The sequence below is a fragment of the Lactuca sativa genome, chromosome 5 (assembly GCF_002870075.4).
Source record: "Lactuca sativa cultivar Salinas chromosome 5, Lsat_Salinas_v11, whole genome shotgun sequence".
Lineage (NCBI taxonomy): Eukaryota > Viridiplantae > Streptophyta > Magnoliopsida > Asterales > Asteraceae > Lactuca > Lactuca sativa.
In genome coordinates this window covers 328,796,811-328,868,899 of record NC_056627.2, presented here as the reverse complement: position 1 = coordinate 328,868,899, position 72,089 = coordinate 328,796,811, and the positions used below count along the sequence as shown (strand labels likewise).

The 72,089-nt window shown below is 36.7% G+C and overlaps 3 protein-coding genes and 1 non-coding gene across 4 annotated transcripts in view; 3 read left to right on the top strand and 1 right to left on the bottom strand.

The window, feature by feature from the left end:
- The window catches only part of LOC111889560 (uncharacterized), a 2,088-nt gene extending 365 nt beyond the window's left edge, over window positions 1-1,723 (bottom strand). The window contains exon 1 of the mRNA XM_052763873.1: window positions 1-1,723. This exon is cut by the window's left edge and continues 365 nt beyond it. Coding sequence (XP_052619833.1) covers window positions 1-1,723 — 1,723 coding nt within the window.
- Window positions 1,724-18,267: 16,544 nt separating this feature from the next.
- Window positions 18,268-18,374, top strand: LOC111889589 (small nucleolar RNA R71). Its single transcript, XR_002849586.2, has one exon. It is a non-coding gene; the product is annotated as a small nucleolar RNA R71 (small nucleolar RNA).
- Window positions 18,375-36,458: 18,084 nt separating this feature from the next.
- On the top strand, window positions 36,459-38,344 carry LOC111889576 (uncharacterized). Its single transcript, XM_023885726.3, has 3 exons — window positions 36,459-36,609; window positions 36,738-36,830; window positions 37,342-38,344. Exons 2-3 carry the CDS (start codon window positions 36,743-36,745, stop codon window positions 38,142-38,144), a joined length of 891 nt encoding a protein of 296 aa, XP_023741494.1. The 5' UTR covers window positions 36,459-36,609; window positions 36,738-36,742; the 3' UTR covers window positions 38,145-38,344.
- A 9,063-nt stretch (window positions 38,345-47,407) lies between these two features.
- Window positions 47,408-47,851, top strand: LOC122197950 (secreted RxLR effector protein 161-like). The gene has a single exon (XM_042902157.1). It carries the CDS (start codon window positions 47,408-47,410, stop codon window positions 47,849-47,851), a length of 444 nt encoding a protein of 147 aa, XP_042758091.1.
- Window positions 47,852-72,089: the final 24,238 nt, after the last annotated feature.

The following is a 72,089-nucleotide window of genomic DNA, read 5'->3' as shown; positions in this document are numbered from 1 at the left end:
GAAGATTCCCCAATTTGCAAGGTACGGTAAAGACACCGGGATCCTTGCACTTCGGGGGCATCCTCTTTTGCAAAACCGTGGATACATGTTCCCCAACTGTTACGACTTGATTTCCTTTTAATTTCTTTTTAGATACACAAATATCCTTAAGGAACCTTGCATATCTAGGTACCTGCTTGATGGCCTCGAGGAGTGGAATGTTGATTTGAACTCTCTTGAACATTTGCATGATCTCATTCTCCTCCCGTTCTTTCTTTGTGCTCTTTAATCTTTCGGGAAATGGAGCAGGTGTGGCTTTAGACTCAGTGATGAAGGGCTTCTTTTCGATTATTTTCTCTTCTTTCTTCTCTTCTTTGGTTGCCTCTTCGACCACTATTTCTTCTTCCTTTTGATCAACCGACACTTTTGGACCATCATAACTCTTTCCGCCTCTCAATGTGATGGCACACACATTGTGCCTTGGGTTTGTTTCAGTTTGTGCAGGTAACTTTCCTTGAGATTCTAATTTGCCTACGGAAGTAGCAAGCTGTGAAACTTGTTTCTCTAAGTTCTTTATGCTTGCTTTTGTCTCTTGTTGGAAAGCTTGTGTACTAGTTGTCAAACTCTTCACTATGTCCTCTAAGGACATACTTGATGAACCTGATTGTTGAGGAGGGTGTTGTGGTTGCCTTGGTTGAAAGTTTTGTGATGGAAAAGGTGGTCTTTGTTGGTATTGATGTGGTTGACTTGGTTGATAATTTCCTTGTTGATTTCCTCCCCAACCTTGATTGTTACTCCATCTTTGATCACCCCGTGGCTGCTCATAACCCCTCTGATTTGACCCAGAATAGCCTCCCATGACTTTTGCTTCTTCATAGTCTTCCTCTTGGAGTTGTGGGCATATATCGGTTGGATGCCCCACTTGAGTGCAAATACCACATGGGCGGGGTGTGGGATGCACACCTTTGTCTTTGGCCAACATCATTACTACTTTTGTGAGCTCGGACAATTGAGCTTCATTATAAGGAGTTTGAACTTCCTTCACACCTCGGGGTGCATCCGTGTACCATTCTTCATCATGGCTTGAATGTTTGGAATCTTCGGCCATGATCTTGATTAGATTGCGGATTTCGGTTGGAGTCTTATCGGATAGAGATCCGCCACTAGAAGCATTGAGAAGTCTTCTTTCCATTGGGGTCATGCCTTCAATAAAGTACTGTAGGAGCTGGTACTCGGTAATCCCGTGCTTTGGACAACGGGCACATAGTTTCTTAAATCTTTCCCAATATGTGTGGAAATCTTCTCTTTTGTGTTGCTTGATCCTGATAATTTCCCTCCGTAGGGTTGAAGCTTTCATTTCGAGAAAGTACTTATCCAAGAACAACCGTGCAAGGTCTACCCAAGTAGTCATCGTCCCTGGTGGGAGGTCATAGAGCCAGTATTTGGCTGCATCTGGCACCGCAAAGGGGAATGCCCTAAGCTTGATTTGGTCCTCCGTGACATTGTGTGGTTTCATACCCACACATACTACATGGAACTTAGTGAGGAACTTGTGAGGGTCTTCATTCTCCAAACCTCTAAAAGTTAGGAGTAAGTGGACAAGCCCGGATTTTAGTTCAAGGTTTGTGGCAGCTGGATACGTGATACAAAGAGGTTGTTGAGTAACCTCTTGTCTTGACCATTGGCGGAGGGTTTGTTCGGGTGGTGGGTTTGGAGGTGGATTTCCTCCAGGGATGTCTGCCATGGCTTGAGAAGTGGGTGATGTTTCTGTGGATGAAGTGTTTGGGATATGATGATTAGGTGAAGAGGGCGGAGTGGTATTTTTAGGTGAGGATGGTTGTGATGAGAGTGAGAGACTTTCTGTTTCTGATGCGGAGACACTTGAGAGGGGTATGTCCTCCCAAATGTTGATGACCGGGGGAGTAGATGACGAAGAAGTCCCGGAACCCGGTTGCTTCTTACGAAACTTGGCTTGCTTCCTTAGCTTCTTTGCAGTCTTCTCTACCTACGAGTCAATTGGCAATGGCGTACCTGTACGAAAAGATCTAGGCATAAACAATTAGTAACACTGTGTCCCCGACAACGGCGCCAATTTGTTACGTGTGTCAAACCCAACAAATAAAGGGGTACGATATACTCCAAAAGAATCCCACTATATTGCACTAAAAGGTAGTACAAGGCAAGCAGGGTCGATCCACAGAGACACGGGATAATTAGTCTATACCTCTTTGCGCAAGGTACTATGGTCACCAACAGTAAAGAGGGGGTTTTAGAATAAAATAATTAAAATAAACACTTAAAAACACAAGTAATCAACTAAAAGAGTGAATTAGATTCAGATTTTGTAAGGACTACAACTTCATATATGACAACTTAGCAATGTGACTCAATGATGACATAATATTCGTTCAGTTCAATCTAAGTTGGTACTTGAAAGTGCTAATAAACTCTAACACTTCCCATTCACCACATTAATTAACCAAAAAAGCTCTTTGATTAACCTTAATCTTATTAACCTAATGGTGAAGGTCGAGGCCAGCACAAATAATAACCCTAAATATTACACACTAAAATAGTGTATAGTGGTAAAGGAATCGAATCCACGGAGATTGGTTCAATTTATAACTCTATGAAAAATCTCTTTCTAAAAATACTTGTAAAATGTCAATAAAAATAAAATGGGGGGTTTTGATGTTTTGAAATACTTGAAACAAACTAGAATTAACTATGATTTAAATAGACAAATGCAACAAAAATAAGAGTTTAATGTAAAATCAATAAGGGGGAGATGGTTGACTTAAAGTTTCCTCACTTTGACTTTTGATGAACATATCATTAGAATCTAATGGTGCAATACTTTGATTTAAATCCTTAATTTGGCTATAGCAATCCAAGGAGCTTGAGATTACCTAGACTTTTCTTAATTGTTGAAATGGCTAGAGAAGCTCATAACAATTTCCTTAGTCAAAGTCACTAATTCAAAATAGCATGTAATTAGTGAAAGTCAACTAGCATTAAGAACCAAAAAGTCACCAAATCCAAGAGGGGTCAAATGCTTTCACCACCATGTTGGAGGAAATGTTTTTATGATTGTGTGAAGCAAAAACAACACAAAAATCATTTGTTGCTTGCTAATTTGAGGATCATTTACTTAATCAAGAAATTAGCCAACTAATCACCACAAACATATTTAAACTCATGAATAAAAACATACTAGTAGTGATAATATGATAAAACACAAAACAATTCCATAAAGATTTAAGAACAAGTTCATGGATTCTTCAACATCCAACAAAAGTTCAAAAGATTCAACAAAAAGTCAACCAAGATTTGTTTAGCAAAGCATGGATAAACTCAAATGAACAAAGTTAGATAAAATTGTACCAAACATTTGACAAGATTCAAGAGATGAAAAGAAGATATTCTTCAAGTGTTCTTGGCCTCCAAAAGTGCTCCAAATTCTAGAGAGAAAGTCTCAAAATCGGACCTTCAAGATAAGGCTAAAGAGGCACACCAAACTTCCCAAAATAGAGCTCTTAGCAAAATCCCGAAATTGCCCTAGTCATGAACCCACGCGGGCTGCGGGCTCTGACGGGTAATTTTGGGCTTCTTCAAGTTTTGGGCCCCCACAGCTAATCCATTGGCCCAGTTCGAATCCAATCAACTCCTAGCCCATTTTTCTTCAATATATCTTCAATTAAAGCCCAATTTGTCTATCCACATCACTCTAAACTTCCGCAAACTCCCAAATATTGATCTTGCACACTCAAGAATTCTCCCACGTTTTTCAAATTTAAAGCTCAATTCTTCCAAGTCTTCAAGCAATTGACAGGTCCACCCCATGAGTCACCTTCATAGCCATCAAGCACAAAATCCCCAATTCCTTTCAAGCCCAATCGCCTCCCAAGAGTGCCGCCCCGCTAGTTTCCAAGAAAATCTGCAATAATGCTCAAGAAACTAGAAAGTACCCCGAAATGGTCATAAAAATAACAAAAGGGAAAATATGCATGGAAGTTAACTAAAATGCGAATGAAATGTACTAAAATAAACTATAAAAAGAAGTACATAAAATGAAGCTATCACCTAATCTAAACAAACTCTTAGAATTAGATTATAAGATTGCATGAAGCTTTATGTGAATGTTCCCAACAACACCTAATACTCCTCATAAGCTCAGGAGTGTAAAAGTGTGTGAATAAGATTTACACTAAATTCATTCAATAGAGATCAATTTAATGCTTGTTACTTGTTCAATTTCACAAAACAATTACGGATTTTGTAAAAGAGATAACTTGAATGACCTAACCCTAATTCAAATTGCCAATAAGAATCACAATTAGAATAAAACATTTGATTGAAGCAAAATCAAATTCATTAGATAGGAATTAAGAACAAACATCACGTCATATGATTCAAGTCACTACCAAGAAGTCAAAACATGAAATTGGAGAAACTAGGGTTCTAGCCACACATGGCTAGAACAAGATCACAAGAATAAATGACGGAAATAATGTGCAATTACAACTTACAAATAAGAGAAATAATTTTTCCAAATGATAAATGATCAAATCCTTGCAAAACCCTTCGAAATCCCCTCTCAAAATGTGCTCTGATATCTTGTGTGTGTGTGTGTGTAAAAATGGCCCTTAACCCGTAATATGATATCATGTTTGGGTGGTTGATGGGGGTGTAGGATGTCCCAAGTGTTATTCTTTCATATCTATGATCTTCATGAGCTCTTTTGGCATAAAGGTGCCAACTTTATGGTCTTAAGGGCTTCATGCATTCATTAAGTCCTTCTTATGACTTCTTTTGAGCATTTGAGCTTCTCCCACTCATGCATGAGTGTAAAGTTGGAAACTTTACGTAGCCATTCAGCTATTAGGGTCAAATATGCAGCCTAGGGTTATGCCTTTGGTGATTTAGTGCTTAATGATTACTTCCTTACCCTTGTAAGCCTAGGGTTTGGGTTTTGAACCCATTTTGGTGGTTCTTAGGGGTAAAGTTGGAAACTTTACCCTTCTTGAGGCCATTTCATTTTAGATCTGAGTTATGAAGCTCTTAGTTTCGATAAGGTCAGCTTAATGAACTAAGATGTTGGATTTTTGGCGAACTCGGCGAGTTTATGGATGAACTCGGCGAGTTGGATCGGTTTCTTCTCGACTTTGCAGACTAATGGATAAACTCAACGAGTTGAAGGACAACTCGGCGAGTTGGGTCAACTCGGATCGTTGACTTTGACTTTGACTTTAGTATTTGACCAATAAGGGGCTTTTGGGCATTTTGTGTTGTACTTAAGGAAATCTTTTATGTTTAGGGGTTGAGTAGAGTCGATATTCGGAGTCGGGATCCGTTTAGCTACCTTTCTACATTCGAGGTGAGTTTGCTCACCAGGTTCAGCGGGTCTAAGGCACAAAGGTCGACCCATTTGGTTATGTTATTATACTTGATGTATGTGTGATACTTGTATGTGTTGGTATATGTATGTCTATTAGGCGGGGCCTGTATTATGAGTGTGGGCGGGGCCCGTATCTCATTCCTATCCGAGTGTGGGTGGGGCCTGTATCTCACTATCATCCGAGTGTGGGCGGGGCCCGTTATCCGAGTGTGGGCGGGGCCTGTATCTCACTGTTGTCTGAGTGTGGGCGGGGCCCGTATCTCATTATTGCATGATATGTATGTTGGATAAGGTGTCTAAGTCCATAACTATTTCTGGTATGTACTTGACCCGGCTGGCATGGTTCATTTGGGTTGAATGGAATCATGATAATTAGATAGACAAAATGAGAAAAAATGACACTTATGATTTTTTAATATATTATAAGTTACAATATATTAATATGAAATCATATTATTTAATTAGTATTGATCAAGAATTAATTTGGAATTAATTGTGTGATCAAAAAGAGACCAATTAAATATATGTGGTTGATTGTGTAAATCTTCCATTCTTATATAGTGGGCTAATGATCCATGGTTTATTGGATTGTGCTAAAACCCATAGGGTGCTCCATGGAGGTTAAAACCCATGGATCATGGAGGAAATGAAAAGACATGTCAATTAGGGTTTACATGGTGTAACCCTACTTGTGACACACTATATAAAGACCCCATAGGCTAGCAAAATTGTCACTAAGACTAGAACAAAGAGCGCTAGCCAATTTTTAGTGATAGTGTACTTCTCTCAAAGTTATTCCATGAGTTGTGGTGTTGTGTGAAACATTTGAGGCATCACATTTGGGGTGCTAGGCTCACAAAGTTCTCAAGGAATCCAAGCAACAAGAAAGGTATGTTATTCTACTAGCTTTTATATTACACGTTCCCCATGCCATGCTAGTTAGGATAAGAACCTTGGAAAAATCAAATTTTCATGTATCATAGTAAAACATAGATCCAAGGTTTCTAGGGTTGCATATACACCATAGGAGTGTTAGGATGCTTAAAACCCATCAGTGATATCAGAGCCTAAGCTTGTTTTCTTGATACTTGATGCAAAATGCTTGAAAAATTCAATTTTTGTGTTCATTGTGCAGTGGACTCGCTGAGTCAATGGGGGGACTCGAGGAGTCCAAGTGAAAATGCATCCTACTCGTCTAGTAGGTTCTTGCACTTGCCGAGTAGGATCCCCTATGTGCAGAATTTCGAGTTTTGCTGCTGGAAATGGACTAGAATCATTACCCTAAACTGTTTTGGACTTATAAAACCTATTTTTGATGGAGTAATGATTATGCTAATCCATTTACAATGGTTATTATCAAAATTTTAAGTTTTATATGTTTTTATATGATTCTTGAAATTTTTGATATGAATGTTCATATACTTATGAGTTTGGTATATCATAGGAATTATTTGCAAATTATTTGTTAGTTTAATTCTTGATCTAAATGTCTTTAATGGAGTCCATAATTTGTCCTCAAGTTATGGATTACCAAAAGTCTTTTCTTTTATAGTCCATTAAAGAACTCATAGGTTACATAAAATGAAGAGTCTTCATTTTAATAAACCATTAACTCATAAGTTATGAAGTTGAAAAGTTTTGAATAGTTACAAAACTTGCCCTCAAGTTTTGGAACATGTAAAGTCACTTTAGAAAACTTTAGTTCCAACCCCTAGAATTTTAAAAGTTAAAATTCAACCCTTATACTTTATAGTATTATAAGTTAATATATATATATATATATATATATATATATATATATATATATATATATATATATATATATATATATATATATATATATAAGATCAAGTCATTTTACCGTTAGTAGGCCTCATTCACGAAGCCGGTCTATAAAGGGGGTATAAGGTTGTTGCCTATATAATGGCAGCTTAATGGGTGTCCACTCTCACCCACCGCTTCCTTGACTGGTGGAGGGTCGTTAGCCGAACGGGTAAGACAATGACTTTAATTCTCATTAAAAGTATAATGATTATTATAAAGTAACTAAATGTTTTTGTAAATTCCCAATCTTAGTTACTTTAGGAAAATATGAATTTGGTGCTAACCCATGAAATTACACTTTGAACCTTGGTTAAGTCGTTAGTGGAGCGTGTGTGGTTAACCGACATACTAACTTGGATTTAACAAGGTTGGAAAAGGGTGGCTTAAGGTTTATCATAGATCGGTGGAGCGCGTATGGATAACCGGCACATCGATTAGGTGATAAACATTAAGAGTACCAAGTTAATTTACATGGTTATTCACACCTTGTTTTGTGACCCTCAGCATCCCAGTCACAAAGCTTGAAGGACACAATCGAGATTGAAACATGCCATTGAAAAGTTCAATGAATCTCAAAATAATCTAGGAGTTTCAAAACCAATTAAAACCTAATAATACATTTCATTTTCATGGTGGAAATTGGTGAAACGTCATTCACCTACCTTCAAATATTTTGTAGCTTGGATTAAGTCATCCCTCTTCTAAGCTATAAAATATTGTGTTGGGTCCTAGCCTTAATATTACATTTGGGTGTCTTATTAAGGACTATCTTTATATCTAATCTAAACTTGTCTTTCTTCCTTTTCAGATGTCTTCCAACAATGCCGCTTCTGGCTCAAACCCTACCGGCTCCTTCTCTCTCATGAACCTTTGTGGGAGAGTCATCTTTGATGGGACTAATTTCAATGATTGGATTAGGAACATAAGGACGGTCACTCACTATGAGGACAAGGAATATGTCCTTGACAAGGAGCCGAAGGAACTTGATGAGTCTTCTGCTACTCCAAAGGAGATCGCTGACTTCAAGAATCATGAGAGAGATGCCACTAAAGTGGCATGTATCATGCTGGCCACGATGACAGTTGATGTGTGTAAAATGCACTTGTTTTATCCCTAATTTAATTAATAAATTAAACACACAAAGGCAGTGAACCTGTCTTTTAGTGGTATAGATTAGTAAGTAAGGTGTCGAACTCAGGGAACGGAAAATTAAACTAATAACTAATTTTAACTAAACAACTAATAAAAGTAAAAGGGTTTTCTTCTAGTTTTGCAAGACTAGAAACTTAGGCACACTATATTAACTAAATAACTAAAGCAACAACTATTCACCAAGTTTGATAAAGATGTTTCTATTTAGGTTCAACCAATTCACTCCTATGGTTATTTGTATTTATGATAGATTAATTGCTATTGGTTACCAATTAAAATGGTTAGGTTCATGTTCATTATTCCTAACCCTTAGACAATTAACTAATTTAAGCGATGATCAAGTGTTTAAACTAATTAATTCCCTAGATTAATGATTTGGATTAAATAAGATTTGTAATGGTCAATTAAGTTATTAATTCAATTAACCTCTTGTTGATGGTTTCTCAAGCAAGCTCACACATTAATCTTCCTATTGTCTTATTAATCTTAGTTTCATAATCATTACTTCTAAGCATATGGTTTAGTATTCACATAGACATATGAGGTTAACAACTAAGAGATGTTCATGCAGCCTAATTGTCTTCCAATTAACAGAAAATAGTAATGATTAATGCATAAGGTTCTTGAACAAACTTAATTTAATGAATCACCAATAAACAATTAATCAAAGTTAAGGATTTAAACCATAGGAGTTCCTTGGTATTCCCCAAACAGAAACAAAAACGAAATTAGTTCATAGTTGCAGTAAAAACAAACATAGAAACAAATTCAACTAGATTAGACATCATCAAATCCTAAGCTTAAGTGGAATGATTAACCTAGTTGCTTCAATTCTTCAAAAGGTTGAAAATTAGGGTTCCTCAACGTCTTCTGGTGCTCTTAATCGCAGAAGGATCTTCAAAAATCGCAAAAGGTGTGTTCTCCTCGGATAAAAGTTCGATTTTTATAGATATCTCAAAACAGGGGGTACTCGGCGAGTAGCAGACCCAACTCGCCGAGTAGTCGCGTTGTTATCTGTCTAAGATCAGGAAACGTGGTGATCTTCTGGAATATTCAGTTGGACTCGCCGAGTAGTCGCGTGTACTCGCCGAGTAGGTATCATTTTGTTCCTCAATCTTCAGTTTTTGGTCTTTAATTGTTTTCCCTTGCTCCCTTTTACTCCCAAGCATATCTTTTGGACTGAAAACAAAATTTAAACAATATTAAGTACCTTTTGTCCATATTATTCACATAACTAGTTAAAAATGAATAAAAATATATACTAAATAATTAACTAATTATGCACATATCAAAATACCCCACACTTGACTTTTGCTTGCCCCCAAGCAAAACTAAATTTTAAACATATTAGAATCACATATGACAACTCCAATCTAACCCGGCCATTATGCCAAGACCGCAACGCATGCATTTGTGTCTAAATTTTTTTCCTAAGGACCTCCCATACTCCAAATAGTCACAATCTTCATAAACACTTGCCCACTCATCCCGAACTATGCTCATTTTATGCAACCCTCCGAATCCATCCTCAGAAAACCTCTTTACCCTCAAGGTGTTTTTAATTGAGCAACCCAAGCATACATAATCTAGAATTACAACTTTTTGATACCACATTGGAGCTCTTTTGGAATTCTTCACTTCTTTAATATTTGATCTTTAATTTTTTTGAATTCACCACCTTGCTGTTTGATTTTTGGTATCTTCAACTTTTTGAGTTTCTTTGAATTTTGATCTTTTGATCTTTACTTTGATTGCTCCAAAATTCTTCAAACTTTTCTTGTAATTCCCCCTTTTTTTTACATGTACCTCACTTTTTTTTCACTCAAATCCCTACATGCTTAAGCAAGGGCGCTCAATCTCAACCTTTATTGGCTAACGATAACAATTTTCCTGGATACATTTCAGGTTTAGGCTGCTAAACATATTGCATCCCTCGGGCTGAGCAGGGTTGTGTTTTTGTCCCATGATTTCACTGGAATAAGGAAGCCACAAATGCACTAGAACGTATATAGGCTCAACTAAACATTTGGGTTTTCATGCAATTATCAACACAACTCAAATATGGAATCCTAATTTTTTTCTTTTACCAAAATTTTCTAAATTAAATCCTAAGTAATACTTTTGATATGCAAAATTTTTAAATTTAGCCTAAATTAAGATTCTAAATTTTCTATTTATGTGATAACCCCCTACCCCACACTTATTTTATGCAATGCCCTCAATGCATATTATGTAACATAAAAAGAAAATAAAGCGGGAATTGGAACAAACTCCCCTGGGGTAGCAGTTGATAGGTTGATACTCTTCATGTAAGGCTCGAACTTCAGCTGACTTTGGCATGAGAACAGCACATCCATGCCTTGGGTGTCAAATCTCGTGTGGTTGAAAATTTTAAAGGAACAAGCTTCTTTAGAACATCTCAAGAAACAATTCTTCCCAAAAAATATAAATGTAGCAGTGAAAGTGCCCAAAGCAACTTCTGGAATTTGAAAATTGGCAGAGTACTCGGCGAGTAATATCGTGGACTCGGCGAGTAGATCCCTTCTCAGAACAATGTCGAGTAATAAGTCAGGTACTCGCCGAGTAGATTTTGTGCACTCGGCGAGTAGACGAGACAGTCCCATGAAAATAACACCAATGCTCCATTCAACTCTAGTTTGGAAATGCAATCTGACCCTCTCTTCTAATTCATCCAGTAATAATACACTCCATCACTCTTGCACGGACTCAATCTTAAGAACAACACGTCATAATTCTTGAAAATCTCCTAATTCCCATTTTGACCCTCAACTTAGCATGTCTCCTAATCTTCTTTCCTGAAAAAAAAATTGAACAACCAAAAGTGACACTAATAATTAAACCACCAAAATAACCAACATCCAAGCGTTTTAACAATTGTCCAAAACATAATTAAAATATCATCATAAAAACAAAAACAAAAGAAAACAAGTCTTCATCATTCATCCTCCATATCAGCGCCTCCCGTGCCACTTCCTCCTTCTCCGGCTCTCCTTCTCATCCGCTCCTCCCAATTCATGATATACGGGTATCCGGGACCGGGTCTTGGGGTGATATTCATTTGCTGAAAAAGATATTCAAAAGATTGGTTAGTGTAGTTCACCCCTTGCCCAATGTCATCTAGGTAGCGGCGGTACTCTAATTGATTCCACCCATCATTATCCTCCTCCACCGGAATAACCGGTGGGTCTTCTCGTACCCGTTCGCTACGTTGCCTAACCCGCCTTCCCGGCTCCTCCGGAATCGCCGGCTCATCCTCATGTGGGATGGTAAAGGAGTCACCAAACTTTTCAACTATCCTCGCCCTCCGATATAATGCCGTGTTGAATGGTGGAGGGTGGATAACCGTGAGCGCCCTAGCTTGCGGTAGATCAAGTATCCCATATGACTTGGCTAATCGAGTAATAAACATTCCTCCATTAATTTTTGAATTAACTTTCTCCTTGACCGCCCCTTCGGCAAGGAACTTGGCAATGCAGTAAGGAATGTTGCAAAAGGCCTCGGGAGTAATGATACTCCATAAATAAAAGATGTCAAGGGCTGGAACCTTGTCCTAATCCTTCCTTTGGTTGATGGTACTGGCAACAAATCGGTGAAGAAGTCGGTGGATCGGTGAACGGATGTGGCCTTCTTGAGCGGTGGACGGAATATAAACTTTGTTGGCTATTATGCTCCACCATGTCGAGGCCACCACTGCCTCGGGAAGTTCTTTGTAGCTGTTCTCTAGAAATGCTTCAAAATCTTCTGTCATCATCACGCTTTGATCATATATCCCCAACCTCCACGAGAACTCAACAATGCTGCACTGTCGCAGCTCTCCACCCAAAGAAAAAGATATCACGTTGGGATTGTAGTAATCACTACCACCTCGGAATGAGATGGTAGCAAAAAACTCCCAGCACAACTCAGCATACACAGACTCCAGAATTTTGAACAACTATAACCACCCGTCACAAGTAATGGTGGTGTACCCCAAACTACACTCTTTTACCAAATATGGTGTAATCTCCTCCTCTAACCCGACATTTCCCAGCCAACCCCAATCAACTGCATTCGGGAGATGAATTTCCTTTTGTTTTAGGGCTTCCAATCTGTTTCTAGCCCGGTTTTGGAATGATTTGGAAGTTATGTGTTGAAAGGTAAGCCATGGATTATCGTTTTGACTTCCTCCGCGTGAAGATTGCCCTCTTCTGAACATGGTTCATGTATACAAACACCAACAAACACACCAGCAAACAAAACCCAGTAATTAAAAACAAGAAAGTGGGTCTAAAAAGGCATCTACTCGCCGAGTACACGACCTACCCGGCGAGTAGGATGAACTGCGGGATTGGAACTGTCTCGGTCCTTTATATAGCAGTTAATAATCCAATCTTTCTACAGGGGCTTTTTGTAATGGCTTATCTAACCACAAATCATAAAGAAATTCGCCCTAATATCACATAATTCATGGCTAATTCGAAACCCTAAAATTGGATGGAACCCCCAAATCCGAAATCAAGTCAAATCGGGGCAAATTCGTGATAAAGATCAAACCTTTAAGGAGTTTGTGGTGTAAATATGTTACCTTTTTTGTTGAACGATGAGAAACGAGTAGAAATTCGGAGAAAATTTGATGAAGTCGCGAAAAATCGCTTGGATGCTTCGAGGATTGCTGTGCACGGCGAGTGTGAGGGGTAATGGGTGAAAAACCCTCTTTTTACAGACTTAATATTCACCCGTGTAAATCGACTACTCACCGAGTAGAACGGACCTACTCGCCAAGTACATCTTTAGTTCCGCGTTTTTTTCTGGTTACTCGGGTAGGTACTCGCCGAGTATACGGCCCTACTCGGCGAGTAAACCTTACAGTTAAATTTTTTTTTTTGTGACAAATTTAAAAAATTTATATATTTTCTACTTTTTAAACCCTCCACCCCACACTCTAAGCATCGCTTGTCCTCAAGCAGTGATGTTCTCAAAATAAATGAAGAAAAGAAGAAAAAAAATAAAGTAAAACAAAAGGAAAGAAAATGCAAACTTGAGACTCGGGTTGCCTCCCGAGAAGTGCTTCTTTTTAGGGAGTCATTAGCTGGACTCCTCCCCTTCTACGTGGCTGCATTCTTTTCCAGCAACAACAATTCTTCCATTCCTTCATTACGGGGAACTCCTTCTTCATATGTTTTAACCCTATGACCATTGACCTTGAAAGGTGTGCCATCTCTTGATAATAGCTCTATGGCACCATGTGGAAACACCGTCTTCACTACAAAAGGCCCATCCCACCTGGATTTGAGTTTTCCCGAGAAAAGTTTTAGTCTTGAGTTGAAGAGCAACACTTTTTGACCTTCTTGGATTTGTTTATCTTTGATCCTCTTGTCATGCCACATCTTAGTCTTCTCTTTATATAGCCATGAGCTGGAGTATGCATCATTCCTTAGTTCTTCAAGAGCATTCATTTGCATTAACTGGTTACTCTTTAGTTCATCCATGTTGAAGTTACAACTCTTTAATGCCCAAAACGCCTTGTGTTCTAGCTCCATCGGTAAATGGCATTGCTTCCCATAAACTAACCTATATGGTGTGGTACCAATAGGTGTTTTGAAAGCTGTACGAAAGGCCCAAAGTGCATCATCTAGCTTATCCGACCATTCTTTGCGGTTGCCCCCCACCGATTTCTCCAAAATTCGCTTTAAGGCTCGATTTGTTACTTCGGTTTGTCCACTAGTTTGTGGATGGTATGATGTGGAAAACTTGTGGGTGACCCCATATTTCTTTAACACTTTTTCCAATTGATCATTAGCAAAATGTGTGCCTCGGTCACTAATAAGAGCTTTCGGGACTCCAAACCGTGAAAATAGTTTCTTTAAAAATCGTACTACCACCCGTCTGTCATTTGTTGGTAATGTTTGTGCTTCCGCCCACTTAGATACGTAGTCCACCGCCACTAGTATGTATTTGTTTCCTTTAGACATGGGAAATGGTCCCATGAAGTCAATTCCCCACACATCAAACACCTCGCACACTTGGATACTATGTTGTGGCATTTCATTTCGGGATGAAATATTTCCCATTCTTTGACAAGCATCACATTCTTTGACAAATTGGGTTGCATCTTTAAAAATTGTTGGCCAATAAAACCCCATGTCAAAGATCTTCTTCGCCGTGTAGTGTGCTCCATGATGTCCTCCCGTGGGCCCGCTATGACAATGTTCTAGTATTTTCCGGCTTTCCTTCCCGAACACACATCTTCGTATGATACCATCCGCACAGCTTCGGAAGAGGTATGGGTCGTCCCAATAGTAATATTTGATTTCAGCAAAGAATTTCTTCTTTTGTTGACTGTTATAGTCCTTCGGGATGTAATTTGTTGCTAAATAGTTGGCTATGTCTGCGAACCATGGCTCTTCTCCCACTGACACCATGATGTACTCATCCGGGAAGTCGTCTCCTACTACATCTTCTTGCAACTGCAAGTTCTCAAGTCTTGACAAGTGGTCGGCTGCCACATTCTCCATTCCCTTCTTGTCTCGTATCTCTATGTCAAATTCTTGAAGAAGCGGCACCCATCGTATTAGTCTTGGCTTGGCATCCTGTTTGGAAAATAAATACTTGATAGCCGAGTGGTCAGTAAAAACAATAGTTTTGGATAAAACCAAATAAGGGCGGAATTTGTCAAAGGCATACACCACAGCTAGTAATTCTTTTTCAGTGGTCGTGTAATTTTCTTGGGCTGGGTTTAGAGTCTTACTAGCATAATATATGGGTTGGAAGTGCTTATCAACCCTTTGACCAAGGACAGCTCCTAATGCATAGTCACTAGCATCACACATGATCTCAAAAGGTAAGTTCCAATTTGGAGCAATAATGATCGGGGCATTAGTTAGTTTTTCCTTTAAAAATTCAAATGCCTCTAAACACTCTTTAGTGAAATTAAATGGTGCATCTTTTAGTAGTAGTTGTGTTAGAGGTCTAGTTATTTTGGAAAAATCTTTTATGAAACGCCGGTAAAAACCCGCGTGTCCTAGAAAACTCCTAATGCCCTTCACATTGGTTGGTGGGGGTAATTTCGCAATAGTGTCTATCTTTGCCCTATCCACTTCAATTCCCATTTTGGAAATTTTGTGGCCCAACACTATGCCCTCCTTGACCATAAAATGGCATTTCTCCCAATTGAGTACCAAGTCGGTTTTTTCACACCTAGCAAGCATTAATTCAAGATTAGTGAGACAATCATGGAAAGATGATCCAAAAACGAAAAAGTTGTCCATAAAAACTTCCATGAATTTTTCCACCATATCATGGAATATAGCGGTCATGCACCTTTGAAAAGTCGCGGGTGCATTGCATAACCCAAAAGACATGCGTCTATAAGCAAAAGTCCCACTTGGGCAAGTGAATGTGGTCTTTTCTTGGTCCATTGGGTCTATGGGTATTTGAAAATACCCCGAGAATCCATCTAAAAAACAATAATAGCTATGGCCCGATAATCTTTCTAGCATTTGATCAATAAAAGGTAAGGGAAAATGGTCTTTACGAGTGGCATCGTTTAGCTTTCGATAATCGATGCACACTCTCCAACCGGTTACCGTTCGTGTCGGAATTAGCTTGTTCTTTTCATTGGTTATGACCGTCATCCCTCCTTTCTTGGGCACCACTTGGACCGGACTCACCCATGGACTGTTGGAAATGGAATATATAATTCCCGCATCTAAGAGCTTGACCACTTCCTTCTTGACTACTTGCATATTCGGGTTCAGTCTTCTTTGGTGTTGTACAACCGGTTTTGCTCCTTCTTCCAGGTTGATCTTGTAGGAGCAATAGGATGGACTTATACCCTTGATGTCGGTGATGCTCCATGCTATAGCTCGTGTCCGCTTCTTCAATACTTGCACGAGTTCTTCTTTTTCAGAATTGGTCAGGTCAGAGGCTATAATTACTGGCTTTTGGTTGCCTTCCTCGAGAAACGCATACTCCAAATGATCTGGTAAAGTTTTCAGCTCTGATTTTGGGCTCTGACTGTTGGACTCGTCGAGTGGAGGTGAGGTACTTGGCGAGTTGGTCGCTGCAATCACGAATTCTGACTTTTCTTCAGATATACTCGGCGAGTAGATCGTCCCTACTCGGCAAGTAGGGCTATTAGATTGCTTCATTAGTTCTTCATACTCCGCTTCTTCCAATAGTCTTTGAATTTCCAGTAAATCTTTTTCTGGATCAAATGCTTCATCTAAATCTACAAACTTGCTGGAATTGTCAGGTATGTCTTCCTCCAATAGTTCATCGAGCATGTCGATTGAGAATGTCGTGTCGTCACTGGTCCTAGAATGCTTCATAGCTTGGTCCACCCCGAATGTTACTGAATCGTCCCCGACCCACAAGGTGAGCTTTGAGTCTCTCATGTCTACTATAGCGTTGGCCGTGTTGAGGAAGGGCCTTCCAAGGATGATTGGTACTTGTGGATCCGCCTCCATGTCTAGAATGATGAAATCGGCAGGAAAGACAAATTTATCCACCTTGACTAGTATGTCTTCGCATATGCCTCTTGGAAAGGTGACTGTTTTGTTGGCCAAGTGTATTGCCATGCGAATTGGCCTTGGTTCCGGGAGATCTAGCTTCTTGAAAAATGAATAAGGCATTAGATTCACACTTGCCCCTGAATCTGCTAAGGCATATATGGTGGTTAAGTTGCCAAATTGGCAAGGTAAGGTTAAACTCCCCGGGTCGCCTTTCTTCTTAGGTAGCCTATTTAGCATAGCAGTTGAGCAGTTTTCATTGAGGACCACCTTCTTCACTTCTTCCATCTTCTTTCTTTTTGTGAGAAGTTCCTTAAGGAACTTTGCATATTTAGGCATTTGCATGACGGCTTCAATGAATGGGATGTTGATTTGAAGAGTCTTGATGTGCTCTAGAAACTTCTGGTACTCCTCTTCCTGCTTCTCCTTCTTAGCTCGGGTTGGGTATGGCATGGGAGGCTGGTAAAGTTTTTCAAAAGCCTGAGTGGTGGGTTTTTGTGATGTACTCGCCGAGTCCATACGTGGTACTCGACGAGTAGGACTGTCAGAGTGTAATTCTTGGTTTTCTGCTTGCTTTTCTGCCTCCTCCTTCTATGATTTCTTGGATGAATCAGTCTGAATAGGTGTCAGGGGGTGATTATCTTCCCACTTCTTGTTGTGACAATGTTTATTTGCGCGCCTCGTGGGTTGTTTTCGGTTTTGCTAGGGAGTTCGCCTGGTGATCTTTGGTTGATTTGTTGAGCAAGTTGCCCAAGCTGTGTCTATATATTGTGAATAGATGCTTGCTGGTTCCTTAGCATGGTCCTTGTTTCTTGAATTGCAACATCATGGTCATTGTGTCTTTTTTCTGAAGCAGCTACAAATTTTGTGAGCATTTCTTCCAAGCTTGGCTTCTTTTCTTGCACCGGCTCCTCCTTTTGGTATAACCCTCTCCCTTTTTGCCTAAACCTTTCCTCCTTGGCTTTCTTGTACTCTTCATAAGGGAGCCAATCTTTCTTTTGTCTTCGCCAGTCTTCATCATATTGGTCTCCACTTGAGTAACACACTTGCGCCTTCTTGTTGCCATTTTCATCTAGATCACAATCTCTAGTGAGGTGCGGTCCATTGCAGTTTTCACAACCCACCCGAATAGCATGGATTGTTTGATCCATTTTATCCATCCTCCTATCCATAGTTTTTAACATAGCCATGACCGCGGATAAGTCTTCAGTAGCTGCATAGGCGGCTCCCCTAGTGACATCATGCCTAGGGTTGTGGTATTCTCTAGAGTGTTTAGAGAATTCTTCAATCAATTCTTTGATCACCGGGGGTGGCTTCTTTGTGAGTGGGCCTTGCGAGTCTAGTAACTGCCTGGTTGTGACATTGACTCCATCATAGAAGATGGATACTTCTTGCTGGCTGTTGAGGTCATGATGTGGGCAGTTTCTTAGTAAGCTCTTGTATCTTTCCCAAGCTTCATATAGAGACTCTCCAGCTTGTTGTTCAAAGTTAGCAATGGCCTTCTTCAACTTGGCTATCTTGGAAGGTGGGCAGAAGTGATCAATGAATTCTTCTTTCATCTTGGCCCAAGTGGTGACTGACCCAGGGGGAAGTGATTTGAGCCAGTCTTTTGCAGCACCTTTGAATGTTACCGGGAGCATACGAAGTAGCTAAGTCTCGCGGGGCACATTTGGAACATTAAAGTAATCAACTACATCATTGACTTCATCCAAGTGTTTGTAGGCATCTTCATGGTCTTTTCCATAAAAGGGTATTTCTTTAAGTAAAGCTAGGATATGACCCTTTAGCTCGAAAGTAGCAGTCGCGGGAATTGCGGGTTGCACAAGTCCCGGGCCAGTATCGTCTCGCATCCTCTTCTTCCATTCTCCCATGGGGATTTCATCAATGTTAGCCATTGTGACAGCTAACTCTTCCTCGGATTCGGTTTCGTGCTCGTATGTCGGGTCCTCTTCTTCTTCGGTCTCGTAATCGATATCTTCCTTAGCCGGTTCGTCGATTACTAGGGAAGCGCTGGATGCTCCTGATTTGCTGCTCTTCTTTTTCCCAAAAACAGTCTTCAAATTGGACAAGGGTGATTTCTTTGATGTACTTGAACTCTCCACGTCCTTTCCCTTGTTTCTTTTCAATGCGGTTCCGGGATCTTCAAATGGAGTTACCAGCGGAGTGTTTGATCCTCTGGTCATGAAAGTCCTGCAAGAAACAGAATAAAAGCGTAAAAAGAACAAAAAAAAATGTACTAAAAAAATTCGAAAATTTAACTGCTGATTACGCTGCTACTCGCCGAGCAGGTGCGACTGCACTCGGTGAGTACCAGTGTATTTTTGAAAAAATTAGAAACTTACTATTAAAACTTAAACAGAGACTAAGACCTAATTACTGACTACTAAACTGTAATAAAGTAACTTTATGCAAGTAAACTCACACAAAGGGTCGAAAAAATTAGGAATTAGATTAATTAATTAGAACCGTTCCCCGGCAACGGCGCCAAAAACTTGATGTGTGTAAAATGCACTTGTTTTATCCCTACTTTAATTAATAAATTAAACACACAAAGGCAGTGAACCTGTCTTTTAGTGGTATAGATTAGTAAGTAAGGTGTCGAACTCAGGGAACGGAAAATTAAACTAATAACTAATTTTAACTAAACAACTAATAAAAGTAAAAGGGTTTTCTTCTAGTTTTGCAAGACTAGAAACTTAGGCACACTATATTAACTAAATAAATAAAGCAACAACTATTCACCAAGTTTGATAAAGATGTTTCTATTTAGGTTCAACCAATTCACTCCTATGGTTATTTGTATTTATGATAGATTAATTGCTATTGGTTACCAATTAAAATGGTTAGGTTCATGTTCATTATTCCTAACCCTTAGACAATTAACTAATTTAAGCAGTGATCAAGTGCTTAAACTAATTAATTCCCTAGATTAATGATTTGGATTAAATAAGATTTGTAATGGTCAATTAAGTTATTAATTCAATTAACCTCTTGTTGATGGTTTCTCAAGCAAGCTCACACATTAATCTTCCTATTGTCTTATTAATCTTAGTTTCATAATCATTACTTCTAAGCATATGGTTTAGTATTCACATAGACATATGAGGTTAACAACTAAGAGATGTTCATGCAGCCTAATTGTCTTCCAATTAACAGAAAATAGTAATGATTAATGCATAAGGTTCTTTAACAAACTTAATTTAATGAATCACCAATAAACAATTAATCAAAGTTAAGGATTTAAACCATAGGAGTTCCTTGGTATTCCCCAAACAGAAACAAAAACGAAATTAGTTCATAGTTGCCGTAAAAACAAACATAGAAACAAATTCAACTAGATTAGACATCATCAAATCCTAAGCTTAAGTGGAATGATTAACCTAGTTGCTTCAATTCTTCAAAAGGTTGAAAATTAGGGTTCCTCAACGTCTTCTGGTGCTCTTAATCGCAGAAGGATCTTCAAAAATCGCAAAAGGTGTGTTCTCCTCGGATAAAGGTTCGATTTTTATAGATATCTCAAAACAGGGGGTACTCGGCGAGTAGCAGACCCAACTCGCTGAGTAGTCGCGTTGTTATCCGTCTAAGATCAGGAAACGTGGTGATCTTCTGGAATATTCAGTTGGACTCGCCGAGTAGTCGCGTGTACTCGCCGAGTAGGTATCATTTTGTTCCTCAATCTTCACTTTTTGGTCTTTAATTGTTTTCCCTTGCTCCCTTTTACTCCCAAGCATATCTTTTGGACTGAAAACAAAATTTAAACAATATTAAGTACCTTTTGTCCATATTATTCACATAACTAGTTAAAAATGAATAAAAATATATACTAAATAATTAACTAATTATGCACATATCAACAGTCGAGCTCCAAAAGTCCTATGAGGACTTTTATCCTTTTGAGATGCACCAAGATTTGATGGAAAGATACCATCAGAGTAGCGATATGAAATAATCTCCTCCATGATAACAACCCGAATGAAGGATGGTGAACCCATCACGAGCTACATGCAAAAAATGCAAAGGTTTGTGGACCGTTTAATGAAGTTGAATGTGAACTTCCCCGAGGAGTTGGCAATTGACATCATATTGCACTCCTTACCTTCTTTTTATGATCAATTCTGAATGACCTATCATATGAACAAGGAGGAGGTCACACTCAGCAACCTTCAACGACTTTTGAAGACCGCCGAAAGTGGTCTTAAAGGTAAATCGGTTGTTACCACTCCTACTCCAACCTCCACCCTTGTTATGGCTATTGGGCAAGGTAAAGGGAAGAAGAGGAAGAGCCCTTCGAAGGGTACCAAGGGAAAGTCTCTAGATGGCTCCTCTTTAAGTAGAACCAAAGGTGGTTTCGTCACTCCTTCTGCCAACCCTATAGAGGCTGAATGCTTCTATTGCCATGAAAAGGCGCACTGGAAGCGAAACTGCCCAAAATACTTGCAAGATGTTAAGGATGGGAAAGTGAAACCCAACCATGCAGGTATTTACACTATATTGTCTAATAACTCACCATATTCTAATTCTTGGGTCCTTGATATAGGTTGTGGTATTCACATATGTTCTGATTTGCAGGGACTAAGAAGAAGTGAGAATTGGAGCATGGGAATATAAACTTGATCATGGGGAATAGGAAAGCTTCACCTGTCACCAAGATTAGAGTTTATTCTTTGTTGCTAAGTAATGGGTTAAGATTAGATTTGAATAAATGTTGTTATTCATCTGAAATGGCGAGAAATATTATTTCCTTTCACGGTTTGTATAAACAAGGATTTACTTTTTGATTTGAAAATGAATGTGGTGGTATTAATGCTTTCTATCATAATGTTCTTTATTTTAAAACATTACCTTGTGATGGTGTAACAGCCCGTGATTCAATTATAACCATTTAGCCCTTCATCTTTCCATATATGTCATGTAGGCCCTTTTGTGTTGGGGCGAGTACGCTGGGCGTACAAAGAGTACGCTGCGCGTACTCGCGCGCTTAAATTGAACGCGTTGTCACCCGGGTACGCTGGGCGTACCTAAGGTTACGCTAGGCGTAACCGGTCCAGACCCAAAACCCTAATATGGCTTGGTGGCTATAAAAGGAATGAGATGGCCTTGTCCCTCAGCCACCATCCTTCAAAAAGAAACCCTAAGAGAGCTTTTCCTTCGTTTTTAGCTGGAGTGTGAGTATTCTAAGCCTCAAGGTGTCATTTCAAGGTAGCAAAAGAGAAGAGAAGTCCATTTTGGAGGCTAGAAGCTGGTGGACAAGTGTAGATCCGAGAATAACAAAGGTTGGAGCTTCTTCCTGAGGTAAAAAGTTCAGATCTTGCCTTGTAGTTCTTATGGTATGCTTCATGGACCAATTTCTAGGGTTTTGGTCCCAAAGATGGAGACTTTATGAGCAAGTAGTCTCCATTGGCTTAGATCTACCATATTCCAGGCCCATTTGAGTTGTATGTCCATAAAAATGTGATCTTGGACGTATATATTTAGCCATGCATGAGATCTAGATCTTTGGAGTTGAAAAGGAAGGTATTAGAGAGTGTAGGAGCCTTTACAGCCATACCAAGGCTTAAAGGTTCCGACTTTATGGATTAGGAGGCTTATTGAGAGCCAGATCTAGAAGTTGAAGGAGTGTCTTAACCATTTAAGACAAGAAATGTGGCATGGCTGAATCTGGGATTTACGCTGGGCGTAACTCCCAGTACGCGCAGCGTAAGGGGTTGCGACCCCCGATTGTGACTCATCGATGTACGCCCTGCGTACAGAAGTTGGTACGCCCCGCGTACTGTGGTCAGTTGACTTTCGTTGACTTTTAGGGTTTGGTCAACATGAGTCAAGGAAGGGTAAAATGGTCTTTTACCCCTCTGTGGGATAATGATAAGGGTGTAGCCTGGTCTTGAAAGTTTATATTAATTAGAATGATATTTCATTATGATTTGGCGGGGTTGGGTCTTCATTTCGAGATTCGGAGATAGCGAGCATGTGAGATTCTAGACTTCCTGCGAGGTGAGTCTTCTCACTATAGTGTACCTGGAAAGGTACCTATGTGTGACCGGAAGGTCGGGTATGTTATGAGTTGTATGCATTGTATGTGATTAAGTTAGCTGTTTATATGTGTTATGTATGCTATGCTTGATGTGGGCCGGAAGGCATTATGTTATGGGCCGGAAGGCATTTATGTTATGGGCCGAAAGGCATTGTGATGTGGACCGGAAGGTCGACGCGGGTAAGAACGGAAGGTTTACCGGGTTGGGACGGAAGTCCCCTGAGACACATGGACCGAAAGGTCATGATCTGGAAAGGCGTATGTGTGTAAGTAGTATTTTGGGGAACTCACTAAGCATTTATGCTTACAGTTTTTGTGTTATGTGTTTCAGGTACTAGCGAGGACCGTGGGAAGGCGCCGGCGTGATCTGTACACACTGATGGAGGATTTATGATCTTGGGATTTATATGATTGTATTATGATATGATACATTGGATCTTTATGACTCGTTTTGGATGAAAACATGTTTTTAAGAAATGAAAAAATTGTTTTGAAAAATTACGTTGTTACAAATGGTGTATATGAAACTGTGTCGGATGTAGATAACCTAGGAAATATTGTGATGTGTATTGATTCTTCCACTAGCTTGGATAAAACATCATTATGGCATTGTCGTCTTGGACATGTTAGCAAGAAACGCATATGCCAACTCCAAAAGGATGGAGTCTTGGAGTCATTTGACATAAAGTCGGATGATAGTTGTGAATCTTGTTTACTTGGAAAAATGACAAAGTCACCCTTCACTGGTACCTGTGCTAGGGGTGAAGGTTTGTTTGATCTTGTACACACAGATGTGTGTGGACCCTTCAGAACCGCCACAAGGGATGCTAACCGCTTCTATGTGACTTTTACTGATGATAACAGTAGATGTGGTTATGTCTACTTAATCAAGCATAAGTTAGAAACCTTTGAAAAGTTCAAAGAGTTTAAACAGGAAGTGGAGAATCAGCTGGGCAGGAACATTAAGATGCTTCGATCCGATCAAGGTGGTGAGTATCTTAGTACAGAGTTCCTTGACTATCTTAAGGAATGTGGGATTGTCTCACAATTGACACCTCCCAGAACACTACAGCTTAATGGTGTGGCTGAGAGGCGTAATCGAACCTTGTTGGACATGGTTCGTTCCATGATGAATCAAGCTTCACTACCAATCTCATTTTAGGGGTATGCCTTAGAGACTGTCGTCCATATCCTTAATCTAGTCCCTACCAAAACACCTCACGAGATGTGGGATGGGAAAGTTACCAATTTGGACCACATCAAGATTTGGGGTTGCGAGGCTTTCGTGAGGCATGAGACTCACGTTAAGCTCGAACCTCGGAGTGAGCGGTGTATTTTCATCAGCTACCTACAAAAATCCTTTGGTTACCTCTTCTATAGACCCAGTGATAATGTGGTCTTTGTGGCAAGAAGAGGAGTCTTTCGCGTGAGAGAATTTATAAGCCAATGAGACAGTGGGAGGCAAATTGACCTTGAAGAAATTCAAGAGTCAAGTGGTGAAGGAACCTCAAACCCGAGCAATCAACCTGAGGAGGAAACTCCTGTTGATCCAACTGACGAGTCTGTACATCTGAGGCGTTCCACTAGAGTTAGGAATGCACCTGAGCATTACTATGGTTTCCATATTACTGCGGAAGGTGATACACTTATCAATGATAGTACACTGGTAAGTTTGGATGAACCTAACAGCTATACGGAAGCCATGGCAGGCCCTGAGTCTGCTAAATGGAAAGTGGCTATGACAGCAAGATACAGTCCATGTATGAAAATCAAGTTTGGAACTTGGTTGACAATGTACCAGGTTGTAAGACAGTCAGATGAAAATGGATCTTCAAGAAGAAGACCGACATGGATGGGAATGTACACACTTATAAGGCACGACTGGTTGTAAAGGCTTTTCTCAAACTCCAGGAGTTGACTATGATGAGACCTTTTCACCAGTAGCAAAGATTAACTCTATTAGGGTTATGCTAGCCATTGCTACATTTCAAGATTATAAATTATGGCAAATGGATGTCAAAACCGCTTTCCTTAATGGAAAGTTGGTTGAGGATGTTTACATGAGTCAGACGGAGGGTTTTGTCAGCACAGAGTACCCTAATAGAGTGTGTAAGCTTGAGAAATCCATCTATGGATTGAAACAAGCACCTCGCAGATGGAATCTTTGTTTCGATGAGAAAGTCAAAGAGTTTGGTTTTTCGATGAGCGAAGATGAGTCCTTTGTATGTCAAGGCTAGTGGGAGTATAGTTAGTCTTTTTGGTATTGTATGTGGATGACATACTACTCATAGGATATGACATCCCAACTTTGCAGGAGGTGAAGCCTGGCTTGGGAAGTGTTTCGCTATGAAGGACCTTGGAGAAGCTGCCTATATCCTAGGGATAAGGATTTCGAGAGACAGGAGTAAGAGACTAATTAGACTTAGTCACAGTACCTACTTGGATAAGGTGCTGAATAGGTTCAGCATGAAGGATTCCAAGAAAGGAGAGTTACCGATCCAGAGTAACGCTAGATTGAGTAAGACTCAAAGCCCGAGTACAGAGGCTGAGATAGCTGAGATGACTCGATTACCGTATGCTTCCGTTGTAGGGTCGATCGTGTATGCTATGACTTGTACTCGTCCTGATGTGGCCTTTTTCTTTGAGCATGGTCATCAGATATCAGGGGAACCCTGGCAAGGCTCACTGGACTGCGGTAAAGAGCATTCTTAAGTACCTGCGGAGGACTAAGGACTGGGTCCTTACCCTTGGTGGGAGTGATGACTTGAGAGTAGTAGGGTATAGTGATGCTAGCTTCTAGACTGATAGGGATAATTTCCGCTCTCAGTCAGGCTGGGTCTTTACCTTAAATGGAGGAGCAATTACTTGGAAAAGTTCCAAGCAGGAGATAGTGGCTTATTCAACTTGCAAATCAGAGTACATAGCAGCAAGCGAGGCAACAAAGCAGGCGATATGGCTGAAGAACTTCATTGGAAACCTTGGAGTATTACCAACTATAAAGGAGCCTATGGAGATTTTCTATGATAATGAAAGTGCAGTTGCCTTAGCCAAGGAATCAAGGGATCACGAAAGATCCAGAAACATCGACAAAAAATACCATTTCATTAGACATCGAGTAGAAGAAGGACTCATAGTGGCAAAGAGGGTATCATCGGATGAGAACCCAGCAGATCCCCTCACGAAGGGACTGAGTAGGGTTAAGCATCTTCAGCATCCAAGGCATATTGGGCTGAAGGATGATATTAGTTTTAGAATTTAGATAGCTTTTGAAATTTGTAAAGTGTAATTGACATTTGATGATTAAATAAAAGTTGTTATTTATTTATAAGTAAAGTGTTACTATCTTCTGTCAATCATTTACTATCATTTCAATTTTGCATGTTTTGACTTCCAGAATAATTATGTTATGATATATCATATTATTCAAACCATCCACAGTCAATCATACTTTGGAAGTAGGTAATGAGGCAAGACTGTCATGAATGGGTTTGCAATTTGTCTGGGACAAAGGGGCTGCAGTGTTCATGAGTACTCCTGGAATAGTGATTCGAGTATTGGATTCAACCCACGCTCACTTGTATCACTTCATGGAATTTATCTCGAGTTATCGTGAGACGGTAATATCATATAAGTCTTCAAACCTAGAGATATGAGTTGTTGACTATGATTTGGTTATACATTGATTGTACGAAAACGCATTGGTAACTCGATGTTATAAAACGTGCCTTTGTGTATGATTCAACAAGTAGTAGAACAAGCATGTGAGTCAAAGTTTGTCTGTTCCTTTTAGTCCTTGGAGGATTAGAACCGATATCTGGGCCCGTCGATGATTTTGTTTTGACCTATGTACCGGGCCCGGTCAGAACTAAATTGATGTGTTCGATTAAGTTCTATGTCAAACAAATCAGAAATCAGGAAACAAACTGTTGGACAATAAGTACGAAATTGTTCCATGTAGGGATGAGCAAAAGGACCGAACCGGACCCGACCCGGGAACCGGCCTCGGCCAAAATCAAGAACCGAACCGGCCCGGCGGTTCTACCGGTTCCCGGTTCCTAACGGTTCTTGTCGTGTCTTCAAATGTTGGAACCGATCCTTAAAAAATAGCATCATACGGTTCCGGTTTTGCCGGTTCTACCGGTTCCGGTTATATCGATTCCGGTTCCTACCGGTTCCCGGTTCCAAAAATCCACAAAAATAATGTCCCGGTTCCGGCCCGACCGGTTCCATCGGGTTCCGGTTCCGGTATCGGTTCTGGCCGGTTCCCCGGTCCATATGCTTATCCCTAGTTCCATGTATTTGTCCGGCTGATATCTTGAGAGCAGAGAATTATATGATCACTTATCTTAAATGGCAGGTGATCTTAGTTCCGCGATACTCTGAAAGAGCTATGATTGTTGATCGGTTCCTGAAGTCATACTTGCAGTTATAGTTATTAGACTTATCCAAGTGGGAGACTGTTGGATAAGGTGTCTAAGTCCATAACTATTTCTGGTATGTACTTCACCCGGTTGGCATGGTCCATTTGGGTTGCATGACATCATGATAATTGGATAGACAAAATGAGAAAAAAGGACACTTATGATTTGTTAATATATTATAAGTTATAATATATCAATATGAAATCATATTATTTAATTAGTATTGATCAAGAATTGATTTGGAATTAATTATGTGATAAAAAAAGAGACTAATTAAATATATGGGGTTGATTGTGTAAATCTTCCATTCTTATATAGCGAGCTAATGATCCATGGTTTATTGGATTGGGCTAAAACCCATATGGTGCTCCATGGATGCTCCATGGAGGTTAAACCCATGGATCATGGAGGAAATGAAAAGCCATGTCAATTAGGGTTTATATGGTGTAACCCTACTTGTGGCACACTATATAAAGACCCCATAGGCTAGCAAAATTGGCACTAAGACTTGAACAAAGAGGGCTAGCCGATTTTGAGTGATAGTTTACTTCTCTTAAAGTTATTCCAAGAGTTGTGGTGTTGTGTGAAACATTTGAGGCATCACATTTGGGGTGCTAGGCTCACAAAGTTCTCAACGAATCCAAGCAATAAGAAAGGTATGTTATTCTACTAGCTTTTATATTACAAGTTCCCCATGCCATGCTAGTTAGGATAAGAACCTTGGAAAAATCAAATTTGCATGTATCATAGTAAAACATAGATCCAAGGTTTCTAGGGTTGCATGTACACCATAGGAGTGTTAGAATGCTCAAAACCCATCAATGTATGGTATGTGGTATTTTAGGGAAACTCACTATGCTTTGTGCTTATCGTTTTCAGTTTATGTTTCAGGTACTTCCGATTGTAAAAGGAAGAGCTCGGGATGATTGCATCGCACACACCGTTGAGATTCCGCTTATAATGTTTACTCTGATTTTATGACAAAATGATACATTGGGTTTTATTTAAATGTTTCGATGTTATTGGAAAAATACTATTTTATCTATTTCTAAAAGGAAAATTTTGGGACCATATTTTTGGATGTTTCACACTATCAAGGAAGTGAAGAAATTTTACTATCAAGAAAAAAAACTATCAGAACCTTTTTCACTATTAAAGATTGATAACATTTCCATAAGAGGTTGTGCACGTTTACCAAATGATAACAAGTACTGATCATCCACATCTTTTGAGTGAAACCGTTGTGAGAATGCAACTATAGGTTTCAAAGGCTCATAACCTTTCCCTAAACATGTCAACTAAGCCGTAAAGGCCACAAACCTCAATCATGACATGAATAAAGGCTTCAAAGGCTCATAACCTTTCCCTTAAAACAAACAACACCTAAGTCCTAAAATCCTTGAGGTGACGACCTCGGTTTGACTTAGATGATTAAGGTCGTAATGCAACTCCCTAAGGCCCAGGACTTAGAGCAAATTCCCAAAAGGGTGATCAGTAAACCCTAGTTAAAATGAGACCCTAACAAAGCAAACTGGACAATAATCCCCAGTCTAGAAATAACGATCTATGACCCGAAGAAAGGGAAAATTCCGAGTTCCTATCATGAGCTCCCAGGATAAATCCAAATGACCCAAAGTAAATATAAGTCCTAGAGTCATAAGTTGGGCAAGTCCAGTAACACAGCTAGATCGCCAAAAAACATAACCGCCCACCGAGAGGAAAAGACCTAATCGTCTCGAGTCGACCCCCCCCCCCCCCCAAGTCCAACACAAACTAGGGGGAAGAATCACCTCAGCAAGGAAGAATAAAGGCACGTATTCACCAACAGCCAACACAAACCACCTAGGATAACATGAAAAGGCATAACAAATGGCCCAATGCATGCATATCATCTAGAAAAGAGATAAAGAACAAAAAACGTAGAAAAAAGGTATATCATTTCCCAGACAGGCCCTAGGCTTGAGAAGAAGGCCACACAGGGCCCCAAACAAATTCAGGATTCATAGGTACAAGCTGTTCCAAAACAGTACAAACATCGTTACAAATGCTGAGAAGCAAGGAAAAGAGCATGAATTACATACCAGGAGGAGTGGACGAAGGCCCAGCCCCGAAATTTCCACCCTCATAACGTCTTTCTTCAACATTAGGATCGTTACACAACTGGCGAAGACCCTTCATGTCGAGCTCGCCAAGGCAGAGGAAGGAGGCAAAGTCTGTCTCATGAAAAGACTTCACCTCATCATGCATCACCTAAGTGTGTTCCAGAAGGTCACCCGATTCACCGGGTATGAACTTTCCGGTGGCAATCTGCTCCCTAATCACCTGTTTGCCACCCTCCACCCCAACAACGATGTACGCTACCTTCATACGCCTAACGCCCAAAACAACATGAATAATTCCTTTCTGCATGAGCCACACTACATCCTCCTCCACATCCTTCATCCTCATTTCCTCCACCTCCAACTGGCTCTGCCCTATCTCCACCCAAGTCTCCAACACATTATTCTCTTTTACCAAAGTCCCGATCAATTTTGAAAAGCGATCCACTGCCCCATCCAAAGTTGCCACCTGCTCCTCCAAAGACATTTTCTCCCTAGCCAGCAGATTAAAATGCTCCTCGAATGCACGTTACCCCTCCAACTCCAACAGTTTCGCCCTCAAATCCTCTTGCTCGGCCCTAACAGAAGAAAGTTCACCAGAATCTGAACTAACCTGGCGTAAGTGTCGAGCATAAACAATCATATAGGGAGCGACTTGAGTTGTCGTATATTAAAGGCTATTGGACATATAAGAATTGGAAAGAAGCTCCAAGGCCTCAACAGTAGTAGGAAGAAAGGCATGTCAACCCCTATTGTATGCAACAGAATGTTGCGTAAGAAGGGAGGCTCGAGTAAGTCCCCATTATGGCATGTAATCACCAGGGGTCACCGAACGAGCAGGGAAAGAACCAAAACCAGCACCATCCTTTGTCAAAAGCAAAGTAGAATCAGGAGCAACTAGAGAGATATCATCGGGAACAAGCCTGAAGATGACCCCCTCGGGAGTAGCAGCATCTTCGGGCTCCTTCTTGGGTTCACAAGGTTGTTCTTTCGCCTCCTCATTTGTTCCCTCCGACAATTTTGATGGGTCATCATCGGGAACATCCATAACTACGTTGAACTCCCCTAACAGGAAGTCTACATTCCACCTATTACGAAGGCGTCAGCTAATGGAGCTAGCACTAACGCCTTTCGAAAGCGAGGAGTCCAACCAAGAAAGCCATCGCTTAGAGGTCGAACGACCCTCTCTAGTCACTAACTTAGCCGATGGTTCATCTTCATGATCGACAGCTGGTCGACCTGGGATCTGGACCCCTGCACATGAGCAGGCCCACCAAGGGCCATGGCACGGTCAGCGCTGACCGCTGGAGGAAGTACCTCCACTAAAGGCATTTCCTGATGCTCACAATTGCCCTGGAACCAAACCCTCAAGACCATCTCGAAAGGGATAACACTCTTGCCACCTACAACTGAAACACAAAATAACATAATTAGTGAAATTGGCAAGGTCATCGGCTTAAATACATAAAGAAATACACACAAAAGAAACCAAAAGCAAAAACATGGGGTATGAGAGCTAATCACCGTCCTCAATGAAGAACTGAGGCATCACACCACGCGTCCTCCAGGTGGCACTCATACCAACGGCAGCCCACATACAATCTTCCCAATCCTCCCCAATAAAAGAAATGATATTTAGCGCGTTGGTCACAGTTCTGCTGGCTCCCCAGAGGGCATGTATCCGATCAGTAAAGTTGATCTTACTGGGATAGCCGTATCCAACCAAATCATGGTTCAACCATAACCATTTATCTTACCAATTCTTTTTGGGGGGCTTCTGATTTATAATGAATGCGTGGATGCCCTGACGTTAAGAGAATGTGTGCACGCTGGACTGGATCAATGAGTTGAAGAAATACTTAAAAGCCTAAAACTAGGGAAGTACACCCAAGGCTCGACACGCCATCTCAAAGTCAACTATCTTATAGACAGTGTTAGGTGTCAGATTGTCGACGGAGAAGCCATACTGGCACATGATGTCATCGAAGAAATTGGTCATTGGCAGCCGAAGCCCCGCTTCAAAGATTGGTATGGGGACTCTGACTTTTCCTTGTGATGGATGGGTTATAATAGCCCCCTTTCGAGGGTACTCCACACCATGCTCTGTAAGAAAACCAAATCGTTCCTGCAAACTTGCAAACTCGCTTGGAGAGGGCACAATCCCAGTACCCAGATCGGCCATTATCCACCGATGAGAAAGGAAAAGAAAGAAGCAATGAACAAGGAGAAGCAGTTGAAGAACATAAGCACAAAGAAAAGAATTTGTCTCCGATGAAGGAAGCTTTAAATGAGAGGCGGGAAATTCGAAAGGTCACAGTGATGAAACCGCCTGCACAGCTGACTCTGTCACATTAAATAGACGTCAAAACCATCTTGGGCGAACACATGCCATGGTCTAAGCTAGAATAACCCAGCTACCCGAGGCTAACGCTGGCGTTTACTAGCCTAGGGGACTTGTTAACGTATCCCTCTAGGAATAGGTCAAAGATAACAAGACGATTATCTAAAGGACGACCTAGTTAATGGTCGCTACTTAACTGAAGTGCTAGGTCGGGCCCTCGCCCTCACATCCTTGTACTTAGGCCCCGACGTTCTAGCGCCAAGGTCCAACTCAGAACAATTGGCTCCAGTCCATAACAAGCCAAAATAGACAGCCACTCCCCAGAGGGACAAATGGAGCGCTCAGATCGCTAATCTTCGGTGGTTCTGCACCAATATCAGGTAACCACTAGTGGTGCACGATTAGCCAATAGGACGCCTCCATGTCCTGGCAGTCCATACAAGTCAAAAAGTACTCTCGGGGACATGCTCCCCTGACGACAGGTATAAAAGAAACCCTTCTTCTCCAGAAGAAGGGGTCATATCTCCCTCTCTATCTCAAACTAAACCCTAATTCTCTCATATAACTAGTAACTAGACCATCGAAGTCTCGTTCCGGGACCCCCTCCCGGACGACGACTAACGTCGGCTCGTTCTTTGCTGTGAATTGTTAGGTTTAAATCAGGCAAATCCATCACAAACAGTGTTAAGCTCAAAGACATCTCACAACCGTATGTTATGTAGCATGCTAGTTGTTTTTGTGGGTCTTGCATAGTATGTCGGGTTGGGCCCATTGTATGAGGACTAGGCCCAATCGTTTGTATGATATGTGGTATTTTGGGGAACTCATTAAGCTTTGTGCTTAAGGTTTTATTGTTATGGTTTCAGGTACTTCCGGTTCGAAAAGGAAGAGCCCGACTTGATCGCAGTGCATCCACCCATGTTTCCGCAATTTTTTGATTTTGGAATTGTACTTTGATAGCTATTTTTACTCTGATATACTTTTGAATGTTGAGATGGACAAATGGTGTTTATGGTTGAATTAAAAATGAAAATTTTACCTTATAATTTTTGGGATGTTACATGCAACTCCGGGTTTTGGTGTCCTCGTCCAATGTGTTCGTTGGATCGGTTTTTGTCGGATGTTGATGTTCTAAGTGTCACTTGGGTGCGACTATATGAAAGATGAGTTCTACGTTGGACTCTTAACACTCGTCAATCAATCAAAGATCTATGGAAGTTTCAACGACACTAAAATGTATGTATTCTCGCATAATAAAGTTGCAATTTATGTTGTTCATAGAACTCTTTTCAAGTCTATTGAGGAATGAAATTATGTTGTTTTTGTTGTCGTTCTTTAATGTTGTCTAAGGATCCTTATAATCCAACATTTTTGTTACCACATAAGTTAATAAACCACACAATTTTTTAAAAACTTCATTTTTTTACCGCATAAACTAATAAACATTCTTATTAAAATGTGATTATTGAGTTAAATAAACAATCCCAAACACTCTCTAACATATTAGATAATCATACCATGTTATTATATTATTACAAATTCAATTGAATTTCTGACACAGTAAAATACATTCAGTCATTTACTGTCTTCCTTATCTCTCAAACCCTACATAATCCTTTCACAAACCAAGCACAACTAAATGAACTAATATATGCTATGATATTTTGCTCAAAATTTTTATGTTTCTCCGTGTACGAAACTACTACCATTAGATATTGATTTAAAGACATATAAATACTAAATTACATCCAAAGTCAAGAAGCCAATTGTTTACAGCGTTAGACTTAAAAGTTCCGAAGATAACCTATCCAGATATCAAAGTGAACTTTTGAATTGTGGACTTGAGGTGTGTTTGATGATCAGATTTTGAGACTTTTTAGAATAAATATCAGTTTTTAGAATTACAGAAAAACTTCGTTTATTTGAAACTCTTAGTTAAAACTTCTATTTTATAGTTATTTAATTTATATCGAATAAACCTATATCTACGCGCTTTTTTTTTTCCTTTTCATCAATGATCAATCCCCGTTTGTTGTTGTTGTTTTTTTTTTTTTTTTTTTTTTTTTTTTTTTTTTTGCATACAAGCTTTCTATTTTGCACTCGTGGTCCCGTTACTTTTGTATTTTTTCAAAACAGATCAAAAAGGGATTTTTATTATAGATTTGATACTTTTATTTCTTTTTTATATGCTATTTCATTCCCTTAACAATTATACTTTTAACATTAAATTAATCTATATTAATTTACTGTTATTTTATTTTCTTTTATTACATTTTTTATCTATAACTATTTATTGAATTATTTATAGTTATTAACAATATTTTCATTATTAAATTAATTTATATAAGTTTATTTTATTTCCTTCGTGTTTGTTATTATTTTTTCTTTAAGTTACTATATTTATAACTTTATATAAATACAACATTTGATCAATCATTTTCTATTAGTATTTTAATAAAAATCAAATTATACATTAGTGAACTAGTATATACTAAAAGTGGGATTATCTTTAAAACAATTGAAATTGAAATTTTGAATTTACAAAATATTTTATTTTTGAGCCATACATCTACATAAAAATCTTATATTTAAGTTCAAATGTATTAATTCTTTCTATAATATTTTGGTTATCATCTTCGTGGTTTGTAATATTTACATCTTTTTTTTATAGGTCAAGTTAAATTTTTCATAAGCATTTTATTTACTAGTATTTTTGGTTAATAAAAACACAAGATTTAAGTTCATTAAATATAAAAACTATATATTTTCTATTTTATATATATATATATATATATATATATATATATATATATATATATATATATATATATATATATATATATATAACATTAAATCAATTAGGGGAGGGGATATTAAATGGAAAGAGGGGGTTGAATACCTTGACCCTTCTTTATACCAAACACTACCTCCCATGGAATTGTCCTATACCAGGATGCCTCACTACACGACATAAAAGGAATAATGGCATGTCCTAATCCGGGTTGACATTGATACAAGACATGGACACTGACCTATAACCATTGCCATTAATGAGAGAGCACTTTATATGGATGGAAACATTTTTGTTGGACATAACTATTGGACATAATGTAGGAGTTTTTAATGAGAAATAAACTCTTGTCTTTCCTATAAACCAACTAAGCATTCATCTCTTGATGTAGTTATAATGTTTAGAACTTCAACTTCATTGGTGAGTAATCGCAAAATTTATAAAGGATTCACCATTGAAAAACTCGTGCTTTGTAAATAACCTAACATATCTTACAATATCAAGAAACAAAATTAAGAAAGGGAGATATGAATGAAAAAAAAGTTAAGGAGTTTAATTCCATTAACATCTTAGTAATGGTAGATGGTTGGAGGAGTTAATGTCAATAATATACACTTTTATTTAAAAGAATTGAATGGTCACCAATTTCAATGTCGGTTAAACGTTCTCCACAAGTATTTCACATGCTTTTGTGACTGTCTCACACGCGGCACTCATGCGCGTCATCTACGTTGGTCCATTCCAAAAGGCAACACAAAGTATTCTTTCTTCAAATTTACAGGGTTTAGCAACGTGTTATTTTTTCTAGAAAATTCTTTTGGAGGTCTTTTAACTTGTATTTTTTAAATAATATTAAATAATTTAAATTATGTAATATTATTTAAAAATACAACTTGAAATAGAATTTTCTAAAAACTAACACGTTTCTACTATTAGAAAAAAAAATTCAAATCAAATGATCAAGTCTCATTGAATTTAATTAGATAATATGATTTAGTTTGTGAATATAGATAATTGATTTGATTAGTTGAAAATGTTAATAGCAATGTTGTTAAAATCGGAATCTTACCCAATATTGTTTTACGTATTGTAAGATCGTGATCGTAAGATTTGATTTGGACGAGAAGATCATAATAAAATGAACTCATATTCAAATTACTTGTGAGGTCTTAGGTATGAAGTATATAATATAAAATTATGTTGATTAAGACATCAATATGGAATCAAGTTTAACTTATACATTAATCATAATTTTTGTTATTACATACCATAAAATAAGGAAGAAAACATCTTAATTACAAAAAAAACAAAATCAATGTGATCATGTACTGCTAAAGGCTTAATGATCACGAAAGGAATATCAAATTTAATTTGAGATGAATTGATGAAGTGATGATGTTCTATAAGCCTTCTTGCAAACAGTGATGCTCGATTTCAAATTGAATAGAAGAATTTTAAGGTTTGAGTATATAATAAAACTAAAGAGGTGGGATCGAATTATGTTAAGATCTTAAGATCTTAGTCAAGCTCTTAAAGTCCCACTATAAATCTTGTTTCAGATAATCCCAGTGAGATCGTTATTGTTTTTCGTGTGTATAATTTTAAGATCAAAATTGAGATATTAAGATGTTTAAAAGGAAAGATGTCATATCCACTTAGAATATATAAAAATATATTCTGGTATTATACTCTTATGGAGAGATATTACGAAAACTGCGTCGACATATATTAAAAGATAAATATATAATTATCATTTTCAACGGCCAAAATATTAAATGAAGGCATGAAAAAGGATATATCAATTTTAAGCATAATAAAATAAAAAATAAAAAAAAATAAAAAAAAGACGGTGAAGATATCAATAACTTTCCGCAACTAATAATAAATTAAAAGGACAGTTTGGTAATTTCGCATAAAACGGGGGCAACAAATAAGAACTCGGGAAAACAACGACGCAGCCCTTTAGAGACCCGTTTCCAGGATAAAAACCCAAAAATTTCTGAACACCAAACTCAGGGTTTGCTGCAAACTTCCGTTTTTCAGGTTTCAGGGGTAAATCTAAGGTAACTCATCTTTGATTTCAGTTGATTTTTAATCTGCAACCTCGATCTGACTTTTGTTCACTACTATTTACTTCATTTGTTTCAAATTTAACATTGGTGTTCGAACGAATCTCTTGTTTGTGGTGTAGTGATCATGGATGGTTGGAGAGATCAAGGTGTTAATTACAATCAAGAGGTCACAAGAACAAGGCCAAACAGCTACAGAAAGCCTCCTCCTCTCGGTATGATCGTTTAACTGTTTTGATTTTTGTCGATTTTGTTGTAATGATGCTGTTCGCCTTTATCTCTATTCTCTTTATGGTATGAATTTTGAGATTCGGTTCTAATCACGCTTTTTATCTTCTAAAACGAGTTAATTTTCTGCTGGAAAATTTCTTTTCTGCATTGGGTTGCGTGCATTTTAGTGTTGGATGAATGAAAAATCTAACGAACACCACCACATCTACCACTGATCTCTGCAATTTCTTTATTTTTATGATTCAGAGAATATGAGTTAGTTACAAATGTTTGTTTATATAAAGCAATTGATGTGATTTCAACGGTGGCCATAAATTTTCCCTAAATTTAGTATATGCCCTAATGGCCGAATCACTGTTTTGCTTCCTAGGTTTTGGTTTTGTTATCACTTCTGTTCATTCATCTTTCATATTCCTTCAAATTCCAATTCCTTTGGTGGATTCCATTCCTTCAAAACTAGCATTCACTTCACCCAAACTATATTTAATTCTTCAGGTGGGAATCCAAATTGGCAACAAAGCGTACCTTCATGGGAGAAAAAGTTTTGCTCTTCAATTGGCTCAATTCCATGGAAAAAACTTGTGGAAACAAAAAGATTCATCCATCTCTATGACAATGTAATCAAATGGAACGATTCCGCCGGGAAAGAAGCATTCCAATCTGCAAAAAACAATTTCTACGCAAATATACACGGCCTTCCTTGCAACAATCGGTTACCCGATCCCGATATCTACATCGACAATATCGATTGGGATTCCGAAGTTGATCCGAATCTGATTCTAGACCTGGATTCCGATTCCGTAGTTCCTGATTCCGGTTCCAAAGACGAACAAGAACAAGTAGTGATCTTTGGCTCGAGTTTTCCCCCTTCCTATCAAAACTTCTCGCCTTACGGATGGGGGGATAGTGATGATGACAAAAAGAAATCCCCCAACCCCAATACATCTCCGGAATACAACATTGAAGGCAACACAAGGGGTGTTGTTGACAATAATAATAGTTGGTGGGGGTGGAGTGAAAATGTGGACAAAACGAAAGGTGATCAAGAAGACCATTGGGGTTGGAATATGAAAATGTATGATAATAACAACTGTTTTTATGGTGATGTGAGTAACAATGGGAACAACATGTCGAGGTATAAAACATCGAGGTTTATAAAAAATCAGCCTCGGAGGAGCACCGGAAACGGGAGGCGGCATGGTGGTTCACAGGCGGCTTATGGTTGTGCACCGGTGAACCATGGTGGTGCTCCGGCGGGAGGTGGACATAGATGGAGTGTAAAGAAAACGGTTTCTTGAATTTAGTGGGACCGGTTTTTGCTCGATGAGATGCTTTTGTGGAAAGTGCGGAGAGTTGAATGTTATGTGAGAGTGGGAAAAGTTTTGTAGTGGTTTATGTGTTGATCTCTTTGTACAGTGTTTCAAGTTAATAATCCATGTCTTCATATTAGTATGTAATTGGGTGCTAATTGAATCGAAAATGAGTGGATTCATACGTATGATGTTTGTATTTGACAGATTTTTTTTATAAATTATAACTACTAATATATGAATACAACTAATTTATGATGTTGAAAACCTAATCTAGACGATTATAAATGGTTACATGATTAAAGTCCGACTTTCGTGTTTAAATGGTCCTTTAATCAAATTTTGTACATTTTAAACCATTAAAGTTCAAAAATGTATGTCAAAAGATGTAATGGAGGGTATTACAACCGATTAATTAAATTTGGTGGTTGAAAAAAGCATGTCAAAAGATGTAATGGAGGGAGGGTATTACAACCGATTTGTAGGTTATCAACAATTTAGACTTGTCTGATTTGGATTATTAATGCCGCATAGGACACATCAGACTTCCTAAACAAGTTTGATGCGTTTTCCCCCACCGCCATCAACTAAAACCATCGTCACCACTTCACCACTACCCTCTATCGCACACACATCTTTGCTCTTACTTGGTCCTGGCTTAGGGACAGCAATTGGGCTTGGTTTGCGAGTCAGTAACATCAACACGATCCAACCCATATAACCAGTTTAGTTATACAGGTCCGCGGGTTCATGGGTAGGTTTCACTGATGGTGGCGGTTTAGGGATAGAGCGATGAGCGGTAGTGTACCGGTGGAGCGCAAGAGTACCAGTAGTTTGCGGCTTTGCGCCGGTGGGTTAGTGGTGTGCAACATTGGCGGGAGCCGGTACTATGAGTGGGTGAGTGGCAGTAAGGTAGTAAGGTAAGGACGAGAAATATTATGCGGTATTTTTTAGTAAGGAATCAAGGATTGTGTTTTTGATTGAGTAGAGAACGTTGTACTCGTAAGTCATAAATAATAAATAAATATTAATTCTTTTTTAAAAAATATAATATAAATTGATGGGTTTACCCACAAACCCAAATACATAACCCAATCCGACCCATGAAATAAGCGGGTAGGCAGGTCGGAAATCTCAAACCAAACCAATTTATTTTTGTGTCGGGTTATGAGATGGGTGGAGAATTATCACCCATAGTCATGGCCTCTTCGACGATCTCTTCACTTCCTGTTTCCGGCCATCAACTTCCATTTCTACACTTCATCCAACCACACCATCGTCGTCATCCCTTCCTTCCACCTACAAATTAAACCTTGGTTTTCTAGAACATGCATGGTTTCAACGACAATGGCGTCTTATTTTTTTTTGCAAGTCTGCTAGGCAAATCTAGTAAATCTAAGGACGACAATGACATCTTATTTGTGTTACAGATCCACAACGCTATCATGGTAGTCGACGTATATCACACCCCCAGCCAGGGGCGAAAACATCGGACGGTGTAACTTCATTCTTGTATCACAGTTATCAAACATATATTGAATAGTACAAAAGAATTATTATATAATACGTACCTTTATTGATGATAGAAAGTTACATTATTTTGGTTTCCTAGTGATTATTATATAGTATTCGAATTATCGCACACGTCTTAACATATATATGTTCCTTATGAACAAAAAGGATCCCTTGTTCGAGAAATATTCCATCTTATCAAATTCCTTAAAGCACATTCATTTTGAAAATACGTCAATATAAAGTTGGTGAGTCCACATGTTTTGACTCTAAGTAAAAATATACTTTTTCCCAAGTTTCAAAAGTATAGAACATAGTTTGAAAATATCATTCTGACATACTTGTTTCTAACATCTAATATATATATATATATATATATATATATATATATATATATATATATATATATATATATATATATATATATATATATCCTAGGTATAATGGTTTACTTACTAAATAAGTAGTATACCTATAAGTTTCATATACTATGAATATAAGTGTTTATAATCCCATACAAACGAAGGTTGCTACGTATAAATCTTATTTCAATTCTATGCGAGTAAAAACCATTACGTATAAATCTTATTGCAATTCTATACGAGTATGTGTGCTAGGTATAATTGTTTACTTAATGAATAAGTAGAATACTGACAAGTTCCTTGTACTTAGAGTATAAGTGTTTGGGAAACTTATACTTAACATTAATACTTGTATATCGAAAAAGTATAATGTTTCTAAAATTGTGCTACCATGAGTCCATAACCGCGACTATATGACATATAAGACCTCCGGTTAATGCTACAAGGATCACACCTTGTAGTGGATTCCACACGCTTCATCGACGTCAAAATAGAATACACTAGGCAAGTTCGTCACCCGAATGACCGTTGGGTTGTAGCTAGCAACCACGAGTGGGGGTGTCAACCCGCATAGATCTATACACAACTCCTTGTCACCCATAAAACCATTGGATTGTAGCTAGCAACCACGGGTGAGGGTGTTAACCCGCATAAATCTATACATAACTTCATCGCTCTCACGGGATTAGCGATTACAGGTCAGAGGATTTCCCCTAAGATTTCCAATCTTAGTCGATGAATAAAATAGCTCATGTAGACTTTGTCGACCTCCTATAGTTCTAATAGCGAAAGTATGTTCGTGTCTAAAACCCTACGTTACTAGACTATGCTTTAAACATTACTCCTAATTTTTATAAGATTTAGGCAGTACAACATCTATAACTTGAAGTAAAACCAAGTTTTAACTAACATAAAACCAATATTAATAACATACTTAACAAATAATATATAGACTTCCGAGTATAACTCTGGGGTCATAACACAATATAGTATATAGAACTCCCTAGTATAACTTCGGATCTTATAACACACATAGTATATAGAACTCCTGAGTATAACTCCGGATCTATAACACACATAGTATAGAGAACTCCTGAGTATAACTCTGAATCTATATTAGTAGAATTTATGATAACAACATGCTAACAAGTTTAAGATAGTTTTATGATTTCAAAATATCAGATATATTCTAGGTATATATGATACAAAACAATTATATCCCGGTTAATATAACTATTTATGTTGATACGAATATACTATCATATAAAGATAATATTAACTTTTATATAATATTTAGCATGCATTTCCTCCCGAAAACATTAAAAAGTAGGGTCATGAAACTCACTTTAGTAGTGTGATTTGATAGAATTTGACTAGAAATGGTCAGCGGTTTGTGACCGTCGGGCTCGGGACAAGGAACGCCTTCAATAAACGAAAGAGACGAAATAGATTTTGATGTAAGGAGAGTTAGGGTCGAACTTGCTATTTATAGGTCCAAGACAAGTTCACGTCGTGAACATATATGTTCACACCGTGAATCATAGTTGTATCCCCTCGTAGAGTTGCCATTTGGGTCCTAACTAGGGTTGTTCACTATTTGGATTGGACTATTTGACTCGGATATTCGGATTTTTGGATTGGTTTTCAACAAAATCGAATTATTATTGTGGATTGGTTTTGGTTTATAAAATAAGAACCGAATAGTCCAAAAAAACCGAATAAACATTTATTATTTATAATATATATCTATAGTTATTTATTAGTTATGTAATTTATTTTTTCAAATAGGTTAAAAAACATTTCACTTGATAAAAAAACATTAATATGCATTTTCTCTCAAAAGTTTTCTATCTATAAAATACTTAACTACAATATATCTTATTAGTAGTTGTTTATAAATTTCAAATCACAACTAAATAATTTGTTTTCATTTCTTGTGTAAAATTGGGTAATATTATAATTATATGTTATTTTAAAATGTTTTTGGTTTTTGAAAACCGAATACTAAAAACCGATCCAACCGAATTGTAATTGGATCGGATCGGATCGGATTTGAATTTAGTTTGGACTATTCGGATACATGTTTTGAAAACCGAAAGTAATTTGGATTCACTTGATTTGATCGGATCAAACCGATCCATCCAAATGAACACCCCTACTCCTAACTTCGGAAGGTGTCCGGATAACACTTTCACGTCGTGAACCTTTATGTTCATGTCGTGAAATCTTAACACGTCACTCCCATAGACTTGCCATCTGCATTCTGTTGGTGATTTTAGTGTCACCATGTCATTTTATGTATGTAGCACCCGGTTCCTGGTATGTAAATCTTATTTGATGTATTTCCTTTCTTTTAGCCTTGGACTCGGCGAGTCATAGGTCCGACTCGCCGAGTGGATGCGGGACCCGAGACGCGTTTAAGTTGTCGACTCGACGAGTCCATATCCTGGACTCGGCGAGTCACAGCTGTTGGATGAAACCCTAAGTTTCAGGGGTTTGCACCCTATTTAAGCAACTTATCTGCCCCAGGCCAGCCCCCATTCTCTCCCCAGAGCTCCCCAACCCTCGTTTGTGCTTGTTCTTTGAAGATTGAAGTTTTGTTGTGTGCTTTTGAAGGCTTTGAAGGAGGAAGGAAGTAGATCCAGAAGAAAGGAAGCCATCCAGGCCATTATTGTGTTCTTCCAGCAGTTCCTTTGAGCCGGAGGGTTTCCGGAGCAGCAGCAGCAGCAGTAGTAGGTGATCAGTTCCCACACAGACCAACAGCTATTTCGAGGTGAGTTTCCTTTCCAGTAGGAACGGGTCTAAGGCACCAAGGCCGACCCGTGTAGACGAGATGCTAGTACTAGAGTGTGGGCCGAGCCCGTATCTCTGTTGTAGTTAAGTACGATATATGCGTTAATATGATAAAGTTGCTTATACTTGTTGTCTGTGTGATACTTGTATATTATGGGTTAGCAGTTGAGTGTGGGCAGGGCCCGTATCTCTCCGAGGATTGGAGTGTGGGCTAGGCCCGTATCTCCCAAATGGCGAAGTGTGGGCAGGGCCCGTATCTTCACAAGTGTGGGCGAGGCCCGTATCTCCCGGCTAGCGAAGTGTGGGCAGAGCCCGTATCTTCCCGAGTGTGGGCAAGGCCCGTAACTCATAGCTGAACATTGGTTGATTATGTGTATGCATGGTATGGGGTATTATGGGGGAACTCACTAAGCTTTGTGCTTACAGTTTTCAGTTTTGGTTTCAGGTACCTCCTCAGCTAGGGGAAAGGAGCTGGCGCGGTAGCAGCATGTCACACACACACACACACTCTCCGGTTTACGCATTACGAGTTTCTCTGGGATCGATACTCTGATATTCTGATTAGTTGTACGTCTTGGTTTTCAGACACGGTTCATTTTATGTTATGGTTTTTCAAACGATGTTTTTAGTTATTAATATTTTACAATGAAACGTTTTTAAACAAAAATTTTTGGATGTGAAAATTGGGTCGTTACAATGTAACTGGAATTAGCATGTGAGCTAATGGGCTTCATAATTTGTATTCTAATATATGTCTGGGTTTGTGCGGAGTGCACACATGTATAACATCAAATTAAAAGTCGGTTCGACGACAAATCGGGGGTCTGGTGGCAACACCCCTTTGGCTGGGTCTAGAGGCAGCTCCCCTAGTGGGGTCCAAGGGGCAGAGCCCCTGGCTGGGGTCGAGGGGCAGCGCCCCAAAACCCCTCTGAATTTTACATATGGGAACATAGTGGAAAATTAGGATTCTTGAGGGTGATTATGGTAAAACTAACGAAACTCATTAGTTTTGGTAACCCTAAATCCTCATTGAAATCTAGATTACCCTGAATTGCTTCCAAAGCAACTTATGACGGCCCAACCCTAATGAAACCCTAATCTCGTTTATTATATAAACAAATCTTCCTTCTTAGAAGAAACACACGAAATTTAGCTCTCGTTTTCTTGAAACTTTCACAGAATCTTTCTAGCAATTTGGCTTACGATTTTTGTGCCTGGTATCGTGAGTGTCCACTTGGATCATCCTAGGCTGAATTTCTTGCAACCTAGGCATACGGTAGAAATATTAGTTTGGAAAGTGTTCTCACGATCCAAGTTTGTATCCAGATCTCCTCCACAAACCCTAAATGTCCTAACAATCGAACTAATAATTTCTGTTCCTGGAGATGGGTGACTCAATCCGCGAGATGACCACTAAGTTTCCCAAGCTGGAGAAGTTCGAAGGTGTCGACTTCAGGCGTTGGAAGAAGAAGATGCACTTCATGCTGACTACTTTGAAAGCAGCACACGTGTTGACTACTCCAAGACCAGCAGAGCCTGAGGAAGGTGTTGTTGAGACAATTGAAGGGATAAGAAGGAGACATAAGTGGGACAACGATGATTACATCTGCAAAGGTCGGTATGTCTGATGCTTTATTTGATATCCATAGTGAAGCCTTGTGTGCCAAGGAGTTGTGGGACACCCTTGAATTGAAATATATCACCGAGGATGCTTCTAGCAAGAAGTTTCTGGTCAGTGACTTTAACAACTATAAGATGGACGATTCAAGGTCTGTTACTGAACAATACAATGAACTCCTTGGCATATAAGGTCAGTTTAAACTGCACCGTATGAATTGGATGAATCAATTGATGTGTCAACCATCATTGACAAACTGCCTCCATCCTGGAAAGACTTCAAACACAACTTGAAACATCAAAAGGAGGAATTGTCTTTGGTTCAACTTGCTAGTCACATTCGTATTGAAGAATCTCTTCGTGTAAAGGAAAGTAACAAATCTGAAAAACCCAAAGGAAAAGTTGAATCTAGAAAGCCCTTGGTTCATATGGTTGAAAACAAACCAAGGAACTAGAACCACAAAGGACATGGAAAACGTAAGCAGGAACATGTCCCAAACAACTCCAACAAAAAGAGAAAGGATTTGGTTTGTTGGAGGTGAAATATATGGGCATTGCAAGCGTGATTTTCGTGTGAATTTAGACAACAATGATATTGGATACAGTGGAGCCAATAAGAATGTGAACGGATATTCGACCCAAGTTAAAGGAGCTCAGTTTTTGACTGACTTTGATAATTCTAATCATAATTATGTTTACTATGTTTCATTTATTACTGAACCATTCTATGTGCAGGATGATGATGTTGCTTGGTGGATCGACTCCAGGGCAATGAACCATATATTATGCAAGGATAAACGAATGTTTGAAACATTAAATCCGCCTGAAGATGGCTCGGTGCTAAAAATGTTAGGCGATTCTTTTATTCCTATTTATGGTTTAGGTGTCGTGTGTCTTGAATTTACTTGTGGAAAGACAATTAAATTATTTGATGTTTTGTTTGTTCCCAAGATTTGCAAGAATCTTGTTAGTTCTAGTTGTTTGAATTTGATGGTTTTAAACAAATTATTGAGTCGGATAAGTTTATTTTATCTAAGGGTAGAATGTTTTTTGGCTTTGGATATTTAACTAATAGAATGTTTCATTTAAATATTGTTGACAAATTATTACCTGTTCAAAATTCTGCATTTGTATCTCCTGCTTCTAATGTTGATAAATTTATGCTTTGACATGTAAGATTAGGTCATGTCAACTTTAGAAGGATGCATGAAATGTTAAAAGATGGATTAATTCCAGCCTTTGATATGACATCTGATAAATGTAAAACATGCATGCTTACAAAAGTAACAAAACAACCCTTTCCTAGTGTCTCTAGAAATTCAGCTGTTTTGGAACTTGTACATAGTGACGTGTGTAATTTTCACACCACTCCTTCTTTGGGAAATAAAAATTATGTATTCACTTTTGTTGATGACTGCACTCGGTTTTGCTATGTGTATTTGTTACATTCTAAGGATGAAGCCTTAGATAAATTCAAAATATAAAAAACCAGGTGGAATTGCAATTGGGCATTCCGGTTAAATGTCTCATAAATAATAGGGGAGGTGAATATATGGATCTCATATACTTCCAATCAGTGGGTATCATTCATGAGACCACGACACCTTACACACCCCAAGAGAATGGTATTGCTGAACACAAAAATCGAGTTTTAAAAGAAATGGTAAACTCGATGTTGTTAAACTCGGGATTGAGTGAAGGATTCTAGGGAGAGGCCATGTTAACGGCCTGTTATTATTAAATAAGGTTCCAAATAAAAGGAACAAAACAGTCCCATATGAACTTTGGTTCAAGACAAAGCCGAATTTGAGTTATTTTTAGGTTTGGGGATGTTGGGTAGTTGTAAAATTCACCGAGCCCAAAAAGAAAAATTTGGGAGAACGTGGAATTGATTGTATATTCTTTGGATATGCTAAACATTCCAAGGCATATAGGTTTTATGTAATAGAACCTAATGATTCGGTTTTGATTAACACTGTTATCGAATCACGGGATGCAATTCTTGATGAGATGTGATTTTGTCGATTCAAATGCCTAAGGATTTGACTTTCAGTGCTAATAAAGATAAAAATTCAGAAATTCAAGATGGCGGTAATGTGCAAGAACCACAAGAGCTTCGTAGAAGCAAAAGAGGCCAAATTACGAAAAATTTCGGATCCGACTTCCAACTGTATTTGGTGGAAGGTTCAAGGGATGAAATTAATCTTGAATACTTTTATTGCTATAGTATTGAAAATGATCCTAAGACTTATCAAGAGGCCATGGAGTCTCATGATAGTGACTTTTGGAAGGAAGCAATTGATGATGAAATGTCATCAATTATTGAGAACAACACATGGGTGTTGTTTGATTTGCCTCCAGGTTCTAAACCACTTGGTTGCAAATGGATTTTCAATAAGAAAATGAGTGTTAATGGGACTATTGATAAATTCAAAGCCCGGTTAGTCATTCAAGGTTTTAGACAAAAACCCGGTGTTGACTATTTTGATACGTATGCTCCGGTTGCATGTATTGCTACTATTAGATTGTTGATTGCCTTGTCAAGTATCCACAATCTGGTTATTCACCAAATGGATGTGAAAAAATCCTTTTTAAATGGTGATCTTGACGAGGAATTTTACATGAGACAACCAGAAGGTTTCATTATGCCCGATAAAGAGCATATGGTTTGTAAACTTGTCAAATCTTTGTATGGGCTGAAACAAGCACCTAAACAATGGCATCAAAAATTTGATGAGGTTATTTTGTCTTTTGGTTTCAAGACAAACCAATGTGAAAAATGTGTTTATAGTAGATTTGATGATGATCATTTGCTTATATGTAGATGACATGTTGACTTTTGGTACTGACCAAAATCAAGTAGATGAAATAAAGAAATTGTTATCATCTAAGTTTTCCATGAAAGATTTAGGAGAGGCTGATGTAATTCTTTGAATAAGAATTAAAAGGATGAACAAAGGTTTGGTAATGACTCAAAGTCATTATATTGAGAAAATTCTCAAGTGGTTTAATTTTATCGACTGTTCTTTTGTGAGTACTCCTATGGATCCAAGTGTGAAACTAATGTCAAATAACGGCGTTCCCATTTCACAGTTGGAATACTCTAAGGCTATTGGTAGCTTGATGTATGCCATGACAAGTACCAAACCTGATATTGCTTTTGTTGTGGGTAAATTGAGTAGGTACACTAGTAATCCCAATGCTCAACATTGGCAAGCAGCAAATAGAGTGTTTAAGTATCTCAAGGGAACCATGAATTATGGTTTGAGTTACTTGGGGAGTCCTTCGGTTTTAGAAGATCATTTGGATGCAAGTTGGATAACCAACATGGAGGACCATTCCTCAACATCTGGCTGGGCATTCTTGCTTGGGGGAGGTGCCATCTCTTGGGCTTCCAAGAAGAAATCTTGATTTACAAACTCAACAATGGAATATGAGTTTGTTACATTAGCGGCTGCTGGTAAAGAAGTAGAGTGGCTAAGGAATTTAGTCTATAAGATTCCTTTGTGGTCTAAACCGATAACACCTATTTCTATCTTTTGTGATAGTGCAATCGCTTTGGCTAAGGCATATAGCCAGATTTATAATGGCAAGTCTAGACACCTAGGTGTTAGACATAGTATGATTAGAGAACTAATCATGAATGGTTTGATTTCGGTTGAGTTTGTGAAATCGCAACAAAATTTTGTAGATCACTTGACTAAAGTTCTGACAAGAGACTTAGTGCACAAGTCTGTAATCGGGATGGGATTAAAGTCCATTTAATTCTGTAATGATGAGACACCTAATTCCATCCAAATATAATGTTAGGAGTTAAATTCAATGTGGAAAGCTCATACTTATAGATTGGAACACATGAAGTATTCAACCTAGGTATGTGTTTGGTTCTGCAAGTTAGCCAGGTTGAAGTTTAACTTCTTAATAATTTCTTTGATAAATGTATGTGTTGATACATGGAAAGGACTTACATACGTGATTGTGAAGTGTAGCCGCATTTCAAGAGGTTGTGGACTTGACCTTGATACGATCATGAGAGGATTGGGACACACGACTTTATAATTGTGTTAAGTTGTATTTTTCTAGAAATTCAATAAACTAGTATGTATTTTACTTTCTGGTATTCAAATGGGTTGATGGGTTCATTTCTTAGAACACCCTGATTCTTGAGTATTTGCAAATGTATGATACTAAGTGGAAATTCAATCGTTTCGATATTTTCATTATGTACTAGTTTGGTTTGTTTAATAAGGTTATGTTTATTCAAGGGTTACACTAAAATGAGGGAGGATTGTTGGTGATTTTAGTGTCACAATGTCATTTTATGTAACTGGAATTAACATGTGAGCTAAGGGGCTTCATAATTTGTATTTTAATATATGTTCGGGTTTGTGCGGAATGGACGCATGTATAAGATCAAATTAGAAGCTGGTTCGACGACAAGTCGGGGGTCCGGGGGCAGCGCCCCTGGGTCCAAGGTTTCCAAAGGAACAACGCCCCTAGAAAGGTCCAAGGGGCAGAGCCCCTGGCTGGGGTCCCACTGCTAGGTCAGCGGGAGGGGTCGAGAGGCAGCGCCCCAAAACCTCTCCGATTTTACATATGGGAACATAGTGGGAAATTAGGATTCTTGAGGGTGATTATGGTAAAACTAGCAAAACTCGTTAGTTTTGGTAACCCTAAATCCTCATTAAAATCCGGATTACCCTGACTTGCTTCCAAAGCAACTCATGACGACCCAACATTAATGAAACCCTAATCTCGTTTATTATATAAACGGTTCTTCCTTCTCAGAAGAAACACACGAAATTTAGCTCTCGTTTTCTTCAAACTTTCACAAAATCTCTAGCAATTTGGCTTACAATTTATGTGCCTGGTATCGTAAGTGTCCACTTGGATTATCTTAGGCTGAATTTCTTGCAACCCAGGCATAGGGTAGAAATATCAGTTTGGAAAGTGTTCTCACGATCCAAGTTGGTATCCAGATCTCCACCACAAATCCTAAATTTCCTAACACATTCTCACCTTAAGAAGTGTCCTAGATCATCTTCACGCCGTGAACCTTCATGTTCACGTCGTGAACTATGACAGATTAGGGTTCTATCATGTGTCATGCTCTCAAACTGCTACATCCTCGGAAGATCATATCTTTTGCATACGATGTCCATTTTTGACGTTCTTTATATCCACGCGTATGTATTTCCGAGTACTACAACTTTCTTTTAGATTCCAATAGCTAATTCTCACTATATTTTAATTTCTTCTTATTATAGAGATTTATAGTGTTAGAGTTTATCATAACTTGTTCATGCGAAATTAGATTGAGATTTGTTAAAATCTTTTGGAACTGTATGGATGTGTACTTTGATTTATACCATAAGGTATGTACAAAAGTTCATATTTGTATTCGAATTTGCCTTGAACTACAAAGTAAGTTTATTATATTATTTGTTTGACATGATCTTAAGTGACTGTTGTTGACCTATTTTGACTGGTGTTACAATGTAACATCACCAGATGATGCCGTTTGGTACCATCGATCTTCATATGTAGTGTAATATAGTGCCATCGATCTCTATCTGCAACCACCAACACAATTAGATGATGATGATGGCTACTATCATATAGATGTTGGTTTGTTTGATAGCTGTTGGGATATCAATTTCACTGAATATTTTTTTGTTTTTAATAGATAGATCTTTTTACATCTTGATTTTTTTTATTTGAGTTATTTATATGTGTCTTTGAATGTATGCCAATATGAAGTGTTTGAAGATGAGTTTCGATCGCTTGTTCATTTGTCATTTTCAGATCTATAGAGAGCTCGACCGGGGAAAAGATTGATGTTGATAAAGAGTTATGAATATGATTTTTTGTTTTTAATTTCTAGTTTGAATTAAATTGACACACTATTAAGCTTTATGAATTCGACTAATGATTTTTAATGTTGGGTTAAGTTTTTTGTTTTTGAGCTTGTGTGTTGTTGGTAATCAATGGTGAAGATGACAATAACCAGTGATTGTTGATTGTTTGATGGTGGCTTCATTTGTCTATTAATTAAAAATTCAAATTTTAAATGAAATATCTATGTAAACATCATGTCAGCGCCACATGGGCAATGATGAGGAAAACTTTATTTGGTCAACGTCCACATCTGTTTGGTTATCGGGATACCCCTTCATTTATTTTAAAATGACATAAATGAAATGAATTTTGTTACTTTAGTGGTATAAAAGACACAAAATTTAGTTTGGGAATCATTTAAATCCGAAAGTTGAAGTTTAAGGAGAGTTAATGACAATAATCTTTAATTATAAGTGAAAAAGATGGTTTAATAAATTAGTACACGTTTTAACTAATTGCTTTTTTAATTAAAATCTTTTTATACTAATAAAAAAATAGTTTTGTGCTGACATGTGTCACTCTAATACGCCTCCATATTAATAGTTTGCCACATGTCAGTCTATTACATCTCAATATTAATTGTTTGCCACGTGGTACTTTTCTAACTCCTGAAATATATTTTCCTTCTCAAAGTTTTGACTCTTATCTATTGTTTAAATGGTAATAGATATACTCAAATCCCATAAAATCAGTATTTGCTTAAATTTAACTTTTCAAAATTTGAAAATGACGATAGATCAGGAAAGACCCAAAGAAGCATCATGCCAATCAATGTATTAAAAAACAATCTTTAAATTTGATATAATCATGCAGTGTTGCAAAAAATAAATCAAAGGTATATATATAATCAAATCCGACAATCAATTATACATCCTACCGAATTTATATTCAATGCAGTGTTGCAAAGAAGTATTACATCATGCTATTGGAATTTTGATAGAATGTATTCTTTCAATTTGATTTAAGGTTAGTATCTTTTTATAATTATTTTTTTGTTTACTCCATCTTCCCATGTGTTTGTGTAATTGTGTGTGTGCTACATCAATTTTTTTTAGAACAACATTTGTATTACGACATCAAAATCATTATATGATTGTTTATGTTAGTGACTCTTTTTTGGGTTTACTCTCAATAGTAACAAACGCAGGTGCTACCATAATGGTAATTTTAAGGTATCAATGCCGGTTTAATCCTATCTCTAAATGTTATTAGAAGAGAACCCATAATTCACCAATGAAGCAATCAGGTCCTTGATTGTATCTCAATCATATGATTTCCACCTTTAGATCAAATTGATGACATCATCTTCTTCAAATAAAATTCAAACATTTAATTATAGAATCTTTAAATTTAGCAATTACATTTCCAACACAATTACATTTAATTATAGAATCTTTAATTATAGAATCTATTCATACTTTCTAAAATATATTTCACAATTCGAGCATAACTACATTTAATTATAGAATCTTTAAACTCGGCAATTATGTTATCAATTGAGGCATATAATTTTATTTATATATGAAGTATCAGTTTCTCCATAAATCTGGCCAGAAACAAGAATAGCCGTCTATTTTTCTCCTTTATTTTTTTTTCTCTTAAACCAGAATTCCTTAATCCTCTTCGTCCTCATGTCAATTGTTGTGCTTCAATTGATGTTTTGTGTGTTCATAACAGAATGTAGCACCATAAGGTGGTTCCTTTTTGCTCATGTATTCTTAGAATTTGTGTGCTGCCTCTTCCTTGCATCTCCAATTATCACACCTTTGTTTTGGCTTCAAACAAATCTCTACAAAATAAAACAAGCATCTCCTTCAAGACATTTTTTGAAAATATATGCCATCATTAACCCTAATTAATATTGTTCATAGTTTAACTCCCTTATTTATAGTTTTGGCTTCAAAATTCAAACTTGTTTAGTTTTTTTCTTTTTAAAAAGATCATTAAATAAGCATATCAATAATTATGTTATCTTTAATATATATTATAACAAAAATCTTATGACATCATCTTAAACAATTTGGGCCAATGATTATATTTCAATCCTATGTTTTTCACCCTTAGATCAAATTGCTGACATCATCTTCTCAAATGGAATGTATTTAATTCCAATAAAAGCTTTCCAATTATCAAACAAAATTAACTTAAATCCATAGAATTGCAATGTATTTAATTCTAATAAAAACTTCCCATATTTTAAATCTTGAATTTCCAGTTATAAAAATTTTAAAATGGTCAACTTTAAAAACATATTACTAAAACCATTTCAACTAAGGCATTAAATATCAATCATTAATATAAATCCATTTATATTAGCAAATCATCAATATAAAAAACATTTTTATTAGGAAACCATTAATACCAAAAAATCATATTCAAATTATCACATACATATACGATTTATCCTTGAAGCCGCGAATCACACTTATTTTCAATCATTGTTTTTCTTCAAACCTTCTCCTACAACATCATTCTTATTTCTTATAACTTTGATCATCATTCTCTGCTTCAAACCTTCGTTGTTGTGCACTAGAAAGTCGGTACCTTCTTTCACTTTTTTATATTTTTTTTATTTTTTTTTGTTCCTGTATCAAATATATGTATTCATATATTTCGATTTTCTTTATCACGACTTACATGAAATCGATTAACAACTTTTCTGAAACTTTTCAAATAAATAGGAAAAGCTATTACGTACCTTTAATCCAGAAAAAAATAATGTATTTTGATGGAAATCAGTTAAAACATAATATAGCAAAGTACTTTGATAGAATGACAAATGCACCCTACCCATTTTCCTATGCATGGTAATCAATTTTTTTGTGTATTCGTTTAGCATGGTACTTCTGTTTTTTATCCGAAGGGTAAATCATTAATTTAGTATGTATAATGTTCATCAGAAGTGTAAATCACTAATTTAATTTAAATTGATCAAATCGTGAGACGCTGCTATTTATGTTTGTTTGATTATCTCAACCTAGTTACTGTTTTTGATTTTATATAATATATTAAATTGTTGGCTGAATTATAGGGATTGCAATCTTGATATAAAAGTTAAATAATTTGTTAAGATAAATATATGATAATACTGAATAGAAAATGGAGGATAAGGGTATAATAGGAATAAAGAGATATTTTTTTAGTGTTTGAATGTAAATTAATATCATAATATGATGGTTGCATTACAACATTTCTAACTTTAAATTGAAATCATAACTAAAGGTTATTGATATTATTAGATGTTTTTTTTTTAAATGTTAAGTATGATTTTAAGGTTTAGGGCAAAAAGGTAATTTTTTTGTGATAGAATAAAGAAGGAAGATTCGAATTTACTTTTTGAAGGTATCAATAAACTCCTAAATTTATGTGACTTATTTTAATTTGATTACAAATTAGATGCATGAAACCTTTAAGTAAGGAAACATAAGGGCAAAAGAGTAATTCAACTTAGGAAACTAGAAAAACATTATGCCGAAAAAGAAATTCAACAATAGATATTGATATGACACGTATACTAAAGTGATTTTTTAGCATGATACTTCCATTTTTTATTCGAAGGCTAAATCATTAATTTAGCATGGACTATGTTCATCAGAAGGGTAAATCGATAATTTAATTTAAAAATGGATCAAACTGGTTGTTGTTACTATTTCTTTTTGTTTGACTATCTCAACTTGGTTACTGTTTCCGACTTTAATGTCGAATATAATAACTTCATATTAAACCATTTTTAGGAATGTACGTGTAAATTACATTGTTATAACAATATTTTTAACAATAACATGTGATTTTTTCGTGTTGTAAATGTCTTTTAATTTATTTTTTATTCACTATTAAGGTGATGAATTTTATAAACAATTTAATCCAGAAATTTTTAAACTATAATTATTCTAATTTATATATGTTTCTGTATAGTAAATACAACTTTTCAAAAATTGTTTTCTATGACTATGAAAATTATGTTTCTATTTTTGAAATCTCATAAAACATCGCATAAGTTTTTTTTGGATTAACATATTACATCATTAAGTCAAAAAAACAACAATGTATAACTTTTCATATTAAATGCTTAACCTAATAACTTGTACTCGATCCTCAATAACCTCTATAAACTACAATAACTGTTATTTTTTTTATTTATTTTTTTTTTTTTACAAATTATAGCAACATACTTACCATGAAAAAAGAACTTTTAATTTAAACTACAACATAGTTTTTTTTATTGGTAACAACAATACAACACTTAATATCAACATTCTTGCCTACATATTAATAAATGAACTATATATCAAAAGTAGGCTAAGACGTTAGCATCTAAATTAAAAATGATCTTATTTCCTTAAAGATAAGATTTACGGTATTATAGACAAATTTTTTATTTGATTCTTAGATTTTCTATGTGGTCGTTTTTATATGCTAGAATCAAAATGCATAACTACAATTAACTTTTTTTTATTAAACTTTGTAAGTAGGTATGAAACAACAATAAGTATATTTTTGACGGAACATTGTTCAAAATAATTTCCATAATTTAAATACATGTTAATTTAGTTCACTTCATATAATTTCCTATAACATTGGATTTTTTTTTGTCATGTTACATTCAAAAGATAGGTTATTAGAACATGCACCTTAGGTGTTTGACGAAATGTGTCAAAGAATCTGACACAAGTTCTCTACGCTCACCTCACAACTAGGTATAATTTTTTTTTTGTTTTTTTTCTAAACTTTTAGCATCATGTGTTTTTGATGTTTGCAACTTTGTAGTGTTACCTGTTTTTTTTTTCACGTCCTTTGGGTTTTCTATATCTGATAGGGCTTCATTTTATTATTATTATTGTAAACTATCGATTCAATTTATTGCACTTTGTTATGACTTTATCAGCGTGATAAGATTCTAATAAATTGTCAATTTCTTGATTTTTTAGAAAAAGATGTTCTAACTGGCTTACCATCTACTACTGTGGTATTCTATTTTCTTAATTAAGCGATCTATGATTTGGCTATGATGATTTTTACAGATTATGTTTGGACTGATAATTGTTCATGTCATCCAAAAATACACCCAACAAAAAATGAAAGACGATTTTTTAAATTAATACATTCATGTAACTTTAAAGGATGTTTTTTCAACTTTGATGGCATGTAACATAGTTTTGGCTAAAATTTTCAATTTTGTCGGTATATAACAGGTTATGACTTAAATATTATATATTTGGGCAATCAGGTTTTCTTCGGTTCTTCAATTATTTTGCAGAAAGTTGTCCAATTTGGTATTATTGATCTCACAAAAAGCAAGTCTCATGTATCTTTTAGCATATCCATTGAGTTTAATAGTAACTCAATAGTGTCTTATCTGTGTTTTTTTTTAAATGTTAAATCTTGATTTAATGAATCCAAGTAAGAAGGTAGTAAAGGTGCAAGGTATTAAATATGAGACAATCATGGCTATGTCAAGCCAAAATAAAATTCTAAAGTAACAAATGTTAAATTTAATAGATAAACACTTCTAATGCAGAATACATATTATATTTCCGAAATAAATAACCAAAAACTAACCTCATTCCCAAAAAAACTACATTTTAACTAACATCAATAAATTATGATTATTGTATCATGATTTTTAATTATACATTATAGATACTCGGTTAATATATAGTTAGTATTTTTATATTCGTATCGTTTTTGAACTACAAAAACTATATTCAAATAGTAAAAATGAAATGGAACATATACGATGGTAATAATGCAAAAATAACCTTCAAATTTGGTCCGATACAAAAAAGTAGTCTTAAACTTATTTATAAAAGCAACAAGAAATAACAACGATTTCAAAAAGAAATGAGACATTGCAACGAACTTTTCAAAACTATCAAGAATGTATAATATATGATGATAATAATGCTAGAAAAACACCGAGTTTGGTCTCATGTGAAAAAAGTATTTTTATATGAAAGTAGGATTGTAGTAATACTAAAAGAACCTATATGTTTTTTATCTGATACAAAAATGATCGAAATATACTTCTAAATTGGTAAGAAATAGCAATGAACTTTTAATTCATCTTGTATAACCATTTAATAGCTATATGTAAAAAATATAAATACTCAACAGTTAAGACCATCGACCTTACTCAAACGTTCACATACGTCTTGAAGTAAACATTCATTTTTCCATTATTTTATCATTATCATAAAATAAAAAAAGATGTCATCACGAGTTTAAATTGTTTAATTCGTCTCATAATAACAAGTAAGTTGTGTGCCAATTATGTATTTTGACATTTTCAGTGAGTTACGGGCAATATCTAAATCGAGCAAACATAACTGTTTTTATATTTATTTGTTAGAGTTTCTTTAATTTAATATTGTGGAGGGCTTATGTGGTTCCTTTCGAATAAACATAAATAAGTTGCTATTTTTTGAAATAAACAATTCTATTTTGCAATATAACCATGAAATAACAATGTATTTTGAAAGTACATTGTCAATGTTAGATTATACTTGTGTAGATCCATTTTTACGCATGGTTAGCTATATATAGTTGTTTCCCATGTCACAGGTAAAAAAAGGTTTGAAGGTACTTTGTGATGAGCAATGTCGTTCAACTAATAAAACAAAAAATATTGTCTATGAAGAGGTCCTTCAACGACTATGTATATTTACCAACTTCCATATATTTTCTACACATTTCAATAATACCAATAACTTTGATTTTCTTATAATTAGTTTGCAATATCTATATACAATTATATTTTTTTTATGTGTTCCCCGCGTTTAACGCGGGTCATAATCTAGTTATTTAAGATAACTGATCTTTTTAATATATTATTATTATTATTATTATTATTATATGGCTATTGTCATTCGTTAACGAGGAAATTATAGTTTTTTATTTAGCATCTTTTCTTCTTTTTACTCTTTTTTTTTTCTTCATGTTTTTAGTCTTCTTTTTCTTCTTTTTTCATCTTTTAGACTTAAAATAAATTCTCGAGTATTATAATTTGTGAATTAATATGACAGGGACCATTCTTTTGATAACTTCTTAACGTTATACATTAATAACTTACATTACCTAAATATAGCATTGTATTTTATTTCAAATGAATATATCATTGCACTTTCTTGCAAATAATATTTTGTTAAAACAAGGTCCATAAGTAACATTTTAGATGGGGCCCATTTATGTAAACTTGTAAATAGCAATGATTCTTAGGCCCGGTCCTCACGATGGCCAACCCGGGCAGTTGTCCAGGGCCCATGTCGCTAATGGCCTAAAATTCCTAGGATATAGATATATGTGTAAATATAATTTATTTATATGTCTAGTTGGAGCCCAAGAAATCCCCACTCTAAATTAGCCCAAAAAACAAAGAGTTAATTGGATCGATATGCATCTGGAAGTAAGAACGGATGATTCAATGCACCTTTCATGAATCGACATCCACAAAGGCGACGCGGGAGAAATGACTCGATTTCCTCGGTTTGTGAATTGACATCCTTTTACTGGTTAATCTCGTTAATCAAACATCACATGAATGTAAGATTTCTCTCATCTGCTTCTCATTTTGATTTCGATATTGCCTTCGCCCTTCAGCATCCCGGTAATCTGCTTCTCACTCTCCATCACGCTTTCATCACTCTGATTCATCAGAAGAGGGTGTTAAATATTCATGAATTCCGACTTTATTAATCCCATTAATCGAAGGGTGAGGGTTGTGGCGCCTCCCACTTGGAGGTTAGAGGTTGCACCGGTTATGGGTAATTTATTTGTTGTGGTTCTGATTTCCGCCTCTAACGTTTGATCTAACTTCTAAGATTCTGATTTTTTCTTACTGACTTTTTTGTTTAGATTAGGTCTCGATTTTGAATTTTTGTTTAATCAAAAGCTTTTGTATAATCGAAATTTTAAGTTTGATCAAAGCTTTTGTTTCTCAATCTTGAATTTTCGTTTCAATTTTTCTGATTTTTCTTGGTCATTTGATTCTTGCAAAATGGTTGGTTATCAGAATGGTAATGTTAATCAGAATTGTTGGTTATCAGATTACTGATTTCTGACTTGATATGATATTGTTAATCAGAATGGTTGGTTATTAGATTTCTGATTTGGTTTGAATATCAGATCTATGATTTTGTTTGTATATCATATTTATTATTTTGTGTGTATTTGAGATTTCTGGACTGGATTCTTTCATCCTGAGTTCGAGCCGATTCCTTCTAGAGAAATATATGTTAGATAAAACTAAAACTTTGTACTTTGTTAAAGTTGTTGATAATTACCTAAATATTTTTATTAATGTCACTGTTGTGTTGCATCACCGGAAACAAGTTTTTCAAAGCCGAAGGTAATGAAGAATTGTCAAAGTTCATCGATGTTGCAAAAGGTTAAATGCTTTGGCAATATTATATATAGAGAACAATATGTTAGATAAAATTGATATTATTATTATTAATGACTTTGCATCTAAACTCGCATTGAAGAAGTATTTTTTATGTAAATGTGTTTGTATTTTTAATATTATTAGTGAATTTTGTAACGATATGTTTATTTTTAAATTAATCTTTATTTTAATTATGACTTTGGGGGCCATTTTTTTTCATTTTTCCCTGGGCTCACGATATATTTGAACCGACCCTGATGATTCTTATAATATTTTAACAAGACAGAGACCATTCATATAATATTTCAGACATGGACGATCCTGTAATATTTTTTAAGACAAGGACCATTCATGTGATCTTGAGACAAACACCATCATTCTAATATGTTTTAGCATTGTAGTATGATAACTTACATTGCATTAAACAATTATTAATTTGCATTGTAATGTAACATTTTACTTTCTTGGAAATAATTTTTTTGGTATTGTACTTTGGTAATTGATATTACATTAGCTAATTATAGCATTGTACATTCAAATTACAATGCTATATTTCAAAAAAAAAAAAAAAAAAAAAAAAAAAAAAAAAAAACCTGAAACTTTTCATGCATATGCCTAATTAGTAATTACATGGCTAGCACAGGAGCTCCTATAGGTTCCATTTATTAGCTCCTATAGGTTACATATATTTCTTCATGGGCATTGTGGTTCACTATCAATGACATATGTTCATTGCAAAGTAACATCACAACTACTTTATGTAATTATTAAAGATTAAGTACTATGTTGGATTGGAAAAGAAGGAAATCGATAGAAAAACAAACCATCAGAATATTGAAAATAACAACATATTATTATAAATTATATTAATATCGCAACATAATTTCTAATATGTTCTTAAAAAATATTTCATATATTTATTTGAATTAACTATTATAACGTCACATAACAATCACATAACTCTTTTATTTAATAATTTTTATAAAATAATTCATTAATAATTATAATTTTTAACTATCAAAATTCGTTTAATTTTATAACAGTGGTTCCCACGGGTTATGACCTAGTGATTAATATTGTTATAAGTAATTAATATTGTGAATTGTTTTTTAAATACTTTATCAATCTAAAGAGTTTTTTTTTTCCAATAGTACCAAATATAAATAGACAATATATACACATAAAAGTCTAATAAATTTTATATATAAGTCGATAGAAAAGCTTTTTTAAACATTTTAAACTAATGAATTAATGACTTTGTGTTAGAGGTGGCAATCGTGTCGTGTCGAAACACTAAACGGGTTGAAAATGCTTGACCCTAACCCGACCTATTTAATTAACATGTCGTGTCGTGTCAACTCGTTTATTTTCGTGTCGAGTTTGTGTCGGGTTTCGGGTTAGGGCTATACCTTGAAATATGTCGTGTCATGTGAGGTTAAAAGATTGAGCATGTTGAAAGAGTAGAAGTTTGGTCAGGGACGAAGCCAGAAACTTTTTTTAGGGAGGTCCTTATAAATTAATTGGAATATATATATAAGCAAAAAATTTTTTTTTTTTAAGATTTTTGAGGGTGGGCTTGGGCCTACCCTGGCCCATAGGTAGCTCCGCCCTTGAGTTTGGTAGGCGGAAATGAAAAACTAATTGTTTTGAGGTAGAATAGATGAAGTCATAGCAAGTTTAGATGACAAAATTAAAAGAGTGAGAGTTGGAGAGGCGGATGACAAGGTCATGAGGATGTGAGGGTGGTGAAAGAGACTGGGTAGTTTGGGAGAGAATGAAAAAACTGAAATGAAATCTTGATCTAGACGGCTAAGTCATTTCAACATTACAAAACAATTCAATTCGAAGGTTTTCTTTTACTTATGCTTTTGGTTTTGTATCTTTCTAGTTTATTAAAATAATTCAAAAAACTTGCATATAAATAAACGGGTCATTTTCGAGTCATATTTGAGTTGAAATTCTCAATCCTAACCTTACCCAAACCTGTTTATTTTGTGTTGGGTTTCGTGTCGTGTTAATTTTTGTCACCTCCACTTTGTGTATAAAAAACGCAACAAATATAGAATTCTCATATAATATTATAGATGTCCTATGACTTTTTGGTCAAACATGGACTTTGGACCAGAAAACTCTTCGGAATTCTTTTTTCCACAAACGTCTAGCTTATTGGACTTGCCTAGCACCAACCATGGACCATTTCTTCTTCACTTTATGAAGTACGGCATTTGATGATTTGAATCAATTATAATTTTGCATTGCTTCAAGACATCAAGATAGGTAATTATAAGTCTAGTCTTTATATTTTTTAATTTAAAATAAGAGTGAATTGCACAAAAAACACTATTTTTACACAGAAATTCGATTTTACACCGTGTTTTTTTTTTGTGTCAATTTTGACACTGTGTTTTTCAATTTGTTACAATTCTGACCACTTGACCGGTTAATTAGGTTGCATGCTGACGGACATGATGATGTGTCTGTTTTGATGACATGATATGCTGACGTGTCAAAATTGAATTTTTTTCTCACAAAAATCACTAAGTTTTCATTTTGACACTAAGTTTAATTTTTTCTTTCAGCTTTGATACTATGTTTTTTTTGTTCCAAATCTAACATCATTTTTTTTTCCAATTTTGTTCAATGTTGACAATTTTTTATTTGAAACCGTATAAATATTTTTTGATATACATTTAAACCGTATAAATATGTTTTTTTTTTCATTTAAAAACTATAGTTTTATATAAATACATTTTTTTTACACTCAAACCATATTTTTTTTGTATAAATATGTATTAGTTATATAAAAATTATATTTTATATTAAATATGCAACTTTAAAATGCGGGTTTTAAACGAAAAAAAATATGTTTATACGGTTTAAAATGTAATAAAAAAATATATTTATACGGTTTCAAATGGAAAATAGATAAAATTGAACAAAATTTGATAAATGATGTTCGATTGGAACAAAAAAACATAGTGTCAAAATTAAAATAAAAAATTAAACTTAGTGTCAAAATCGAAAAAAGTGAAAACTTAGTGTTTTTTGTGGAAAAAAAAAATCAATTTTGACACGTCAGCATATCATGTCAGCATGCCACGTCATCAAAACTGACACGTCATCATATAACCTGGTTAACCGGTCAAGTGGTCAGAATTGTAACAAATTGGAAAACACAGTGTCAAAATTGACACAAAAAAAACACGGTGCCAAAATCGAATTTTTATGTAAAAAAAGTGTTTTTGTGCCATTTACCCTTAAAATAATTATAATTTTAATCCAAGTTGTTTTTAGCTTGTATTAATTACATTTTCTTGTCATTGTAACTTTTAATTTTAATAACTGCAATTTAGATCATGTATTTTATAATGTGTATTAGTTATAGTTTTGATACCCTGATGTAATAACAATATTACAGAAATGGTCCATTCGTAATGGAGACTTTAGAGAAATGGTCCATATATAAGAGAAACTATAGTGGTGGTCTTGATATAATAAAGAGATTTGACATCATTGCGACTGTTTTGGGATTTTAGCACAATAGTGTAACATCCTAAAAATTATGATAATTTTTTTCATTTTTAAAAGACAATTTTTATAAAGCCATCAAATAATCAACTATTGTTTTCCAATCAAATCCATAAAAAAAGAGTATTAAGATAATCTCTCAACATAAACAATAGGAGGATGTGTATGATCATGTCTTTAATTATGCCCCGATCATCTGAAGTACCTGAAAATATTGAAATCACTAATTGTAAGCAAAATCTTAGTGAGTTCCCCAAAATACCTCACACAATAATATATATAAAATGCATGTACACCGGACCCACAACATGAGACTGGATTGCGACCGAACTCACAACGTAAGACTATATTTCTCCTCTGGGCCCTCAACTTATGACTAGATTGCTGTCAGGTTTGTTGGCTTACAACACAAAGTAGTACCGCCCCAACCCAACCATACTATGTCGACATATGTACAAAAACATAACAAGTAAACGCAAGTAATCATAACAGATCTACCAGTCTAACAGAACACTAAAACATAACAACATCATAGACACAAGGACACATACTGCAATACAAAGTATAGTATGAAAACTCACTTTACAGTCTATAAGATAATAACATTGATCATAAATCCAATAACGGACACTACAAGTCGCTTATACAACAAACAAGGACCAAAACTCAAACTACAACCCGAAACCCTTAATTTGACCTAAAGTTAAACTTGGTCAAAAAGTCAACGGTCAAAGTCAAAGTCAACACTTAAAGATTACTTCAGCTGCTTGTCACGCTGCAACCACCTTTTGGTCACGTCGTGGCAGTATGGGGACAAAATAATTGCAAATCGGACCATCGCCACATCGTGACCACTAACCCGTCACGCTATAAGGTTCGTTCTAGACATCTTAATGCTTTAAGCTCTTAATCCTTCAAACCAAGCAACCAAACTTTCTAGAAGGCATTCTCCATCTCAAAATACCATAAAAATCTTTGCTTTTTATACATGCTTGTCCAATGCATGTATTAAACACAAGCTAGGTTAAAATGAAGGGAAAATGAGATCAAATCCCATGCATGGAACCCAAAGCTCATTAATTTTCCATATTTGGGATAAGGGGTTACAAAGGTGTAACACCCCGAATTTAGAATACCAAGAAAGGAAAGGAAAACCCCTAAGTCGAGAGGTCTACTCGTCGAGTCTAGGGAGAAACTCGACGAGTAGAAGCGAGTTTCGTGTCGCGGATTAAGTGGCCGACTCGGCGAGTCGGGGGACTGACTCAGCGAGTCTGGTCTGGGTTGGGAAACCCTAAATTCAGTCATTGTACCCTATTTAAGGAACATTATAACCATTCATCAACCTCCTTGATGCTTTCTTAAGACCAGAACGAAACCCTAGTGCCTTCTATGAGTTTGTGAGCCATTGTGAGCATTTTTGAGTGTTGTGAAGCTTGAAGAAGAAGGTGAAGCCTTAGGGATATAAGAAGAGACTAGTAGATCCAGAAATCTCTTGAATTCTCCTCCATTTTCTGGTAAGAAATCTTCCACCTTGATCATTATTCATGTAGATCTCTTCTTTGTCACTTTTGGGGGTGTTTGGTCCAAGAACCCTAGTATGAGAGGAATGGACGTCCCAAGGGCTTGTGTTTTCAGATCTAACACCACTAAGGGTTGTTATGGCATAAAGGTGCAAGATTTATGCCATAGGAATTCCCATGCAAGCTTAAGAAGTGTTCTTTTGGCCTTTTTAGCTCAAAAGGCCATGAGTGGAGGAAAAAGGCAAGAACTTTGCATGGTTATGACGTGGTTGGGTCCAGATCTATGTTTTGGATGCTTTAGGACCCTCTGAAATCGTTTGAATAGAGTTGTACTTTAGGGGACTCGACGAGTTACTCTTTGGACTCGGCGAGTCGGGACGTGGTTCCCCAATATTCCTTTTTCTATGCAAGAGGGGGGGGGTTAATCTAGAAGAGGATTCCGTCAGTTTAGGTTCTTGGTGGACCTGAAGATCATCGTACTCGACGAGTTCAAGGAGGAACTCGGTGAGTCTAAGGCAATCTCCTTAATTTATGAAGGTGGACTCGGCGAGTTCAAAGAGGAACTCGACGAGTCAGATGAAGGAGGGTCCCGATGTGTTGAAGGTGCACTCGACGAGTTCAAGTATCGAAGTCCAGAGTTTTGTGTGGACTGTGGGACTCGACGAGTTGGTGGGTTAACTCGGCGAGTTGGGTCAACTTGGAGCGTTGACTTTTACCAAGTTTGACTTTTGAGGGTATGGTGGTCTAAGTGTTATTTTGGGTATTGATAGTTCGGGGAGCCGAAGGATCAGCATTTCAGGAGTTGTCGGATAGCAGTCAGAAGTGTTCAGCTAGTCTTCAGCAATGCAAGGTAAGTCTCCTCACTGTGTGCATGGGTCTATGGCCACAATGCCGACACATTATGATTATGTTTATGTTTATGTTTATGTATAGAAAGAAGACCCGGGGGTTAGCCCTAGGCACTTATTGTTATACGTTTCGGGTTACGACCTGATGTCGGGCGAGGCCCGAGGAATGTTAGGATGCTAGAGGTCTTTGTGATTCTTTCATGTGTCGGTACGATAGGTTCCGGACCAAGGGTCCGATTTAGGGGTAAGCCCGAGGTATGTTAGATAATAGTATGTCTCCGGACTGGGGGTCCGATGCCGGGGAAATCTCGAGGAAGATTCTTATATTGTATGTGTTGGATTAGTGTCTAAGCCTGTAACTATATTTGGTAAGTACTTGACCCGGTTGTGCATGGTCCTTTTGGGTTGCCTTCACCATAGCAACTTGAAAGGGTGATTTATAAAGAGAGAAGAGATATTATTATTAATATATTATGAGAGTAATATATTAAAGGAATAATAATATTATTTGATTGATGTAAGTCATAAATTAATTAAGAATTAATTGGGTGACTTAAAGAGGTTAATTGAATAAAGGGGCATAAACTGTCAAATGTGTGATAGTTATGTTTTTTGGCTATGAATCTTTATGGACATTAGGGTGGACGATTTTTAGAGATTGGATATCTTAAATTTGTCCAAGCCTCATATCTAGAAGGATCTTTGGATTGCTTAGGGCCTAAGTTATTCAATTAGGGTTAAGAGTGTAACCCTAGTAGCTCATAATATAAATAGACCCCATGGGTGAGGGAAATCGGCCACTCTTGCAAGAAAGAAACCCTAGAGCCGATTTCCTCACCTTTCCTCTCTCTCAAGATCATCCTCTTGCTAGTTGGTGTTTGTAAGCCATTAGAGGAGTGACAATTGTGACTCTAAGCTCCAAGAACAAAAAGTTTCAAGCAAGCAACTTAAGGTATTCTTCTAGATCCGATTTCATATGTTATGATTTAATTGTTTACACCAGATCTAGAATTGTTAGCCTTGGATACATTGCGTGTTCAATTAGAGAAACCTAGATCCAAGCATTAGGGTTTGCATGTGCACATATGAAAGTTCTTATGGCTCAAACCCATCAGTATGTTAGATTATACTTGTGTCTCTGTGATACTTGTATGTGTCTGGTAGGGAGGTGAGTGTAGGCAAGGTCTCGTATCTCATAACTAGCTGAGTATGGATGGGGTTCTATATCTCGATATTAGCATAGTAGGGGCGAGGCCCGTGATAGGAAGGATGTGAGTGTGGGCGGGGGCCCGTATCTCACTACTAGTAGGAGTATGGACGGGGTTCCACTACTTCAGTAGCAAACCAGGGGCGGGGTGTAACATCACAAAATTTGAGGCCAAAAATTTTGTTTTCAAATTAAGTAAACCATAATTTATATTACCAAAACATTGTCACTATTTCATCATTCATAAAATCATAAAATCATGTCTTGAAAACCATATCATCAGGAATAGTGAAAATCAGAATACAATCCCAGAAAATTCGATGTGGAAACCATGTGTGTGATGCGCTGCTATGACGTCAGATCTTTCTCCTTGGACGAAGAGGTACCTGAATCAAAACTGAAACTTTAAGCACGAAGCTTAGTGAGTTCCCCCATCATACCACACACCACATAACACCATCAGTATCTTTTAAGCGGTAACTGCCATCGGTATCTTTCAACCGATAACCATCATCGATATCTTTCAACCGGTACACGCCATCGGTATCTTTCAACCGGTAACTAGGGACTATTTCACCCCTAGCACTAGCATATCATACAGTCAGGCATAACTGGGTAGGGACAACTAATCCCATCTATTCACATAGCATATCATACAGGCATATCTCGTGACCATAACACATTAACATACCAAGATAATTATCACAAAGACAATAATCTCATACATAACTACTTACTGGTGGGCCGACATTGGTGCTTTAGACCCACCCCTACTGGAAGGTAACTCGCCTCGTAGTAGTAGCTGTCGATCTGTGCGGGAACTCTTTGTCTGCTGCTGCTGCTCCAGAAATCCTCTGGTTATAATTCCCACAAAACACCCAATCAGAGTCTGATAACTACTATTTTATGGAGGAATGACTATTCTACCCCTGACCTAGTCAAAGTCAAGCCAAAGTCAACTTCCAGCTGACCTGACTCGCCGAGTTGGGCCGCCAACTTGTCGAGTCCTTATCCATCTAATTGTCCTCATTCCCGTCCCTACTCGACGAGTTCTCCTCCTATTCAAACATCGAATGATCCTTCATCTGACTCGTCGAGTTGTATGAACAACTCGCCGAGTTCATCTTCATCTGAAGAACAAGCCCTGTCCTTGAATCGCCGATTTGTATGAACAACTTGTCGAGTTCATCTTCATGTGCTGGGAGATTGCCTTGGATTCGCCGAGTCTGTTCATGTACTCGCCGAGTCCCATGAACTCCAGGTCTAAGGCTAAGTCCAATACGTCTAAACAGCTATGGGACTCCCTTTTCTAACAACTGACCATCACAGAAAGGTTTTAGATGGCTGAAAGCGCACTGACTCGCCGAGTCCCAAGAACGACTCGCTGAGTCCAACCTTGACCATTTCTATACAGTCGATCTAAAAGGGATTTAACACACCAAAACCATAGATCTGGCATCCTAATGTCCTCTTTATACATAAAGTTCCAAACTTGATGCACATGCATGGGGTTTTAGCTCAAAAGTCCATAGAAGGTGCTCTACAATGTGCATGGGGCTCTCATGGCCATAAAGTTGGCACCTTTATGCCATGAGACCCCTCCAATGACTCAGATCTGGAAGTAGAACCCCTTGAATCACCTTACAAATCCGAAAATGGCTTAAGAAGCCCTAAATGCACCATGAACCTAGGCCCTAAAGATGAACAACCAAAAAGGAAGACCAAAACAGAGGGTATTTACCTTGCTTGAGCTGAAGATGAAGTAAAATCTCTGGATCTACAAGTCCCAACTCGAAATCCCAAGCTTCCTCTTTCCTTCCAAGCTTCACAAACCAACCAAGAACACCAAAATGGCCTTAACACACACACACAAACGACTAGGGTTTCGATATCCAGCTCTAAGGGAGTGTTAGGGACAAGGGAGGCTGAGTTAAGGTGTTTATATAGGGTGCAAACCCTCAGATTTAGGGCTTTACTCGCACAACGCCTACTCGCCGAGTCCGTCTTCCGACTCGTCGAGTAGGTCACTTAAGATGTCTGCAGACTCGTATTTATTCGACGAGTGGGTCCTCTGACTCGTCGAGTCCCAGGAAAAACATAAAAATGCTTGAATTAAATGTGTACTAGGAATTGGGTGCTACACGGGGCCTAAGTTAGGCGAGGCCTTAGTTCAGGGTACAGTTAGAGTATGTTTATGTATGTTCTAGTATGTTATTCGATTGTATGTATGCATGTATCGGGCGAGGCCCGGAGACAGGCGGGGCCTAAGGGAGATAGATATGTATACCGAGCGGGGCTCGATGCCAGGTGGGACTTGATGCTGGGCGAGGCCCGATGCAGCGGGCGGGGGCCCAGTATGTGGTTATGTGTTCCTGTTTATGCGTATATAGTATGTGGTAGGTTGGGGAACTCACTAAGCTTCATGCTAACGGTTTTCAATTTTGGTTTTAGGTACTTCCGGTAGCGGAGAGAAGAGCTCGGGATGATTGCATGACACACACCAAGAAGTTTAGCCTGGGATGTTACTCTGATAAAATGAACAAGTGTTTTGAAAAGATACTCTGATTTGTTATATAACCCTTTTAGTATGATTGAAATGACTTAATATTTATGGTTTAGTAATATTTTAAAAAGAAATTTTTGGTCATGATTTTTGGGATGTTACAAAAGGAGTCTTAAGAACTTATAAAGTTGCTAACTTTATGAGATTTCAACACTCAACTTCGCAAATGTTGAGAAAAGTGTACTGAACTCTAGATATACCATATTTGAGCTAAAAGGCGGGAACTTAAAGACTTACAAGAGTCCTAATGTAGGTCAAGATGATGAAGGAGTGGCTTGCTAGCTGGGATGATGCACGAAAAGGCCTTCACGTGTTACAAATAGTGATGACAACCAATAAAATATGTGTTCTTTCTCGGGTACGCTCATGTCGTGACATACATATGCTCACGTGGTGACCAAGGTTTTCATTCTTAGAAACTTAATTAATAAAATCAGAAGTAACGCTTACCTAGAACCGGGTGTTACAAATAGTGATGACTGATGTATCTATACCAATTACACGGTTGGATACACTATCACTATCTATCTTTATGTTGATAATATATTGATCATTGATAGTCACCTCAAAAGTTTTCTTGAGACATAGAGATACTTATCATCAAACTTTAAAATGAATGATATCGGAGAGGCAGGTACCATTATGGCAATGTTTCAACATTTGAATGTTAAGGAAAATAACACTCATTTTGATTCAAGTGTGCAATTTAATGTGGACACTGATCGAATAGTGGCTCAGCTAGAATATACGAGTGCAATCGGTAGCATGAATTACATCATACACTACAATCGACCTCACATTGTATTTATTTTATGCAAATTAAGATGTTATACTATTAAGACAATATAAAGCTCTAGAAGGCAGTAGGTAGTTATAGGGTACCTTAAAAGGACAAGTACTCTTGAATTGGCATACATGTCATATTTATATAGACGAGAAGGGTATTCTGATGTCGGTTGGAAATTAAGATTACACAAGTGATTTCAGACCCACAAGTGAGTGGATATATACACTAGTTGGACTAGCAATTCCAAGGGTGAGAAAGAAACGAACATATATAAATCACTCAATACTGGAGTTCGATCTTCTTGTCATATCCATAATATGTAAAAAAAAAGTAGAGTTGATTAGAGAGATACTCTTGGATATTTGTTTGTGAAATATTCTAATAACATATATTCATGTGTGTTTTTGTGTGTTTTAACAGTGAAATAATATTGTCTAAAGTGTACATGTTGTGTTTCAGGTAATATTGTCTAAAATGTACAATGTTGTATGTCACAAGAAGTCTAGATATGTTGTTTTACAACATAATTTTATGAGACAACTAATTGAAAGTGATATCATCAAAGTTATATATGTCAAGACAAGCAGGTACTTCATATATCCACTCATCAAACATATATCCACTCATCAAACCTCTGATTAGAGATTTGGTATAAACTACCATTTACAGCCACAACAAAATGATTTAGTAGTGAAAACCAAACATGACATTAGCGCTTATGATTCACAAGTTAAAAAGAAAAAACTAGAAGTCAATAAGCTAGAATGTACTATCAATGATGATAGATCTATGTGAGATAAAATAGCATTTCGTTGCAAATAATGAAATTAAGTTAAAACTCTTAACAAAGTTTTTGGGACATCTAATCAATGAATATGTTGTAAAACTTTGTATATATGTATATATAATCCAGAGGTGGTGCGGCCTCAAATTAATGATTTACCTTCCAGAGGGTCATGAAAATGATTTAGAGGTGGTGTTGTCTCAAATTAATGATTTACCTTCTAGAAGGTCATGAAAATGATTTATAGTGCTCATTGTATATATAATCGATTCTAAAGAGTCATGAAAATGATTTTTAGTGCTCATTATATATATATATATATATATATATATATATATATATATATATATAATCGAGAGGTGGTGCCACCTTAAATTAACGATTTACCTTCTCAAATTAATGATTTACCTTCTAGACGGTCCCCTCACATTAACGATTTACCTCTCATGAAAATATTTAGAAGTGGTGCCCACCTCAAATTAATGATTTACATTTGAGGGTCATGAAAATGATTTATAGTGCTAATTGTATATATAAGTGCCACTTCAAATTAACGATTTACCTTCTACAGGGTCATGAAAATGATTTATAGTGAGATAACCGCTCAAGTACGAGAGAAGCGAGGTTTGTAAAATTGCTTAATTTAAGTGCAATTTGCACTTAATCTTCTCGAAGTCTTTACAAAGAGGATACTCAAGGTTTGCTGATGAGTTATCAGTTAATAATGCAAACTCGATGAACATTTGAATTGCCACACAGCAGCTTATGAGAGGTCAACCGTTATCGTCATCTAATCTTTATCTGAATGTTTATCTTTAGGATTCTAGGTTCAAAATCGCAACCTCTTTTCAACCTTACCTTCTCTCTTCCTTTGTGACTCTTCCATAGTTCTTCCATAATTGCTGAAATGAATAATAACTGTATTAATCATTGGTTTTACACTGCAACTTACAACCATGAGAGCTCACGTCGTCCAAAAAATCACATAAATGCACAAAACAAATATACAAACTTGCCGACTCAGTTTTAACTTTTTACCAAATACCAACATCAACCATACAAACATTAAATACTTGATCAGGGACTGCACCTCATTATTGACATCTCAAATGTCACTGGAGCAAATTCATCGTCTTCTGATTTGCAAATTGTTGTTGATATTCAGAAAACAAACTAGCTTGTTAGCATCAGGTTTGTTTTTACAAGTTCTCCATATATAACATAAACACACCCATTATATATATATATATATATATATATATATATATATATATATATATATATATATATATATATATATATATATATATATATATATCTTTACTATCTTATAAAAGAAATCTAACTATTTCTAAAAATAGATTAATTATAATAATAATATTTTTTTAAGACGTCCAAATGATGAAGTTGATAGTGCAAGTAACCATTAATAAAATAATATTAAATTTTAACCACGTTTTGAATTCAAATATTTCTCATCAAATCTCCTTATATTTCTCAGAAATTTGATATGGTTCCCTCAAATCCCGGATTCATTCAAATTTTGAACCCTTTTAGATATCCTTAAATTTAGCATGTTGATTCAAATATCCCTCCCATCGCATATACCTCTTTGTTCCCTCCCCAACTATAAAGCCCACCGTCCAGGAACAGAAAATGACTTCATCTCCCGTCTTCCACTATCCCCAACCACCGGTTCTATGACACCGCTTTTTGATGTCTTTCCTTCCAAAAACGACTTCACCACAGGAACTGTAAATTACTTTTGGAAGCTCTCCCTCTTCTCATTCTCTATCTTTTTTCTCTCAACTGGCATTTAGAGTTTTGATTTGTCATATGTGACGCCGTCCATCGCGGCCATGACATTTTTTGATCGTTTTTACACTGTCGCTTCCAGTCAAACCCAACAATTCCCAAATGTCGGCCTGATCGATACACACTTTTGTCGTTTTCATGGTTATGCCTTCAACCACCCAGCACCATGGTTTCCAACATATTCAGGTATATTTCTAGACTATACATTTATGTACAATCTTTATTGCAATTTTGAAATATTTTAAATAGATACTTGTTTTTGACCGACTTCGATTTTCTAAACATCAAGGTTCAGTTTTGTGGAAAGATCTATGTTTGA

Bases quoted from the DNA above. Each gene is read 5' to 3' on its own strand.
- LOC111889576 (XM_023885726.3), top strand. From the start codon at position 36,743: ATGGATGGTTGGAGAGATCAAGGTGTTAATTACAATCAAGAGGTCACA. The intron at 36,831-37,341 runs GTATGATCGTTT...TTAATTCTTCAG, and splicing joins CAGAAAGCCTCCTCCTCTCG to GTGGGAATCCAAATTGGCAA.
- LOC122197950 (XM_042902157.1), top strand. From the start codon at position 47,408: ATGACTCAAAGTCATTATATTGAGAAAATTCTCAAGTGGTTTAATTTT.